General features: G+C 40.4%; 1 protein-coding gene across 2 annotated transcripts; it reads right to left on the bottom strand.

The window, feature by feature from the left end:
- Positions 1–15746: 15746 nt before the first annotated feature.
- On the bottom strand, positions 15747–25054 carry BTBD3 (BTB domain containing 3). Of its 2 annotated transcripts, XM_021700683.1 has the most exons (4): positions 24358–25054; positions 23765–23855; positions 23068–23186; positions 15747–19784 (listed from the first exon to the last, which is right to left on the bottom strand). In XM_021700683.1, the coding sequence occupies exons 1-4, from the start codon at positions 24681–24683 to the stop codon at positions 18752–18754; spliced, it is 1569 nt and encodes a 522-aa protein (XP_021556358.1). In that variant the 5' UTR covers positions 24684–25054; the 3' UTR covers positions 15747–18751. The 2 variants fall into 2 exon arrangements, with proteins under 2 accessions (XP_021556358.1, XP_021556359.1); XM_021700684.1 differs by lacking the exons at positions 23068–23186; positions 23765–23855.
- Positions 25055–72089: the final 47035 nt, after the last annotated feature.

The raw sequence follows: 72089 nt of genomic DNA on the forward strand, positions 1-72089 counted from the left end.
TTGCAAAAGAACCATCAAATATAAAATCAGTAATGGCAGTTAGACTTCAAAGAGCAAAGAGCTACTACTAAGGGAAAGGGAGCAGTGTTTCCTTTCAATCAGGTAAAGATAATCATGGGTTTCTGCTAACAAACATCCCATGCCCTGCATTTTCTTTCTTTTTTTAAAGATTTTATTTATTTATTTGAGAGAGCACGAGCAGGGGGCTATGGAGCAGAGGGAGAGGGAGAAGCAGGCTCTCGTTGAGCAGAGAGCCAGACGGGGAGCTCAATCCCAGGGTCCTGGGATCATGACCTGAGCGCTGAAGGCAGACACTTAACCCACTAAGCCATCCAGGTGCCCCCCATGCTCTGCCTTTTTTTTTATTATTATTTGTTTGAGAGAGAGAAAGAGAGAGCACAAGAGGGGGTGGGGGAAGGGAGAGGGAGAAGCAGACTCCCCGCCGAGCAGGGAGCCCAACTTGGGGCTCGATCCCAGGACCCTGGGGTCATGACCAGAGCTGGAGGCAGACACTTAACCGACTGAGCCACCCAGGCGTCCCTCTATTTTTTTTTTTTTTTTAATCTCCCTTCTGCTTTTGTAAGAAAAAGAGCCAAGGAATGTATGTGCCAGGCGAAGTGATCTACAGTTCTTAAAAACTCCAATTTTAACGACACTTAAAAAATAGTATTTATAAGCAGTCAGGTTTTTTTTTTTTTTTGCGAGAGAGAGAATGAGAGAGAGCACGAGAGGGAGGAGGGTCAGAGGGAGAAGCAGACTCCCTGCTGAGCAGGGAGCCCGATGTGGGACTCGATCCTGGGACTCCAGGATTATGACCTGAGCCGAAGGCAGTCGCTTAACCAACTGAGCCACCCAGGCGCCCAGCAGTCAGGTTTTTTATTACTAGATAGCATATCAAAGCTTAGTGGAGGCCTCTGGCAACCCATGAAAAAAGGTAACTCCAAGAGATTTTGGTGTGAAAACTGGCTGGATACACTGGGGAGGCTTTAACACTGAAAATTTTGTGCACATTTAAGAAACCATTCGTTAAAACTTAAGGAAAATTGGGTTAGATTAAAGAGCTGTGGAAAACAGGGACATGTGAATAAGGGGGTTGTCATCTTGAAAGTATTCCTATAACTTGACATATTTAAAGCAACCTTAGTGGATTGTTGTGGTACATTAACTGTATTAATAGCCCCAGTTAATCACAACTGCCTCATCCATGCCCTTGAGTATCAGCCTCCCAGGTGACTCTGTGCTTAGACATGTGATTCTCTTTGGCCAACAGGACAGTAGCAAATTTGACTCAAGTCCAGGCTTGAAAAATGCTTGTGTGTTTTCTCTTTCTCTCTTGGATTCCTGTCACCCTCCTGTTTACAAGCCCAGGCCAGCCTGCTGCAGCCATGTGAAGTTGGCTGAGTCAATGCAGTCTAGAGGGGTTTGAACGCATGAGAATACTATATCCATAGAAACTATGAGAAGACACATTCTTAAAATCTTTAAGGGATCTGTTGTCTGACTTCATTTCTGGTGCCAAATCTGTATTAGCTATCTCTTGGGGCATAAAAAATTACCCTAAAATGTAAAGGCTTAAGGAATAATAAGCATTTATTATCCTGTGCAGTTTTTGTGGGTCAGAAATCTCAGTGCAGCTTAACAGGGTAGCTCTGGTTTGGGGTCTCTAAATTGGTTGAAGTCAAGATGTGGACTGAGGCTGCAGTCAGCTAAAAGCTTGATTGAGGCTGGAGGATCTGTTTCCAAGATGGCACACTCACAAGGCTATTGTCAAGACACGTCAATTCCACACCACTTGGAACTCTCCACAGGATGGCTTGAGTGTCCCTACCGCATGACCGCTGGCTGCGCATAGTGTGAATGATCCAAAAAAGTATCCCAGAAGCTATGATGTATTTTATGACCCAGCAGCTAAGATCACACACCATTATTTGTATGACAGTCTATTGGTTTCACAGGGCAGCCTAGTCAATGTGTGCAGAACCCCATAGGTGTGTGAATACCAGGACATGGGGATCAATCCAATCCATCAATCCATCTTGGAGGCTGACTGCCACAAATAATTTTGCAGATTTAGATCTACAAGTTAGTGCTCAGAGAACTGTATATTTTTTTCCAGATCCTTCTCTTATTAACTGAATTTCCTCTTGCCCCCCAGCTTGCCGTTCCCAGGGAATGCTACTTCAATTATTTCTCCTAACGTACATAGTTTCATTGACTTCCACAGCCAAATGGCAGGATCTCAGCCCACCCCCTTCCTTGTATCTCTCTAGCAGTCACCAGAGTTGGCAGAGGCTGGTTTTATTTGTCTTATGTTTAACTCATTGTAACATCCACTTCCATTACCTATAATTTTGCCTCTCCTACTTCGCTAGTCCACAAAGCTATTTCTGCAGGAACCTCTCCTGGGCACTTTTCTCTCTCATACTACTGCTGTTGCTGTCACCGCATCTGAAACTCTTCCGCCAGATGCCCTGGTGTTGAAGAGCCTTCCAGAGGGTCATATTCGCAGAGGCACCAGGCACTCCATGAACCTGGGTGTTCACCTCTCCGGCTGATTGGAAGTAACTCTCCTTCTGTTCACACGTGTGCACGCATGCATGTGTGAGTCTGTGCTTGCGTGTGGAAGATGTTCAGTCCCTCAGTGAAATGTATTTTCCCATTTTAGGCTACATCTCCCTCCCTACCATGGTGTAGAGGAGTCCTCACCAGTTGGAGCTTTCCTACTAACCTAACACTTCTGGTCTCCTGTCCCAGCCCATTCCCATTACTGAGAATGAACAGCAACCTTCCTTACTTACGGTGATTTTGTTTTCCCTCTTGACCCCAATGCCACTTCCTGCAATCTGACTTCAAGTGGTCCATCCTTCAGGCCTATCAAATGTATATCTCTATATGTTTGAAACTTGATTGTGGTTCATAAACTCTTATTCTCTTTCTAGTGCAAGCAGATCTATCTATTTGATAGATAGATCTTGATACTGAAAGTTTTTGTTGGAATATTTTATAAAATTGTTTAAAGCAACTGAGTTTTGGGGTGATTTTTTTACATAGCAATAACTAAACTGACACACAGATCTCCTAAGAGAGAATTTATATTCTGATGTCTTATTTTATTGTCCTTCTTAGGGCTGGATTATTTCATGTATATGGGACTTTTAGTTTACAGGCTTATTTCAAATGGGAGATCCTCCCTCAATACACACCTCTATCCTTTTGTGTGTATCTCTCACTGTCTAATACTGTTACAGTTGCCTCCATCTGGACCTCCACTCCCACGGGTCAGAACTAGATTGCAGATGGTGGTGAAGAGCCAGTGGTAGCTTGGCTCAGCTCTTGATCTCAGGGATGTGTCTGTGTCATCCACTTCCCCATGCTTTACTTGTCGGGAGCTATAATCAGAGGCAGTAGTGGGGTGGTCTTTTTCCACCTCATTTTAGGACTTTGGAAGACCACGCCCAGCCTATACTTCAAGCAGGGGTCTCCTCAGAAGAAATATCTCATGGAGCACATGTGCCTTTCCAGGACCTCCTGCTTGCTTTGAGACCTGAAGACTACAAGCCTGGAGCTGCCATCCCATTCACTGTGTGTGTGTGCACGTGTGTGTGTGGATGAGCGTGTGTGTCATTCCATTTCCTTTTCCTGGACTTGTTTATTCTGTGTTTAATCCCAGTTTTGTTGTTTCCATTTTTCACTTGTAATATATAACGTCATTATTACCTGTTTAGAGAATTGGGTGGTGGGGATGAGGGGCGGTGGTTAGGAAGCCCTGAAGTCTTCACTCACTGCACCATCCTGGCCTGGAAATCCTGATTTATGTTTTTGAAAGATCCCCCCGGCCGCTGTTTGGAAAACAGACTAGAGTGGCTAGGTTTGGACGCTGGGAATGTGGTAGGAGGCTGTTTCCGGTGAGAGACAATGGTGATTAGGGCTAGCGTATAGGCAGTGGAGTTGAGGGGAAATAGATGAGAGATCTATTTTCAATGTCAAAGCAGCAGGATTTGCTAATGGATTAGAATTGGGAAATGATGGGAAAAGAATCCAGGATGACTGTATCTGAAGCATTTGGATTGGAGGTCGTGACTTTTACTAAGATTGGGAAGATGAATGAGTTGTTTTTGTTTGTTTGTTGTTGGGAGGCAGTGGTGGTAATCAAGACTTTCATTTTGGAAGTGGACATTTTTCAGACACCCACTTAGAAATCCAAGTGGAGTTGTGAGAAGGCAGCTGAACATACAAACCTGGAACTCAGGTCTGGGCTGGAGACATACATTTAGAAGTCACTGTACATCTTGACCCAAAGCTTAGTGGAGTGAACAATAACCACTTTATTCTGTTCACAGATATCGTGGATCAGTATTGGAAAATGCACAGTAAGGGCAGAACCTTCCTGTTCTCTAACGTCTGGGGCCTCAGTTGGGAGTGACGTAAATGGCTGAGACTGGAACAGCTGGGCCAGGAGGATTCACTTCCAAGTGCTTCCCACTCCCATCTCATGCCTGGGCTGAAGGACTGACTCAGTTGGGAATGTCAACCAGAATACCAACATGTGCCCTCTCCAGCATGGTGGTCTCAGGGTGTTTTTCCTTATGTGACCATGCAGAGCTCCAGAAGTGAGCATTTCCAGGGACCAAGGTCATGGCCTTTGATGACCTAGCCTTAGGAGTCACACAGCATCACTTTCACCAGGCTCTATGGACCACCCAAGTTCAAGAGAGTAGACTTTGACTCCACCTTGCATTAGCTGGAATACCAAGGAATTTAGGATCACGATTAAAACTGCCCTATTTTCCTTATGGAAGGAAGGGCTCTGTGACACAGATTTTTTGTCTTCTGTTTTATATACTACTGTATCACTAGTACCTAGAAATATGCATATTTCTTGGATGAATGAATGAGGGATATAAAGCCATGGAACCAATGAGATCACTCAGGAAGAAAGTATGAGAGGAAAGATTACTGAGCCCTGGGTTTAAGAGGAAAGAGTACCGAGCCAACATTTAGGGCCTGATGGAGGAGAAACAAAGTTCTTTCCCATGGATTTCATTAACCTTTGCAAATCAGGCAAGGGGACATGCTTATCTAGAACCAATGCCTCAATCTCTGCATCATGCAGTATCTGGGATCCTGGAATTCTCTGTCCTCATGGCAGACATACCACCAGTGTGTGTACCTGTAGGCCCCAAGGGTGGCCAAGGTGTAGCTCTTTGCTGTTGGACTGGGATGAACAAAGTTGAATGTATGGGCTGAGGAGACATTAAGTCAAGGAAAGGGTATGAACTATAGGTAGGGGCCCACAAGCTAGAGTCCTCTTAATCACCAACATTCCCCAGTACAGAACTCTGAGGAGCCAAGAGTTTGAAACCTGAATCTGGCCTTCCAGGTCTCTATGGAGTCATATTTGTCAAGATACAATGCTAGAGGAGCGCCTGGGTGGCTCAGTTGTTTAAATGTCTGACTCTTGATTTCAGCTCAGGTCACAATTTTAGGGTTCTGAGACTGACCCTATGTCAGGCTTCATGCTGGGCGTTGAGCCTACTTAAGATTCTCTCTTTCCTTCTCCCTCTGCCCCACCACCCCCACTCTCTCTCTCTTAAAAAAAAAAAAAAGAATGCTAGAACACATTTTATTTAGCATTTGTGAGCTTGATACATAACTTCTAAAATTTAGGCATATAATATATAGGTCACCATTTGTACCATTGCCCTGGGCCCTAAACTGTTAGGGTGAGGCATGGCTAAATGGAGGGTCTGAGGTGGAGGGCATGGTGGTGCTACTTCCAGAAGCTAGAATATCTCAGACTCAGCTCCAATCCACATAAACCCTTTTTGCACTTGCAATTAAAATTTGCTAAAATTAGATTATGTTGCCACCAGGGGAACTATAAGAATGCCCTAATTAAATCATGATCTAAACTTCCAAGTTCTCCCAGATATGATTAACAAAGATCAAAAATTTAGAATGCCTTTCCCATTTAATTAGGAATCTTATGAAGTAGGAGTCTTCATTTAAGCAACTAAGCATACCTGTCAATCCCTGCATTTAAGAAGACGTGTAATTTAAGCTCTAAAATTCAGACATCCAGCATGTGTGAAAACCTTAGTTTTCTATGTTCGTATGTTCTTAGTTTTCTATGTTCATACAAATCCAGAGGTGGGTCGATCACAGAGAACCCTTTGTCCACGTGTATGTCTAATACAAAGTTTACTTTCAAACATGCTTTCAGCTATAAGTTATTGGAATGGGCCCCACTAGTTTTGCACATGTAAAGATAGGGCGGAAATGGCCTCTGCCTAGGACCTGCCTGACATGTATGAGCTCATTTATCCAATTCCTACCACAATTAAAATAATTTTTTATTGTGGGAATTTTCAAACATACACAAACATAGATTGTACAATGAAAGCCATGTATTCCTCACCCAGCTCAATGATTATCAACATTCTCTTCAATTTTTTGTTTGGTGGTAATTCTACAAGAGCCTCAAATCGAATCCTTTTCTTGACTGAAGGCAATGGGTTTCCTCTTGGTTTGGACTTGCTTTTATTTTACTTCTTTATTTTTCTTTACTTATCTTACTACCTGAATGAGATTCATCCTTCTTTCTGTCATCCAGAACGATGGGATGCGCAGATAAATAAATGCATTCATCCCATTTAGGGGTTTTCACAGCATTCGTGTTTGGCCACTTTTCTCCCTTGATTATTGCGCAAATGTTTCCATTGTTAACCAGAAAGGAAAATGCTTCTGGGAAGAAATTGGAAAGATGACATCAATTTAACACTGCCTTTTGGGGTTAGCACAAAATGACAGGACAGCAGGAAGCAGTTAAAAAGCTTCCCCTGACAAGAGAAACTAAATGATTCTGAGAGCTGCTCCCAATCAGGCATGGTATTGACAAGAGACCCGCTCTGATAATGACCTATGAAAGACTGCATTCTGGACGCATGCAGTAATTTGTTTTTCTAACCAGGACGTCTTAGTGGGAGTTAGGGAAGACTGCACAGCCCTTGTGTAAATGGCAGTCACATGGCAAAGCCCGACAACTGGCACATTTTATTTAGGCTGTAGGAAGCCACTTGTCTTGTCCGTGCGTCGGGGGTCAGGTGTCTGGTGACGTTCACTTCTTTGTTCCCACCCATCATCATTACTGTGACAACATGGCGCCTCTGGGCTCTTCCACCTGCTTTGTCCCTACTTATTCTCCCACCTCTTGTGAAGTGGTCTTTTAGCTGTGAAAGGTGAACACAGTTCTGGAAGAGAAAAGCTCCCCTACCTTTTAACATCTTCACCAATGAATGTGGGGATGGTGGGCAGGAAATGGGATGGATTGTTCATGTTCAAAAGCTATAGCTAGAATCCAGTGAGCAGCAGAGGAATGAGGCCATTGAGGCAAGAAGAGTAGAAAAGGAAGGAGGAATGCATGCAAGCCAAGAGAACCTCTGCCTCCCCACATGGGGCAGACTTCACCCAACCTGTGGGGTGGGCATAGCAGAGCAGTAAGGAAATTTCAATGCAATCCTCTGGACTCCAGATACGTCTGAAGCTGCCGTGAGCCAAACTTGGTTCTTCCTGGTGAAGGAAAAAGCTTGTACATCTTTGCAGCTGTAGCATGGCCCAAGGGTAGTACTTGATGGAGAGGAGTTAGGGATGGCCTGGTTTCTGGCCTTACTCCACAACTCTGAATGGCTGGTGGGTCTGGCCTGCACTCTAGGCTCTATTTGGAGGCCTAGAAGCTGAAAAGCCCCTAAGAAAGTCATTCATGGGTCTCCCACAGAAAGCTTGGCAAACCTACAAAGGCTCCTTACAGAGTGTGGGTAGCAGACCAGGGAGGTCTAACAGAGCCATGTCCTCTTCCCCTGGCCACCTGTCACTACTGGACATCACTCACTCACTCCACCCAAAGGACTCCTTTCCTACTTCATCCAAAGACTTTGCATCTCAGAGGAAATGGGGAGGTACCAGGCTCCTTTCTCTTACCCTCACCCCCTACTCCAGCCCCTGCACTATCCTGTTTCTAGTCACATCCATGCTCATTTCTGAAGCTTTCTTGGAGGTCAAGGTGACTTAATATACAGAGGATTTGTTGTTATCAATCCAATAGCTGTTTACCTGAAAAGGTAGGTAGGTATTTCTTTGCAGTTACAGGGAAGAGCTTAGCTCATTTCCCACTTGTCTTCTGAACTCTGAATAAATGAAACATTAAAGAACTGCAATAATACCCACCACGAACATCCACAAAACACCCCCAAACAGAGTGTTCTTGCACATCAATTCAGTCTGAACACTGGAATCTTACTAGAAATGGATGTCATTCACTCTGCTGGATTGTACTCTCTTGGGAGGTACATTCCTCCTGAATGTAGTCGAGGAGGGAGGAAAGGGGGTTGAGAAGTTTTAACATGAAGAGGTTTGTCCCAAGGGTGGTCAAATTCAGCCACAGTTCTGTGACTGGGGTGGATGACAGAGTTAATCTCTGGGAAGCCACCATGTGACGTGACTCCCATTCATACTGAATGTTACCTCTAGCCCAAATTATGCCTACAGTCATGGAATTTTTATTAGGGGTAACAACACCCTTTATGGGTGAATATGAAAATATTTAAAGTCTATCACAATTGTTCTATTTCAGCAATTCTTTATTTAAGGTAAGTAAATGTTGGAAGCCTAAACAAATGGAATTTGTTTGGAATTCTGATAAACCTATTTGGCAAGTAAATCTGAAATTTGGGGAAGGAGTGGGCAGATTTAGCAAATCTTTCAGCAATCAAGATTCTGACTGGTTACTAGTAACCAAGTACGCTGCCTCAGTATGGAAGGATCTGGGACACTCCAGTAGTTAAAACTTTTTGTACTGTGGAACAGAAACAGAGACAAAGTGTCCAAGGCTTTCCTCCAGGAGCACTAGTGAGGGAGGCGTTCTTCAGAGAAGAAAGGAACAGAAGCAGGATCAGGGCATTGGTCATATTCCAAGGCCAGTAGCAACAAACAGCTGACTTATAAATGTGCATGTGAGGTGACAAAGCATTGCTGGAAAAGTCATATAAGCAACCTGTTCCATTGATGAGGTCTTGGTAATACGGTCACAATGTACACAGCAGATTAAGCAAGCCCTTGGCAAACAGACCTTAGAGGAGTATAAGTGATATGCCCAAACTTCTGGCTGGTGGACTCGCCCTAAACTGTCCTACCTGCTGAACTTCCCCAGATCAAACACTGTGGGTAGGTCCCAGGTCAGGAATTCCCAAAGTAATGAGAAATGGGAGAGAGGCTCCAGGTAGAAAAGCTGTGTGAGACTTCTTGCTTACCTGGGACCTCATCCTTTCTCCCTGTTCCAGCCAACCTTCTTTCTCCAGTCCCTCCTGGCCCCAAGGGATGGCTGAGCTGTTCTATCAACCTACAACTTCCTCTTTCCTTCCTGACCCTCTGAGGGCCGACAGTCTCTCCCCATCTTCCTGTACTTGGAAGAAGCCCATGGACCAGGTAAAATTTCCTAGGAGTGTTGCTGTTAATGATAATGAAGAAACACACAAGGGAAATGCTCCTTCCTATCCACCTCCACCATCTTTTCTTGCTTTACGAGGGGCCTGGTTTTCTGAGTTAAGTTGTACAGCAATGCTAATGGGGAAGTGTATGAGAATGGAAGTGATTTAAGTGACAGTATCACATCTAACGAGGTGTCTACTACTCCAAGTGAAGGCTCCAGTTTGAGGAGCTAAAGCTAGGGGGTGAGATGTGATCTGATGAGAAGATATAGTTGTGCCTGGGGGACTGGGACCAAGAAGCAACTCGTTAGCAGAACCAACCAACTACGTAGTGAGGACATTTGCCAAATGGATATTTGGGAAGTTTATGTGTGAGTAAGAGGAAGATTCTTCCTCCTCTCCCCTATAAAACCTTCATGTTAACTAATGCTTTTGGGGCTTGTAGATTCTCTGTGGGCAACTTCGAGTGGCATTGACTCTGGGGTCCAGGTTAGAAAGGAGCACGGGGTCTATACTTAGGCACCTTCAACACTGATGGCATAAATGGCCCAATACGATATTTTTCTTTTTATCCACAGCCCTTCCTACATGACTTTGTAGTTCTTCTCAGTAAAGAGGTAGAATCTAATTCACCATCCCTTGCTTCTGGGTGGCCTTGGGACTGCTTCTGGCCAACAGAATGCAGGAGTGATGGTGCCCAAGTTCTGAACCCAAGCCTCAAGAGGCCAGGCATGGTTCTTCCCCTTGTGGGTGATTTTCCTGTGCCCTGGCCACTGCCACAAAACCATGCCCAGACTAGCTTGCTGGAGGATGAGAGACCATCAGAGCCGAGTTGCCACAGTCAGAAGCCAACACCCACACGTGAGTGAGCCCAATCAAGTATGTAGAACTGCCAAGACAACCCACAGCTGTTCTTAGGCACCACAGCATAAATGTATTGCTGTGCGCTCCTGAGTTTTTGTGTTTGTTAGGCATTACCTGAGCAATGGGAAGCTACCACAAATGTTAAGAAGAAAAGAACGGAGAGTGGGGGGGCAATCGGAGAGGCTGGGCAGGGGGCTCTGTCAGGACCAGTGGCCAGGAGTATCTGCCTGGGAGAGGAGACCCTGCAGGTTGAATGCATAGGCCAGCACATGTCTGAAGGAAGTGGAATGGTTACCGAGATGGGGCTCAGAACCGGGGTCCCAAACATGGGCAGGCACCAAGACCAGTTAATAATGGTGATCAGAACTTCGGCAGGTGACATGGTCGACTAGATTAGAGCTGGGACCAGGGCACCACTGAACAAACTGGATCTCTGGGCTTTTGAGGTTCAGATGGAGGACTGGGGGGTACAGGAAGACTGGCCAGAGCAAGAATAACAAGCAGAGGTCAGGGTCAGGAAGTTAAAGTCAGAAGCTAGGTCTTCTGATTCCCTTGGCTTATTTCATCCACTAATGCTGACTGTGGTTTTGCTTGGGGCCAGTTCCAAGCTCCATGGGTTCAGGGCATAAGCACAAGACTGATTTCTGAGAGTGTATGTCGCCAGGATCGCCGGCAAGGAGCAAGGTGCTAAAGCTAGATGTCCATGCGGATGGGAGGAAAGGCTCTAGGAGGCTTGTCTATACCAGGGGTTCCCAACCTTTCATGTGCATCAGGATCCCTACACACCTGCCCTGGCCCCAGAATGAGAAGCTCTGGGGAGTGAGGCTCCTAAAGGCTTATTGTGCAAAACAGAGAATCCAGCCCTGAACAAGGGACTGGAAATTAGCTGACGTCAGGGCCCTTGTCACATAAAGCCATAGCACTGGCTCAGGAGGTGAGTCTGCAGATGGGGGAACGTTCGCGGGGAAGGCAGTAGAAGGGAGACCAAGAGTCCGCAAGAGCAGGCAAACTCAGAGTTGCCAGTACTTGGGGCACACCTTTGTTTACTTGAATAGACAGCCATTCAATTGCCCCCTGTGATGTTCACATCACTCAAAATAAAGGTCAAACCTGCTTTCAACATACAACAAATGATTTCAATACTAAAACGGATTTTAATCCCCAAATATCTGGAGAAGGGGTGATATCCAAAATTGTCTAAGATTGTAAGCCAAGAATAAAGAGCTTATTTTTGATTCTAACAGAACCTGTACAGGATGTTTTTTTTCTTCCTGCAAATAGACTCCTCTTGGAAAATGTCTTCAAAGGGTCTCTCATACACTTGTTATGTACTCATAGTCAGCTTTTACAGAGTAGTTTTCTGAAGAATCCTATCTAAGGTGCTAGAATCCACCCACATCATTTATCTCTCGTTAACATGACCAAATTGAAATACTTATAAGAAATTTGGTTAAACTAGGAGAGAATTCCTCAACAGTACAGAACAATACAACTCTCTGTAAGCTCTATATACTCCTTAGCTATTGACCCGAGACTTAAAAGAACAGCAACAAAATGATGCTTTTGGCTTTTGAATTGTCTGCACTGACAACTTGTTAAGTGTGTGTAAACTCTAAGTAAACTGGTTCTCATAAGGGCATATATGAGGAAGATGCATACGTTTAATTTGTGGCCTTTCAGATTTTGTTTTACTTAACACTTATATGGCACTTCCTGTTTGCCAGGTACTGTTGTAAGTGCTTTCGAAATTTTAATTTCTCTCATCATCGTAATAACCCTCTGAGGAAGGCCCTATTATTATGGCCATCTTTCTTGAGCAAACTGAGGTTCAGAGAGGTTAAGTGACTTGCCTGGAGTCACGTGCAGCCAGAGCCCTGTAGCCTAGCTCTGGAGTGTTATTAACCAGTACACTATGTTGACTGTTTTTCCCTTCTTCCTAAAAGAATCTTAGAATCAAGGGTGGGTATCTATAGACCAATTCTCTACAGAGGATGGTAGAGCAAAACAAAGCAAACTTTTCTCCTTTAGGATAAATATAAGGCAAGGCATTCCATCTTCACCAAGCCCTCTTTTAACTGGATGCTACAACCACTGCACGCTGGGGATCACCCTTCCATGTTTCTAGAATCTTCCTCATTCTCTCCATTCCCTGGCGCCCTTCGGTCTTCATTTGCATTACTCCCAGCCCAGCCCTAAGTACTTCTGTCTTTGGTCTGACCCAGTTTATTATTCCCAAAGTTCAGAAAGATGTTTCTAAAACGCAAAGCTGTTTTCTGGTCTATCTCTAATGTCTTCAATGCCACTGTTTCATTCTGTGATAAAAGCCAGGTAATTTAGCCTAGCAGATGATGTGCTTCGTGTTCAGGTCCAGTTCGCTAGCTGGCTCCACACCTGGCACACAGTAGGTGGCCTCGTTCCCCCACATGTCCCTTTGCTTAAGCCACGCTGAGCTGTTGCCTTTCTGCTCTGTTTCTCTTCTAGAATTCCCTTAACTCTTCCCTGCCCCCTCCAACTGGCATCACCAGCCTTCACTAGATAATTCTAATGCATCCTTCAAAACCCAACTCAAGCATTATCTCTTCTCCCACTGATCTGGATGCCCTTTGCAGTGCTCCAGGAGGAGCCAAGGTATTTCTCTCCTACCCTGTAGGGGTCCCTCAAAATGTGAACGACAGACGGCGGCAGCAGCATATGGAAGCTTGCTGATGTGGTGTCTCAGGCCTCAACTTAGACCTACCCAATCAGAATTTCTGGGGATAGAACCTGGCAATTCATGATTCTTCTGCATGCTGAGGGCGAAGCAGCCCTGCCCTGGACCTTTTGAGAGCATATACCACATCTTATTGGGTCTCTGACTCCCCAGGATCTCTCTTACTGACTGGGATAAAGCAAAGGATCAATAAATGGTCAATGGGTGAACGAACATTGGGTTAATCCTTTGATTCATTAAACCTTATGTCTTTTACCTAGGAAACATGGAGTATTCCATCAATGCCTCCAAGTATTCTTAGAATTGGAATTTGTCTTTAATTTTGAATTGGCTAGGGTGTTTTGGCACTATTCTTAGGGGCACTGAAATAATTTAAAGTTTAGGGCTGATCAAGAAAAGCACAAAAATGCACAGAGTTATCTCTCAAAAGTACGTTTTTATGTATTCTACCGTACAGCAGAAGGTGGTACCCTCTGCTTCAAGCTCTGAAAGATTATTTGCAGCTTTCCTTAAATTGTCCTCTTTCTTTTGACTATTTTTTGAATATAGTTTAGGAAGGAAAATGCAAATTGTACAGCCACAGTAAAGACTGCTCCATATCAAAATATCTCAGATTCTCTGGTTTCTCACAACAGTGTTTATGCTATCTGCTGCTTGGAAAGCTTTCTTGCAGCACTTTACCCTAAAATTAAGAAAGCTACTAGTAGGACTTGTTTTTCAACTTTTTTCAGGTATAATTTCACTCCTCTCAAACAAACTGATAAAGACATAGTTGTTAAATATAAACTGCTCACCAACGTTGTAAACAACAACAACAAATAAAGTGCCTGAATTTTGAAATAATTTTCGGTACTGTTGTTCCACAAAGGGAAAAAGGACACCATTCTTGAGGTCTGACACAAAGCCCCTCCTGCCTTCGTAGCAGTTAGACTGGTTACTACCAAAACCAGCTTAAAGAGAAATCAGCTGGGGCAAACTAACACCAAAGTGTTGATAGTTGAATAGATCACTTGAATCACGTCCGGTACACAGAATTAAAGTACACGTTAGACAAAGTAAAGAGCAGGTGTTTTGGTTAACTATCTTGAGGTTAAGGACTTTGTAGATGGCAGAGTATAAAATTGCATCTGCTAGTAAAACTGCTGTCTGATGGACATCAATATCAACGGGCAAATAGAAAACAAGGGTCATAAGGATAGTCAGGGTTGGCATTGATGGGAATTACACCTCCCCTGCCACACTCCCTCTAAAAAGGCTTAAAAGAGGCAGCAGAGAGGGGAAGTGAGAAACGCATCCAAAGGTTCTTCAGCAACTGATATATGCTGCTAGTGGCTTACGCTGCTTGGTGTGGGACCGGGTCAACCACGTCTTCAACTCCGCCTCACCAATACTTCCATCTCATCCACAGGGCAGTATCTTGATTGAGGTCTTTTCACCAGTGCTTAGGGTGGTTATATTATGATATAACTGAGGGAATTCTATTTTTGAAAAGTTTCCCCAGTTTTTTGTTTTGCTAGATGATATATTTTAAAAAGTGGAGGATAATATGAAGTGTTGAGCAAAGGGAGTAGTTGGTCAATAAATGTAAATGGCTCAGAAAAAGATGTTGAAATGTACTAATTTGAAATCGAAAGTGTAGTTAACTTCCATCGAAACATCTCAAAGGCACCCAGAGTCCTACTCTAATGAACACTTAGGGTAACCACAGGTTTTCAGGGCCACTTGCTTGTTTCGGCCTCTACGTTTCATACGATTTAGTTCGTCAAGAGTACTTTCCTCCTTTCTATTTTTTCCCAAGTTTAAGTTCATGGCTTTTGTAGGCAAGCCATCGAGTCCACAGGGAGAAGAGATAATTTCCGTGACATGTTGATCCTGGGTGCCAAAAGAGGAGGATCATTTCCAATTGTTTTGGGATATTGAAAACAACCATATGTGGATTAAGTTTAAATAGCAACTGAGAAAACAGCTGACTTTCCTGAATTAAAGACCTTTGCAATTTAGGTTGTATCTGTAATTAAGCTGATTAGAATGAATATTTCCAGTTTCTTTATTCTCTGGAATAATTCCAAAATTCCTCTGAGCAGGTATGCTACAGAGGCTGAGCAGATGAAGTGATTAAACAAATATATGCCCGGGTATATATAATTATGTATGAATGTGTGTGCGTGTGTGTATATGTATTACTTGATACGGGCAAATATAATGGAAAACTAGCTGAGCACATAAAAATTATATTCAAAATTATCCTATGACATTTATTTTTTTCATTCAGAGACTTAAGCTATTATAACAAAGCAGGAACAAGCAGCACTGGTTACATCTAAAGCTAGATGTGATTCAGTATCCATCCACACCCCCTTAGTACAGCCAGATCCACAGATATGTGAGCGACTATAGCATCAGAATGCCAGCAAAGCATGAGTTCCATATAGGGAATATAAATGCACCCATTCACTCCCTTTCATTAACTTCACAGTCAGGCTTCGAACAATGCGATTGATTAACATATTCATTGTTCTCGATGCTTTTGCCTCAAATTTTTACATCTTTAGGGATCAAAGATATCTGAATACTTAAGCAAACAAATGCTCCTGCAAAACCATCTCTGTAAAATTCAGGGGCACCAAAAGTGCCAGAATGGATTTTTTATTGTTTCAAGGGACCTACAAAAATGCTAAGGAAAACAAATCTAGGAACCAATTTTACTTTTATTTGCATTTAACATGATTATACACATTCATGTGTCTAACAAGATCTGCACTGTTACATTAAAAATACAGTACAATAACATTCAACATGAGGTACTTCATATTTATATATTTTTCCTTCATAAATAATGCTGTAAGCTACTAAATTCAAGCACTCTGATGCACAAGTGCTAGTGTCTTGAATTAGCTGAGCTTATTTAAACACCTTAAAAAACAAAAAGACAGTTCAGTGCAATAATTATGTAGAAATTAGACCATTTACTTAAATACTATATTAAGATATGCTTAAAGAATGTTACATTAGAACCACTAGCCTAGTTCCCCTTTATCCCCAGTATGAACAACGACAAAGACTGCCAGATATATTGGGAAAAGCATCTACAGAGTATTCTGTTTAATAAAGTTGTGTTTATACACTAGAGTTGCCTGCCTTGTCAGAACAATGGTTTCTAGTTTTAAAAGCTACAAAATTCGAGATTACCAAAGAAAATAAAGCAAGCACGTTAGCTTTCATTCCATGTTGTTGAAAATGCAAAAGGGAGAATAGGATTTAAAATACAAAATTTCTTATTCTAAATACAATTTTCAAATTTAACCCACGGCTCTCGACACCAGCCAATCGGGTGGTGGACGTGTCTTCCTTTTTTAGCTAACGGTGATTAGCATAAAACCAAGCTCTCATACCCCCAGTGTACAGGATCTCCCTCTGCTTTCCCCCAGCAGTTCCCTACCCACGTGGAGGGCATCTTGCTAACAGGAGCACTGACAGTGAGCGTTACTGAATGAACAATCTTCACTCTAAGGTTATCACACCCACCTCAACAATCTGAGATGATGACATTAGTGCTAAATCAAGTTTCTTCTCCTCTGGCTTAAAACTGAGTGCCTTCAAATCAGGTATACAGCCTACCAATTTGTATGGTAGCTATGAGTTACTGAAATGTTTCATCATAATTTAAAAGCAAAATCCTTTATAGAAGTATTTTTTAAATTGAAAACATACCTTTATTTCATAGATAACTTTGCCAAAACTACTGTCATCTTCCTAATAAGAAATAATTGTTAGATAATTTTGGAAAGTTGTCCTGGGAGTACTCATCTATAATCACCAGTAACAGCTTTTGATTATCTATGCTAACAGACATAGGTAATGGCAAACATGATTAAAACATTTCCCATAATCCAGTGTTCTCCTCCACCAGGGAAGCTGGCCAAAAGCAACAAGCCCACATCTACGGGGGGAAAAGGTAGCCCAGAAGCACAGTGAATAAGATAAGGTAGTCACTTCCTGGGGCCTTGCTGGGGCCAGCAGGAGGACCATTTCTGTCCCACCTCTTACTGGCCAGGCAGGGAGGAGACAATTCCTGAGTCGGCAAACACACTTGCATGCACATGGACGTGCACGGACGCCCACATCGCGCACACACCCGCCCACCCCAGGACTAACCCCTGGCTCCAAACAAGCCAGCTTGGGACTCGCAGAGCAGGAGAAGGAGGCGGCCAGGGACCACACTCTGGGTGGTGGGGGAAGCCATCTCAGGATCACGCTGAGCAGAAAAGCTGCCCAGAAACACATGGATACTTCAACTGGAAGTGAACACATTGGACACTACCAGGGTCACAGGCACAAAACCATCACAAGCCATCACTGAAGGAGAATTTTGGGATGAGCTTTTCCCTCCTTTGTTTACATTAACCATGTACAAATAAGAGGGCTGGATGTGATGCTGATGCAGTGAATATTAGGTACAATCAAGTGTATCGCTCCAGACCTTTTTTTTTTTTTTAAAACCCTGCAGGCATTTATTGGCACTTTAAGGATGGCCAAAGGCCAAATTCTAGCAGTCTAGGAACAGGACATAATTATAATTAACGAAAAAGATAGTATGTGGTCAAAGTAGATCAGGTAAAGTGTATTTTGGATTAAAAAAAAGAAAAATCTTCATTGATAAAAGTATCTCATTACGTTAACATGTAGTGCTACAAAACTGTTACTCCATATATCTGAAGAACTGTTTGGTCCTCTTTTCATGGGAAAAAGGGAGTAAGAATTCTATACAGTATAACTTACAAACACAAGCAAACAGTGGGGATCAGAAGCAAGTGGGGAGAAGACTGGCTTTTTCAAATGGTATATTCTATTATGCCATGAAATAAACTATTTGTAGAATGGGACTTTTTAAGGTCTCCTTTATAAGCTGTTTTAGTTTAAATTAATAGGCCTGCGATTTTTCCCTATTGACAATAAAAATGTGTAATTTAGTTAGTTCTAAAAGAAGCATCTGTACTGCAATAGTTTGTCTTCTAAACTAAAAGAATAAAAACCTGCTTGTAGTACGTCATGGCCTAAGCAAACATCCCATTTCCTGTTTTCCTATTTTACATGGATACTTTGCAGTGTTTAACATTTAACAATCTTATGAATTTAGGATTTAAGAAAAAATAATGCCCAGAGTAAAATATTTAAAATGAAATAGGAGCTAAACATAACTACTGCCTACTTTCTAAATTATTACTTATGAAGCAAAACTTCTTTCAAAATTGTACACTGAGGTTTACCTGTAATTTGGGGTGGGGTTCTCTTTAAATATAACTCTTATCATTATTATTTCAGAGTATTTATTTCTATTTGTCAAAATAAAGCCCTAAAGGAAATTCAGGGTGATCCTGAAAATTTTAAGAGGGACACAACTGGGAGGTCAGTGGGGCAGCTGGAAAAGAGCACAAATTCTCCCCAGGTGTATAGACGCAACTCTAAAAACCACAAAGCCTTAATAAGAACTTGGCTCTTTTAAGCATATAGTTAAAAGCTGAATGCTGCATTTTTGCCTGTACATAATTAAAAGGTTGAAAGAAATCAGAAACTGCCTACAGCTTCATTCATTACGAATTACCTGCGCTGATCACGTATCTGCAGATGAGCTAAGCATCAAGCGAGTGGGAACCACATGTGCACCTCAGAGCTCACACCGCTTCGGGAGGGGTTTTCAAGCATAGAATATGAGTTCCGGGATCTGCCCACCCTGCACCCCAGTGCCATTGGTGCTGTCTGAGGAGCACTGGAACTGGACAGTCACCTTGCCACACTGAACTTCCGTCATGCCTTCCTGTCCGAAGTAGCTGAGTTCATTGCCATCCAGTACCACGCTGGCTGTGTAGAAGGTGTCTGGCTCAATCTGCACTGGGTACTCAAACCACACGGGGAAGGTATTGCTGGAGCCATCTGAGAAGTACTTGCTCAAGTTCTGCCCTAGAACAACGCCCTGCCGCTTGAGTTCGATCTTGGCGCTGTACTCTGCAGAGCCACAGCTGGAGCCGTACAGCCCAAAGCCAGCGATGAACACTCTCTTATCAACCGCAAACTGGATGCTGTCACAGCGGCCCCGGTAGCGCCACTGGTTGCTCCGGTAGGCACACGACTGGAAGCGGTGACAGCGCTGGGGGACGAGGCCCTTGCGGGCTTTACTCACAAACTGCAACTCGGGTTTCTTGGCTGCAGTGTACCAGAGGAAAATGTCATTGGTCTCATTGAGAGTTAAAACTCCAGACTGGGCAGCACCGTTTGCAAAATCATCCAGGGCCATCGTGGGGATGCGGATCAGGTAAAGTGCCTTTCCGAGGACCTTGCGTTTATTTTCAATGCTCAAAGCTAGATCCTGCCGCTGGCATTCCACTTCGGCCCAGTTGAGAGCTGCCTCAAAAACCACAATTTCTTTGGCATTCAGAGTTTCCCTGCGGAGGATACTTTCTAGAGTCTGGAAGTCGATATCGCAGAATCCCTCAGACTTGAGAGCTAACTCAGCCTGGGCATCGATCACCTCCCAGCAACGCTGGGTCAGGTCCGGCTCCTCAAACAGGCAGCTCTGGGAGAGAAGCACACAGGCATTCTTGGCGCTCAGGCTGGTCTCCAGGAAATTAACGCAGGCGCGGGCGAGGTGAGGGACGATGTACTTTTTGGCAGCATAAAGAGTGGCCAACACTGTGTCAGCAGCCAAGTCAATTTCATCACAATAGATATATCTGAAAGACAGCACACAGCATATAAATGGAATTTTCACAAAACGAGCGTGTCCAGCAAGAAAAGATGCAACTACTTTCAAGTTAGTTCCAAGAAAATCATCTTATGTGACAGTTATTACAAAAATGATTAGGGAGTAAAGAAACATCTGAAATATGTTCATAAATTATTAATATTTCAACTCAGCAGTAAGTCTGTATAATTAAAGATATTAACTTTGTGTTACCATTCTAGCCTCTATTTTATAACCTGCATTCAATGTCTTCTCAAAAAAACATAAGATACTAGAACTGTTTGAAAAAAAAAACTGTATATCAGAGTTAGTATTAACAAAAAAAAAAAGGGAAACATTAATGTTAAATACACCATATTATATTTAATCAAATAATCATCTCTGGAGTGCCTGTGTGGCTCAGTCGGTTAAGCATCTGCCTTTGGCTCAGGTCATGATCCAGGGGTTCTGGGATCGAAGTCCAGAGAGGCCCGTGTCCTGTCGGGCTCCCTGCTCTGTGGGGATCCTGTCCCTTTCCACACCCCTTGTGTGCTCTCTCTCTCTCTCTCATTCAAATAAATAAATGAATTCTTTAAAAAAAGGAATAATCTTATGTTTCAGAAGTGCTCTCTCTCTCTCTATATATATATAGTTTTATTTTAAAATTTTCTGTACATTCAGATAGAAACAAATGCCTTTAATACTATGTTGGCAATGATTACACCTTAATTCTTTTAACTAAGTATGACTTGAATTTTCCCTAAACACAAAATAAAACCTGAGATTAAGAAAGATATTTTTCAAGTAGTTCTAAGTTCAGTAGATTATAATCTATGGATTTCAAAATTATCTTCCAGTTGCCTTTACATAGAATCCAACACAGGCTTTGTATCTGGCTTTTTTTTCTTTTTAAACTCTAAATTCGTTCTTCTCTCCTCCCCACATTTCTTCTACCTTCAGAATTAAAGAATGTATTATTTCTGGATGTATTTAATTAAAAGACAAAAGCAAGAAAGCCCAAATATGCACCATTTTTATGATTCTATAAAGTATCCCTATGTCAGGAGATAAAACACTTCTTGGTGATTTGGGGGGATGGGGCAGTCTCCCAATATGGTATGTAAAAACAAAAATCATCTGCTTCTTTTAGATTGCCATGGATGAGTACAAGAGTCCGTGAGAACTACATATGGGTGAAAAGTACATTCTGATAACACTTAATTTTTAATTTTTTCCAGTTAAAGCTAAGGTGTTTAGCTACTTGTTGTGAAGTTTTCCTTTAGTTACTATATTTTAACTCAGTGAAACACATATAAGAAAAGATCAGTAATGGCTTCTGCAAAGAAAGTAAAAAACCCCACAGTGATGATAAGAAAAATGTCTACAATCACAAATGAACCTCCATTTTTACTCCCAGGAAGCTCAAGCTCTTTCTCTTCTGATAGGCTAAGCCATATACCACTGGCCAAGACGGACTCACATAATCCCAGCAGCTCGGTGATGCTCTGACCTGAGAACCAGGACGATGGCGAAGAATCTGGAACAAGGTCAGCACTTTGTGGCTCTTACCCTGGAACTGTCAAGTGAGCAGTCTTCCCTTTTTCTTGATGGTTCCCTTTCTAGGAATACTGGCTACTCAGCCATACAACGAAGTTGTCTGGAAAAACTGGCCTCCACTATCTGTGGTGACAGTGCAGTCCTGATCAACTATGGCCCAACAGCAAACGGCACCTTACTACATTTCTGATTCTTACCACTTTTGGTGGACTGCATGTATAATTTTAAAAAGCTGTATTGAGATATATTCTAGGTAATACATTTGTAAGAAAAGATGCAAATGGAATGACTTGGGTGAAATGTAATTCTGTAATTCTTACTCGTGTTCCCTAATTATGTCTCTCTCTGGCTGAAACAACACAACACTATGCTGGACTGCAGTGCAGTCAAAATGCTGAACCAGTGTTAGCGTTCTCCTCTGCGAGAGACAATGTCAAACATACAAAGCTCACTTGACTGGAAAACAAAACAAAACAAAAACCTTCCCAGGTAAAACTGGTTTCTGTACATGTATCTCTAAAAGATTAGAAAGGTCACTAAGTGTTGGTTGTTTCAAAGTGGTGAATTAGTTTACCTTTTGGTACTTCACATGCTCACTTATCTTTAATTTCCCTATTTCCCACTGTGAAAGTTTCAGTCAGATGCAATTAGATTTCAAAACTACAACATAAATAAAGAATACTTTTAAGTTCTACAATTAACTGCAGTACTTATTTTTCAGTAGGAGCAGTCAATAAATATCTCGTAACCTTTTAACCATTTGTGGGATTATTGTCCAACTTGTTGACACACAGTAATTTTTTTAACAAACATTATTTATTCTAGGGAACCAAAATCCCTACAGCAGTAGATAACCTTGGACACTGGATATACTTGGTGTGCTAGAAGAAGGATTGAACAAAAATCATAAAACATTATTTGAAATAATCACTGCATGTTAATCACAGGGTAGACTATGACACTGTCCGGCAGCAGTGCACATCAGAGAAGCGGATTCTATTCAGCTGGTCAACACGTACTGGATTCTGAAAAAGACCTATGAGACAGAAAACTATTTTTTAAGTAAGTATATGTCTTACAGCTTTACGTTTTTATACTACCAATTAAAGTTTTCCTATAAAAATACATATAAAACTATAGAAAACTATTCATCTTTCTCAAAAATGTCTCCTCTACTATCAAATGCAAATGCTTCTTTATCTTTGAGAAATGGTATCTGATTTTATGTAAGAGTATGCACATGTACATATGGGCAAAGATCAGATTATTTTAACACAGCAAGTTTTATATTTGCTGACAGGAAACAGTAACTCCTAGAAAACTGAGAAATCTCTTAACTAGTGGTACTTAAACGAGGTATATTATTTCTGGAATTGTGAAACAAAAATATAATTTATGTCTTTAGAGACTCCTTCATACACAATGCTGTCAGAACATGCGCTATTAAATAATCCTGCACAAGAAAGTTGTTTTTCTCTGATTATGAGTCGTTAAAAATCAAATCACTATCCATGCCACTTGCTCCCAAATCCCATGCCAAGGTGTATTATAAATGCCTGCCCCATTCCACATGCTTTCCCCCGAAAGATGCAGAGTAGTTTTCTCCAAAAACCATTTACAAGGTAAGCAGCACCCTCTTTCTTCATCGGTCTCCCTTTCTTATACTTAACTGAGAAACCAGGAGACTACAAACACAGCATAAACAAACTCTTTCTAAACAAACGAACGATGCTTACTTCAGCATAGCGAGAAAAGCAGCAGGTTCGACATCTGGTATACGGATTTCATCTTTGTCCTCAGCAAGTTCTCCGTAAAACATTGCATGGAACACAGAGCTCCCAACAGCTAAAACATACTGTGGAGAAAGGGAAATCTTATTTCATGCACTAAACTGAAAGCATTTTCAGTAAATCAGTCCAGAAAAACAACTCTAAGCAATCAGGGTTTAGTGGACATGGAGCACCTACACCTGCGCTTTCTTCAAAGTCAAGGGACAGTGTTTATCTTGCGGTGAAAGCAGAAGATAGATGTCCGCGCAAGCCAGTCTTTATGCTGCTAACTACCTCAAGGCTTTAAGAGATTAATGTCTAAGTTCTCTCATTACAAAATAAATAAATAAAATAAAAGCTTATCTAACCAATTTCTAGGGGAAGGGTAAACATGACTTTCCTAACCTGTCGCAACAACTTCCCATGACTGGAGAGTTAGGAGGGCATGTTTTTGTGTGGGATGTAAAGCAGGATAGAAAGAAACAAAGGAAAAAAAAATAAGCGTGGCCAAGACTCTTTGGAGAGGCTGTGCCTTCTCTGTGATGGGTGAAATGCGCACTGCCTGCCATCGGCAAGCTGCCCACCCCAACCAACTTTCAGGCTTATGGAGAGGGTCCCTCTTTGTAAATCTCAGCACTAAACCGGTAATGCAGCTGTTGCTTACTTTGTGTCCTGGCAACCGCTGAGTCCCACCTGGTGGCCCAACCACAAAATGTACATCTGCCATCAAATCATTATTGAACATCACTGCATTTCTATAAACAGAGGCAATTCATTAATGCACAGCAGCCAGCAGTTTTAATACCCCCTCCCCAACATACAAAACCCACAAAAGATTCACAAGCTAAGCAACAGTTTAGTAACTTCAGGGTAAAACTACAAATCAAGATTCCAACTAAACAACTGTTTGTGATCATTGCAAACACATGGGAAGTAACTAAGTCAAAAAAACCAACCAAAAATTATCCAAACTTTTCACTAGATTAAGGACAAATGGAAGGTTTCTATCTCCAAACCTTCCATGGTCAGTAGACACAAGCCTGTCACTTAAATGTCACAGCTTGCAAAAACATTTTTATCTAAGAGGAAAACAGCTGTACTATTTTGGAAAAGATACAAGGCAGTTTTCCATTACCGATAAAGCTTCTGGGAAAAGAGGAAACACAGACTTATGTTAAAATACATTATAGGTTGTGCAAAAGCAGAAACTTCAACACAGGAAAACTTTTAAAGTAAATATGCTGGCCGGGCACTTACCTTTCTCGAATGGTGGGGTAGAGACCCTGCCAGTTTGGGGCCGGAATAAGGTTGTTGTTACTGAGATTCTGCTGGTGGTACTGCTGGACAGTGGTGCTGCTGGAGTTGGCTGGTTTTTTACGCGGGAATATATCAGCAGCCATCTTCTTCTTCTTCTTAGTCTTCAAGGTGATTATTTCATAACAAACTGGGGGCAACTTGCTGCCGCCGCTGCTGCTGCTGGTATTCGTCTTCTTCGAGCTTTTCTTGGACCTATTCTTTACTGTCTCTGGAAGCATCAAGAAGAAGGTGAGACATTTCATGTTCTTTTCCTTGTCATCTACCATGAGTACAGTATGTCTCTCTTTATAGCTAGATAGCCCAAATTGGTGCAAACATCAAGGAAAAGAGGCTGGCACGAGCCAAGATGTTAACATAAACCAACAAGCTGCTATTTTGCTTCTTTTCTCAGCCGGACAAGGTGACCTTTTCACTATGTTGAATAGAAACTGGCTTTAAGTTTTATCCAGTACTGGGTCTGCTAAATACATCTCCATCATGATTCCTATTTCCCTTATTTGCTCATAAAAATAACCCAGTTTCCTAGATCACCTGAAAATGCTATACTGAGCGAAGATGACAGGCAGCGAGCTGTAGCACTTGTTTTCAGAATTAGGTTAGCAAGATGTGCTGGAGCCGTGCGAGTCTGTTCAGCCGGCTGAAGTTGTGTGGTGAATGGATGGGAGGAGAGTAGGTATTACAGCCCTGCAGATGGAGTCAGACAGCCAGTGCTCGGAGCCAATAGCTGAAGTCACCAATCATGATTGGACCAAGCAAAACAGTGACACCTATTGTAACATGCAGAGCTCTGATATTAAAGGAACAGCAGTGGCATTCTGTTGTCTCCTGTATTACTGCATATTAAAATAAGATAAACAACCTATGAAATAGATCTGCAAACAGGAAAGGAACAGTTTGTGCTCACAAATTTCTCTTCAGTAGATGCACATTTTTATTTCCCCAGTTAAACAAGCAGGATCAATTAACAAAGGGTAGGGACTGGTATCTACTCTGTATTTCTAGTAAAATCTTTATCCCGGCAGCATTTAGTTTCAAATACTTCAAACAAAATCCTCCTTTCTTCCCGCTAGAAGGGATTATTAATAGCAAAACCATACTAAACAAAACACTTATTACAGCTTAATGGAAAGGAATGCTGTTTTTCTTTTTCCAGTCTCTTTGAATGCACGTTATAGTCTAGTGCAAAAGAAGAGAGATGAGGTCATGTGTTCATTTTACCTTTCATTTTCTAGTTCCTATGATGATCTTTGACAGGAGTCCCAGATCAGAAAATACTTTGTCAGACTAAGATTATACCAGTAGGTTTAGCTGCACTGAAGCAAATTTTAGATATAAAAAGTAAGATTCAAATTAGACAAATCTGTATTTAAAAGTTATAATTTACTAAAAATATGTCAGATGGGCCCTGCTCAGGATCTCAAAATCCAGCCTAAATGTTATGGCTACATTTAACTTGTCATAATTTTAAAGAATATAATCCACAACTTCTAACACAAAACCAGTAATAAGGCTATTCAAAATGATAAATGTTCTGATGCTGCTTAGTTAAAATGCAAACAGGTTCTCTCTGCTTTGAATCAGAAGACTATCCACTACTATGTATGTGGTTTTCATGGATGTGAATCTCCCAACAATTTCTAGCTTTGTTGAGCAAGAAAAAACAAAACACCTGCTACAGGCTCCACACATGCTTATTTATTTCTAAAGAGGGACTAATGAGGAGATTTAATCTTACCCCTATCTGTCTATCTGGATTCCTCTCATTGGTTCCAAGTGCAGCAGCCATTTGCTCCCCCCCCGTCCCCCAGACCTAACGCAGCCTTCATGGCCACAGCCTGCTTGTGGCACAGCATTCATCTGAACAATGAGCGCCCGACAGAGCGAGGACTCAACAAATGCACTATGCTAGTTATTGTAACTAATAATCTGCTGAGGAGAACACACTGAAATCAAACTTTGAATCCCTGGGACCCTAAATCATGAAACAGCCAAGGAATATCCTCTTTATTGTCATCATCATTACTCTTAAAACTGCAAAGCCAGTACAAGACAGGCTATATATATAGAAGGGAACCAAAGGTCTTTACCACAAGGCTATTCATCCCCGTTTTAGATGGACCCTGAAGTGCTGCTTATTGGTTACAATTATTGTGTGTTCCCAATCACAGGGCTACCACACACACACACACACACACACACACACACACCCCTTTCAAATCACACGTTAGAGAGAGAGAGAGAGAGAGATCTAGAATAGTTTTTAAGAGTATGTGGTGAAAAGTATGAAGGAGGAACACGTGTGCTACTGAACTTCCTGACACCAACCTCCTAGGAAAACCCCCATGACAGGGAGGTCCTTCTGACCAGGACTAGTCCCATACATTTCAGGTCAGACAGCGATCAATTACACTGGAAAGGGAAATGACTGCTTTGAGACAGACATACTAATAATTGTCAACTGGACAGACAAAATACTAAAAGCACAAAAAGTAGATAGAAGAACTTAGAAGGCTTTGTGGCTTTTACTCATTTCACATGCAGTTCAACACCTTTTACCAAGAAAGCCTCGAACAAACACTATTCCTATACCACTAAAATAACAAGTGCATGCAACAGCTTAAGAAAGAAAATTATATAATGTTTTAGAACATGTTCTTTCTGAAATTAAAGGTTTTAGGTATTAGGAAAATTAAGTTCTGTGGAAAAGCTTGAATATACTAGTTACACGAAGCACTGCTTATTCTGAATCCCCTAGAACGCTGCTGCAAAGAGGGGCACTGTCATTCGGGAAATGTGGGGACTGAGGAATATGGCTGTTTTAAAGATATGTTCTAAAATACAAAAAGTAATCCAATTAAAAAAATTTAAATGACATTTGAATTTTAATTTTTGTAGCCAATTTGAAAAGCATGAAAATGTTAATAAAACTAAGACATGGAAAACTTCCCAGCTTCGTTTTCCTACCATGGTTTAAAAAACAGGTAACATAAAGCCCCTGTGACTGAGAGTGTGGCCCATGGCCCGGCAGCAGCAGCGGCGGCACCGCCTGGGAGCCTGCTAGAAAAGTCCAGAAACTCACCCAGAGTCTGGATCAGAAGTGCGCATCTTAACAAGACCCTCTAGGCAATCTGTATCACATTCAAGTTTGAGAAAGCCTCATGTAAGATTAAAATAAAGAAGGTTACCCGGTCTCCCAGTTATCCAGTATCAACATCTGGAGCCACGTTTTGCATTCAGTTATCGAGTGAAGAAATAATTCAAAATGATTAATTTGGTTTCGTCATAAAACTTAACCTTGATGTCTTACTCTGAAATTCTGATTAGGCCCTAAATGTCAAAATTCTAGGATTCAGGTGTGTGGACAGCCAACCAAGAGGCCTCAAAATATTTTTTGAAAAAGCAGCTCAAGCTCAGATTTTTTTTAAGATTTTTTTATTTATTCATTCGAGACACAGAGATACAGAGAGAGAGAGAGAATATGAGCAGGGGGAGAAGCAGAGGGAAAGGGAGAAGCAGGCTTCCCCCAGAGCAGGGAGCCCGACGCAGGGCTCGATCCCAGGACCCTGGGATCATGACCTGAGCAGAAGGCAGACACTTAACCATCTGAGTCACCCAGGCACCCCAAGCTCAGATTACTTCATAGGAAAACAATAGAGATCATTTTAGTGGGAAAAATAAAGGATTAAAGAATGCCAAGTGTGAAACAGATGAACCACTTAATATTTTGAAATAATCTACTTCACAATTCTATTTCAAAAAATTAGTATTGTGGCACAGCAAAACTAGCAATCAAGTAATGTGGTTCAGTCCTGGCTCAGCCACAAAAAATTGATTGTGTGTGTGTGTTGAAGGGGAGGGGAGTCTGACAAATCATTTAGCCTTTAAGGGCATCAAGTTCCTCAGCTACAATATGAAGAGCTTCTCTAGAATAGATGAGTGTTTCGCAGTCTTTACCTTCAATCCTCAGTAAGAAATGCATTTTATATTCAGACTCAGTACTAGCACGCACGCACACACACACCCACAAATAGAAAGACGGTTCACAAAACAAAAACACTTAGCATGTAATGATAGTACAGATATTTTCTATCTTATTTTTCTCTTTTCTTTCTAATGTTGGTCTTGATTAATTCCGCTGATTTCATAAGCACAGTTTAAGTAATACTGGTCTAGATGATTTCTAATAGCTTTCACGGTTTAACGTTCCAGGGTAGTCTTCTATCAAGAACTTGGACTAAGGGCAAGAAGGCAATGGCTGCATCAACAAATGGCTTACACAACCGGGAGTGTGCATTTATTTTCCTGGGAAGAGGAGCCACAGTTATCATCTGTCTTTCAGGGTAATCCATGACCCAGAGCACAATAAATATTATGAGAATTTAAGATTGATTTGAATATACAAAATATTTCTATCACTTTTCCCCTCTGCTTTCATATCTATAGTCTATTTCATTCCCCCCCTGAAATTAAACATAAAGAGTTGAAACACCATCTATTGAATCTGCAACCCCAAAACATTCCCCACTAGGCTGAAGGGTGGATAAATAAAGGATACCAGCCCAAAATGTATTTTCACATTTCCCTCTAAAACTTTTCAACTGGCACTGTATCATTTGTTCTTACACCTCCTGAACTTTAAAGCTGTTAAGAGACATGTTAATCTGCCCTAATAAAGTAAATCGGTCAAGAAGCCCATTAATCTTTTATGAAAGCACATATGTATCCCTCACTTTTTGAAAGTTCATGTTATGCACTTTGCTTTTATGAAAGACCTACATTAATACTGTTTTCACCAGCTAAAGGAAATCCAAAGAATTTTTGCTTTTTTGCTTTTTTCAAAAGAAAAGCAAAAACAGCATTCAGCCTGTTTTGCAGTGAGTAGTTAGAGGCCGCACACATCCCGAGAAAAGTGGCGCCACCGAGCTCCTTCCCCAGGAACTACACTCAGCATCAGGCTGCCATAGCTTTGCCACAGCATCTATGCTTTATCTTGATTTATTTTGTGCATCCATTAGCAAGATGTGTCCTAAAATATCAGAAAAGCCAAAAAGAGGTTATTTTTTGGGTCTGGGAACACTCAAAACTTTTTCCGAATAAAGTAATGGTAATTGCTTCTTTATGCCATTTTGGCTTACAAAAGATTTCACAGGTACACTATACTTTTGGATAGTAGGGGAAACCTGTACTTAAAATTCAACATGCTGATCTTGCAGCGTGTTAGGTGATTGGCATACAATAGTGAGCAAGATTAGGAACCAACCTTAACAGGTTAGCTAGTCACAGTGGGTTTCAGATGATTTTTACAATTGTCAGAAATTTCAACCATCTTTCTCTCTTTTCATTCAATTTCCAATAATAACAAGATTATCAGAATTTAAGCTCACTTCAATCATCTTCTTCACCACTGGAAGGTCTGCCAGGCATCCCTCTTTATTTAGCAGAATCCTGTACATTCAGGGTGGGGACCTGAATGAGGTTTGGAACTGAAAGGGACTCTAGGAATTATTTAATACAACTCTGTCCACAGATAAGGTGACTAGGTGTCCAGAAGGGCTTTGTGAATGGTTAAGCAGTGGGGCAGTGTCTGGACTAGAATGCAGATTTCCAGACTGGTTGCCTAATTTTGACTGTTCCACTCATTCTAATTTCCATCCACAGTTAATTACCCCACATTTTTACACAATGCTTTATCTTCATACTTCTGATCTACTTTAAAAGAAAAAAAATATATGCAAAACTTACAGATATGAAAACCATGAACATATATGCTCCTCACCCTGCAGGAAGAACTCTAGGACACTTTCTGGAGAGACACGGAGAGGAACTGTAACAGGAAGGAACATAGATGACTAGCAGCCATGAGGAAGCTGCTCTAAAACAGAAGAGGCTTGCCAGGTAAAATGAAAGTTGGAAAAACCAGGCACTCATGATTTATACCAACAAATCCTATGTCAACAACTAACAATGCTGGCAAGTCTTGTTTAACTTGCTCTAATTCTGAACTTCTTGTCTGGACTTGTATATATGGTTTACCACAAGATACCTAAACAGTTGCAGAGCGAGGTTAACTGAGGTTTAAACAAGGTAGGGTAGACTGTGGAAATGAGTATCACTTCCAAAAATTACTGACAGACCATCACAGAGGAGAGCATTTTAATTTAACCTGATAAGTCACGATGGAATAGTGTTTTGTTTTTGCTTACTTTTCAGTACTGAACAAAAGTTACGCTTGTGATTTAGGAGGTAAAAAAGATAAGCAACAAAATGTTGGCAGTCCTTAAGATAGCAAGAGCTGCTGGAAAACAGGCTATATGCTTTCTAAATTTAGAAATAAACATTGGAGTCAAGCATTGACAGCACGGTATAGTGAAAAAAAGCAAGAGCCCAAAAAAGTGACCTTCAGGTTATTTAATATCCATGAGCCTTGTTTTTTTCATCTGCCAAATGGGATAATTATACCCATTCAACCCTCTCAGGTTCACTGTGAAGGCAAGATTACATGTTTGTGAAAGCATTTTGATAAAAGTTGAAAACACTTTGCAAAGATAAGCTTTCACTATTAGTAACAATTGTACCCAAAGCAGGAAACATTTGTGATGTAATCTTCCAAAACAACAAAAACCCAAAGATTAATCTGGCACTCCCTGCCTTTATAATCTTCCAGGCTTCACAACTACTGACATTTCACCCCATCTGCAGGCTTGCTCTGGCCTCACTCACAGGCCAAGAAGGGCCTAGGTTGCTGAGGATCTTGCTGGTATTTTGCAGGTGAGGCTCAGTCATTAAGATGTGTGTTATACACTGTGATCAGGTCCCCACCTGATGTGCAAATCTGCACCTGAAACCCCTACTCTAGGATGGCTGTCCACTTGACTTCGAACCTGTGAGAGCACCTCCCTGCAGATGCTCTGCTGTACCCACTTTCGGAGAGCCCAAAGCTGCAAGCCGTCCATCTGTGGAGCACGTAGTAATGCCTAGACTAGCAACTCAAATTGGCTTCTCTCAACAATGACCTAGTTTTAACTGTGGCACCAAGGGTGATAACTAAGACAAGTATTTGGGCCTGGCATACCTAACTGCTGGCTGGAAGGCTGAGGCTCATGGACAGTTTCACTAAGTCATTTCCTTTTCATCACACAGAGCTCCCGTTAACCTTAAATTGTACTTTAAAATGGGAAAATATGCCTAAAGGTAGAATGTGACTATTCCTTGAAGGCAGAAGCAAGGAGTCTTTTAAAAATTCTGTATGGTATTTAACATGATATTTGATGCTTATAAGCTGTGTCGGAGGCACTTGTTTGGGATACTGAACACCTCATCTAAATCCCAAGTCATTCTCTATCATATGTTAAATGAGGTGATCTTGAGAAGGAACAGTATATAAAATTTACCATGAGATACTCTAAAGATAGCTATTTAAAGGACTACTACGAATTCTTTTGTAAAGTTTAAGATACTTTGGTAAACAAGGTAATCAATTGCTAATTTTTGTATAGGTTAGATGATCTCCCTAGTAAATTTCCTCTTGTGTAAAAGTGTTGATTATTTAATCTCTTATTTTTTTCCAATTCTATAGTTTTCTAGGATTAAGAAATCTGTATGTTTGGCAGGAATACTGACGTATTTAATATGGTTTTCTTTATATTTTAATATTAGGATTATAACCAATACCTAACAAAAACTATGTACATACATATGTGCCATATTTTATTTATTACTAACCTCTCTCCCATTTTAACATCTCTGAAATTAGGTTTATCTTATAATTGATGGCATCTCATGAGTACAAGTACTAGGACTTTTTCTTCCCTTTCTTCTTGGTACATAAAATAATAGCATATCTTACAACTGATGGCACCTTACAGTCAGTGAAATAAGGTAAAAAATATATAATTCAACAGAAAAGTCTCTCTTCTTTAGGTTAATTATTCCCCTAACCAGGCAAGATGGCAGCTCAGAATTCTGGCTCAACTACATCAGAATAACTGAGTTTAATAGTCATTTGATAAAGTATATAATCACAATTCTCAATTGAGACTGCTACTACGACAACCGATGATATGGTAGAAAGTCTAGATGGAAATTCCAAAATGAGAATCTCCATTGGTAAGTGTCCAGCATTAATACAATGCATTTCTTTTCTTTTTTTTTTTTTTTTTTAAAAGATTTTATTTATTTATTTGAGTGAGAGAGAATGAGAGACAGAGAGCATGAGAGGGAGGAGGGTCAGAGGGAGAAACAGACTCCCTGCCGAGCAGGGAGCCCGATGTGGGACTCGATCCCGGGACTCCAGGATCATGACCTGAGCCGAAGGCAGTCGCTTAACCAACTGAGCCACCCAGGCGCCCTTCTTTTTTTTTTTTAATACAATGCATTTCTAACATTTTCTCATGATGCACAACTAACAAGCCTATTAATTCTCTGGGTAATATTTTATACTGATATTTTATCAGTCAATCAAAGATTAACTAATAACAACACTATATACAGATTAAACCTGGAGCTAAAGGACTCCTTAGAAATTATTTTCAAACAAATAGAATCTATATTAAAATGTTAGTTTAAGAGGTAGATATATTATTACCATAATACAATGATCCCATTTATATGTATGACTTTCACCTAGGTACTTAAAAACAATTTATCCAAAGAAAAGTAAAGTCAGGCTTCAGAAAGTCTCTTCTGAGCAGGCCAGAAGGCAGACTGTACTGATCCAACAGGGGACATTAATCCTACTGGAAATGCCAGAACGGAATTAACTTTGCTGTTGCCTTCTCCAGGTTGGTTGTTGGCTTCAGCTGACAGAAGAAAACTGTGTGGTAGTCAAAGAAAAGCATTTTTTTACAGATTTTTTTTTTTACTTTAGCAGGTGCTATTTTTTCCCGATACTTCAGGAATAACCAAAAACATTTCCACAATCAGATCATTAAGAAAAAACCCAAAGCTCTTCTTCATTAAGGGTTAATTAAACTTAACTAAAGAATTCCTTGCTCTATTGGGAAAGTCATCCTTTTCCAATAAGCACATGGAATGGGACAATGCTCAAACCACCAGATACTGTGTATCAATACTGGTAATTAGCGACATAAATGTCACAGACCAATTTTCCCAACATCCACAACTCTTAGTTAAAAAAGCTCTACAAGATTAAAAAAATAATAAGATAACCAAATACAAGTCGTCTAAATATGTGTTGTGCCTTCGTCACTATAGAGTGCTTAGAAATGAATATTGCTTTCCTATCAATGCACCAACTACCCCCTGAAACACTTGAAGTAATGATATGCATTATCTTAGATTTAAAATTTTTATCACTGTAAAGTGAACAGGATAGGTTTGGTAAAGGCAAGGCTGGGGAAGGTGGGAGGGGCTTTTATTTATTTTAACAAAATCACATAGAAAAAAAACCAGTTACCAATTGTACGATTTGGTCATCACAATAAACACATCCACAAGGGCTCAAATAATGAAATGCCTTCTTTCACTTTTACAATGTATGTGACTAGAATAAAATAGTTATATTAAGCAAACAGTACAAGATCTAAAAATAAGAAATCTGCTCCACTGAGAGAAATTGTGTTATGGGAAAATACAAATTCATGTGAAATTATACAAGGCATCTGCACACCCAATTTCTAACCTATCTTTTCTGGAGTAGAGACCACCAAATGAAAATGAAAAAGGCACATGTATTTCTAAACTAAGTCACAAAATGTTTCCTAACAAAAAATGCAAGTAGAATCAGAAGCCTGTGTGACAGAGGATTATTACAGAAACCAACTTCTGGCAAAAACTCAAAGTAAAATCTTGTTCTAAATCCAAATTTAAAAAATTAGGTTTTATGCTACTTTTAATTAACTTTAAAGTATACAATTCCCCATGACTGTTGTGAAGGACACAATATAAAGGCACACTGTCTTATGAAGGTTGGCAAAACCTTAACTATATCAACACCAAGTAACATTCAAAGACGGCTTCCATTTGCTGCAGAAAATAATTATTTAGCACTGATGAAGTACTCCCTTGTTGTTTCCATCCCTCATGCTGTTGTCATCGGAATAAAAGTTGAGAAGGTTCTGTTACTTAGTTTCACTTCATGTGCCAGAACTAAGAAAATAAGGTATTTCAAACAAAAATTCAATTCTAATATATATTCAGCAAGCATTTCTTTTTTTAATTAAGAGCTACTATATAAGTAGGTCAGTACTCGAACTGCCCAGAGGTATAGAATAAAATAATTTAATTGCTCATAAAATAATGCTCAAATGAGTCTCACTTATAAAGTCAAAAGTATTCATAAGAAAGTTTTTAAATTCGGGTTTCCCTACTCTGCATCACAAAACAACATGCAGACAGTATTTACATGTGTATCTTAACTGTAAAGAGCAGATTAAAGATTAATGAACATTCAAATCCAAATATATCCTCAACGTGTGGCAATTCAACTGTTACTTTTTTTTTTTTTAAATTACAGAACACCATTTCACCACAGTTCAGAGCTACATGGACCCATACAAGGTCTATGGTAATGATGATGACGAACCAGACAAAGGAAAAGCAGACAGTCTCTGAAGATGGTGATCAAAATTTACAGGAGTTAGATCTCTGCATAAGCATTTTACTAGACAGCTATAGGGATGCCATGATCCACTAAGAGTTCAGTAAAGGAGACTTGATGTCAGTATTTAAGGTAACACTCTCTCATAAAATTTAAAATAAAGCACCGATAAGGAAACAAAAAGGAATATTTATTAGGTGGTGTGTGGCCAAGTTTTAACCAACTACTCTGTGCTGCTCTTCCTAATGAGGTACCATGTGAAACAAGGATGGGTCAGTCTCTCCTGCTCCACCAGTATGTCAGGACTGCAAACCAAGGGTCTATCCAGGGAGAAATGAAGAAATTCTGTCTCACCTTTCTCAGAGAGAGGAGTCACATGGTTTGCAATGCATTTTGAATTGCCATGACCTGGCTGTGACCTCTCTATCTTGTCCTCTTCATGTGCTCACCTAGCAAACAAGACTATTCCCATAGTGCAAATGAGCCTGTTGCCTCTTGCCATCCTCACTGCTCTTTATTCCCTACAAATCTACCTACCAGAAGCCTATCCATCCTTCATAATGCAGACCAAAGACACCTCAACAAGGAAGATTTCCTGTGCTTAGGGACTCTCCATGCAGCAACTTCTCACATTTCCTCCTGCCTTACGTGGTCTGATGAGACTGAGTTCTCTGAGGGCTGCATCTTCACATCTCCCAGTAAGAGCTAACAGCACCACACCCACACCTGGCTTTCAATCCTTGTGTAACAGGAAGGATCGAGTCCAACACGTCCAAGTCCATCTAGAACCCTAGAATGCATTTATGGAGTGCAACTGTTCCTGGGTTTAAAATGGTCTGAAACTGAGGTCTATGATGTTTCTAGCTGCCTGAGCTGCAGGTTTATGTGAGGTACAGTGGTAAAGAACCTACACATCTATTAAATGTGTCCCGAGGCTCTCCTGAACATGTCTAAGCACAAATGTGGTTTTGTAATATTGCATTCATCTTGCAGCTAGGCCAACTGACAATGCTAAAGCTCCACTTAAAACAAGTCCCCACATGTGTTTAAAGCAAGGCTTTGCTTCACCAGAAGTCTAAAACTTACTATAGTACAGACATTCACATATTCAAAGTGTGGCTTAACCACAAGCAAGACCCAGTTACTAGGACAAAGCTGCCTTTATCAACTAGTCTCAATTCATGGTCTGGCATATTTATTATAGCACCAGCAGAGAATTTTAGTGATTTAATGAACTGGAAAGGATAATAAATTCTCAGCAATTCACATGAAAGTAAGAAAGCAGTCATATGAATAATCTAAAAAAATAGATAATTAAAGAGACTTTTGCTTTGAAATGCGTTTTGTCTGTACTTAACACTGAAAGGATAAATTTCCACTACATTACACACACCCAATCTTCAAACAAAGTAATAAAACAGGCTTGTGTGTACAGGGCACAGTATATGAACAGTCTGGAAACTCACGCCTACATGGCAAACAAACCACAGTGCCAGGGATGGGCAATGTCACTACAGAGCATGAGCACAAGTGGAAAAGTGCACTTTTTACATGTGTCCATTTCCATGTCATCCTTTATTAAGAACCAAAAAAGTGTTTGATTTTTTCCCAAAAATAAAGAATTCTCAACTTCTGTCTATATATTCTCTTACAACATTGGAGTAAGAATAAATGGAGATGGTAATATCAATAGTGCAACAGCTGAATATCTTCTCCATGGCTTGCAAAGTCTCTTGCATGTAAATAAAGGAAACTTTTACCACCAGCAATGATTTTAAAAATTATTAGTAGGGTTGATAATGTTAACAAACTTATAAAGCAATGGTTTGAATTGTGTGCTGGCAAAAAAAATAATAACTTGGATTTCCAAATAAAATGGCTATAAAAATGTATTTTTTTGGAAGGTGGGATAAGGCAAATATATTGTTTTGTGTCTGTTGTTGAAAGTATGCATGACTTTAAGGTATGAAGCATTTTAAGCAGTTTTGAAATGCACCAGTTAAAAAGTAACTGAAGTAGGTAGAAGTGACTGCAGCCTTCAAAAACCTCCTAGTAACATCTGGTAGTGGTGATGCATAACCCAAGCCCTCATGAGAGGAGCCATCTCCTCAAACAGAAAAGGGAGGGTTCGCTCCAGAAGCTCCAAAAGAACTGGTCCATAGCCTGGCTCTGTGACTCTTTTCACGATTGATGCTGCTGGTTCCCAAGCCACCTGAAGTGAAGATCACTCCAGTGGATCCTCAACAGCCGAAGGGAACACGCACTGAAGGACCAGTCAAATCGCCTTTCTTTCCCCATTCCTCCCCGCCCACACCTGGGGAATGGGAGGATTTAGGAACAGTGGTAAAAGAGCTTCCATTAATGCAGATTAGCTACTGTGCCTTCCTTTGCCATAATCAATGTACTGTTTCTTGGGGGAATCTCTGGGAGATGCAGCAGTAAAAACTGTTGATTTCATTAAACCCTGACCCTTGACCACATATCTTTTTAATATTCTGTGATGAAATGGGAAGTACCCCTAAAGAATTTCTAGTGAAACAGAGACAGAATGGTTGCCTTGAGAAAATAATACTCATGCAATTGTGTTAGAGCTGAACGAGCCACTTTTTTCATGGAATACCACTGTACTTGACAAAATTTGCCAAATATGCTTTATAACACTTAAATAGCTGACATATCTACTCCAAATGAATGAAGTGAGTGTCACTTCAAACAAAACAAAAAACAAAAGTATTACCAATGATAAAATTCAAACGTTCAAGCAAAAATTAAAATTTCAGAAATCTTGATTATACCACCATGAGTTTGAGTTTAATAGCTCCCAACACTTTACTTAAAGACTGTTTCTGATGAGATTGGTGATGATATTAAATGAATGTAATTTTAAAATACTGTATAATGAAACATAACATTTGAAAGATTTGCTAACTAATGTTTTCTAATAACTCACTTAACTAATGTTTTCTAATAACAATGCAATTACATTACAAAATCACGCACAGGGGAAAAAACAGTCCCTTTGAAGTACAAGACAGACCAATGGAGTTCAGTGTAACAGGAGTACAACAAGTTCACTGATGGTTTTAGATTTCACATGGCAATTAACCTTTAAAAAAACTACCATTCAAATTTTGACAAATTATCAAAGAATATTCACAATAATCTGAAAAGGCTATTAACATCTCCTTCCTTTCCCAGCTACCTATCTGGGAGAAGAGATTTTTGTCATATGATTCGACCCAAAACATACATACATACATATATTCATTCATTTATTTATTTTTTAAAGATTTATTTGTCAGAGAGAGAGAGCGTACAAGCCAGGGTAAAAACAGGCTCCCCGCTGAGCAAAGAGCCCAATGTGGGACTCGATCCCAGGACCCTGGGATCATGACCTGAGCTGAAGGCAGATGCTTAACCGACTGAGACACCCAGGCACCCCACATTTATTTATTTTTAAACACATAAGTAAATACATAAAATTTTTCTTTGCTTTCATTTCTACTCCAATAAATAACAAGAGATAAAACCCCTATATACAAAATTTCTCTGGGTTTCTCTAAATAAGAGTATAAGAATCCTGAGACCAAAAAGTATGAGAACCACTGGCACCCGCCTAGCATCATAAGGAGTTCGAATTTTATTGTAACATGATTGGTGGTCAGCCCTTAGAGGTTTTTAACAAAGGTTCTTTTAACATAGCAGCCTTTTGGTTTTATTCTTCTAGAAAACAATAATTCTCAGAGCATAATTCTCAACTACTCATTCCAAAAAAATTTTTTTTGCACATTAGGTAGATAGAATAGAGAACACAAGAGAAACAAAGCAATATCTGCCACAAAAATTAACAGCAAAAAACTAATATTCTATTTGTTCTATGACCCTGTTTGGCATCCTATTAGTTTTGCCCCAACCTCACAAAATTCACAGAGCATGAGGTAAAGATTTATCAATCGATACCTTCCTGGAAGACTTTAAATAAGAGAAAAATTTAAATAGATTTTGAGTAGACAACTGTCCTTAGAAGCTTCACATAAATTTTAGCAGTAAGAAAGATGCAGATGTGTCTCCCTGATAATCTTTCTCCTATACCACATTTCCTTAGGAGAATTAGAAGTAGCAGCCTCTGCTGTCCCCCGCAAGGTAAGCATGGCTGCCAACGTGAAGAGAATTTCTCTGTTCACGTTCTCCCTTCATTTAAAGACAGACACATTTGGTTAAAACCTGCCTCTCTCACACTAATTTAATACCCATGTATTATGTATATATAGTACGGTATTTGGTTTTATAGAATACCAAAATCTTTGTAACACATTAAGTAGTAGGAAATAGTTTGTTGGAAATAAAGTTCAGGTTAGGAGTTTGCTGAAGTCCAAAGGAAATACTCATCTACCAGCAGTAATTTTTCATTTAAAAATAGCCTTTACTGGGGCACCTGGCTGGCTCAGTTGGTGGAGCATGCAACTCCTGATGTCAGGGTTGTGAGTTTGAGCCCTTACGTTGGGTGTGGAGATTACTTAAAAATAAAATCTTAAAAAAAAAAAAAAAAAGCCTTTTACTAAAGACCTGGTGTTCAAACACTTTCTTAGCTTCACTCATAAAAGGATTTTAGGGGTCGTGTATGTTGGTAGGACTGTAATCCTCATAACTACTTTATACCCAATAATTATATATTACAGAAAGACAGTAAAATCAAAATACAGGTTGTCCCAAACCTGCGCATCTGATTTTCCTATAACTCAAGCCAGACACCATTATATACTGACATCCCCAACCAACACCCACTTCGTAGAGTATATCACGGCCTCGCGATGATTTTGAGTACTTGTCAGCAGCTGTATGCTAGCAAGAGTTCAGGATCAAATTTGGCAATATTAAGGAGACTTTCACAACACTGACAGAGAAAGTAGATAATAAAGTAACCCAGAATTTCAGGTAAGCATGGGCTAACCCTGGAGGTCCCACAGAAATACTGTTGAGTAGTATTAAATTAACTAGAAAATCCACTAATTCACAAAAGAAAATTCTACAACATTTACTGAAAGGTGGGCTGAAACCATCTCGCGGAGGGGTGGGAGTCTGCTGAGAGAATGACCAGCAGGGACCAGAAGTGACTGCACCGCACACTTACCTACACTGACCGCCCACTCTCCAACAAACTTCTGCCAGCTTCTAGCACTTACTTATCGTATCTCCAAAGGCCCCAGGAAAGGGAGAGACAAGAAACCATGGGAAGGGAGGGGGCGCTCTGGGATGCACCCTTGCCAGAATGGGTGTCCGACACGGGGTGAGCGGGGACGGGGCCTGAGGGACGGGCTACGCAAGAGAAAGCAACAGCTAGCAACAGCTGTTTGGAGCCTTAACTTACATCTTGAGCAGGAAATGCTTCTGGGTAGCTTCCCACCATTTTTAATGGCGACAATGATATTACCTTGGGAAGAGAAGCCTGCTCTAACACTAATTAAAAATTTTGCCATTTTCTCAACTTCCTAGGAATGTAGATCATTCTCCAATAAGCCCCCCAGTAACACATCTAAATGTAGTCTGACTACTACACTTGACTTTTTACTACATTTCTCATGAACAGAGATATGAAAATAGGTGGGACCTTGGTAATCCCTTGTCTGTCCAGAGACCTAAAGTATAATAATGCCTGAAGGCCAAAATTAGTGCCTCACTATAGTGTAGGTATGTTTGCTGGTGCTGGGTAGGCAAGATCACCACTTCCAAAAACACTGGATGAATATAAAATGAGGTGGCAATAAAAAAAAAATCTTTACAAAGAAAAATACTACATATGTCCCTAAACCAAGTGTAGAACTATAGAAACAAGGTGTATTTTCCAACTGGGCTATCAATTAATAAATAGCCTAAACTAAGGGTTATTTTGTGATTTAGCAGCAGAAAGACAGGTCAGTGCTTTCCATTCAGACTTGGCCAATTAGACTGTGTGGGGTTCAAAATAAAATAAATTATAACAGTGGTATTTGCAAAAGAATGAATCTTCGCAATAACAAAACCCAGATATAATGCTAACCTGAGTTTCAAAGGCAAAGCAAATTTATCAGGCAGGTGCATTCAGAACAGTGGTGCTTCAGAAATTCTCCTTCTGATGTGTACGGTTATCACATCTAAAATATTTACACCCTCTAACTGTATATGGGGATCACTCTTGCTCATATACTACTACAGAAAAATTCAGGAGGTAAAAAATAAGGAACTAGACATGCTTACAGGAAAGGAAAGTAGAAACTGAAGAAAAATTTCACAGATTCTGTGTTTAGGTAACAGCTATTGGGTTTATGCATTGCTAAAATTACATACATTTTGGTTTATTGTTTATTCTTCTGTTGCTTGTATGATCTCTAACAAATCATCCTTTTCTTGCACAAGGCATCACTTATTTGCACAGCAACTACAACAGGACAAACCATACAAATAGCTCTTACTCTACCAAAAGAGAAGGGAAGGGAATCTGATGTTTTTGAGATACTCTGGATTTGAAGGACACAAGAGGAGACTCTAGAAACACTATAAGCAAAACTCTAAAATGACTGCTGTAATGATTGCTGTAGGAATGACTGCAGCAGACTGCAGTCTGGGAAGCTGAAGTAAAGGACTGAGATGCTTGGATTTTGTGGATTTTGTACCATGTTCAATTATGTGCTTCTCTCTGTGGCTCTGAGTGGTTTCTAAATCACTATATAAAAGAACTTATTTCAACCTCAGAGGAAAAAAGTTTAAAGGGGACATAAGAGATGGAGAGATATCCTTAACAGCAAGAAAGCACAAAAGGAGAAAACAAATGGTTACATTCCACTTTAAGGGAGTGGTTAAAAAACAAATATAGTAACAGTGTATCACTGATATTTACCAGGGAGCTCAGACATGTATTTTTAAAAGTTCCCAAAGTAAGGCCACTGTCCCCCCTTGGTTAAAAGCTGAAATCCAGAGAGCAGGTTCTAGAACATAATTCACATCATTCAAATGTGAATCAAGGCAGTTGGCTAGGCTTTTCTTTTTCTTTTTTTCTTTTTTTTTTTTAGGCTTTTCTGACAGTTAAGCAACTTGTCCCTACACAACAGCACAATTCAGCACTTTACAGTCTCTGACTTAATCCTCATAACCAGTCTATGTATTATTATATCCACTGTAAATCGTACATGTTCTGGAACTTCTCCCTTGATGGTGGGATATTAAATCATTAATGTTGGACCCACTGATGCCAAGGTCTATGCTACTTTGTAAGAAATTCATTGAAAAAGAACAACAACAAAAAAAACAGAAGGCGGACTGCATTCATTCATTAAAAAAATATTTACTGAACACCTTCTAAGTGCCAGACACATGGGACACATTAATGAACAGGCATAAAATATCTGCCCACACAGAACTTACAGCCTAGCAGGAGACAATTCACCATCAATCAATTAACCAATCAGTCAGGTAGTACTTTAGAAGGTAATAGATGCTACAGAAAAAGAAAATGCAGAGCTCTGCAAGAGGGATACAGAGTTTAACCTGCAGTTACAAATAGAGCAGACCTCCCTGACAAGGTAGGTATTTTAGTGAAGTCTGGAAGGAGGTGAGGAAACTGGCCATGAATACACCTAGGGAGAAAATATTACAGGCAGAGGGAAAACCCAACACAAAGACCTGAAAGTGGGAATGTGCCTAATGTATTTCTGGATCAACAAGGAGATAAAGATGATTGGAATGGAGGGCAGGAGAGGGAGAGAAGTGGGGAAAGGGCAGTTAGTGTAGGCAGATTTGTATTGGGCTTTGTGAATCACCATGAGGAATCGGACTTTTCTTCTAAGTAAGATGGAAAGCCATGGGACAGTTTTAATGTAACCTGACTTCTGTTTTAAAAAGATCACTCCGGTTGTTATGCTGATAACATATTAAAAGGAAGCCAAGGAAGGAGAAAGGAGGGGCCACTGTAATAATCTAGTCAAGAGGTGCTGGAAACTTGGACAAAGGTGTGAGGAGTAGACAGAGGTGGGGAAAGGGGCTGAGCTCCTGGATTTATGTGGATAACAGGATTCTGGGATACATTTGGAAGGTACAGGAGCAGGATTTGCTGATAGCCTTGATGTGTAGAGAAGAGAGTAAGGATGATTCCAAAGGTTTAGCTTGAAAAACCTGAGAAATGGACCTACCACCCACCAAAATGTGCAGGCTACAGGGAGAGCAAGTTTGTAGAGAAAAATAAAAAATTCGGTTTTAATCCTGTTAAAATTGAGGTATCTTTTACATATTCAAGTTCAGAAGTCAAAAAAGTAGTTGACATGTGCTTCAGAAGTTTCAGAGCACCACCCCAGCTGGAAATCTACATTTGGGAGTCTTATGCAGCTACATGGTATTTTATTAAAATTTTATAACTGTTTGTGACAAGAGTCCTACAGGAACTGAGCCCTGAAGCATTCCAAATTAATAGGCTGGTGAGAAAAAAACCAGTGCAAATTTTAAAAAAATGACTGAAAAAGTAAAACCAGTGGTCTAGTAGCATAGGAGGAAAAGCAGCAGCATGTGGTGTCCTAGAAATCAAGTGACATATGTCAAAAAAGGGAATGACCAATTATATCAATGCTGCCAATAGGTAAAGATGAGAAATGACTTGGATTTAGCACTTGGAATATCTTCTTTAGAAAAAGTCCTAGTGACTGTAGCCCACCTCACCCCAGAACACAATTATGGATCGAATTGGAGGTTATCATTAATTTGCATATGAACTGAATGTTTTTCTAAAGAATTATCCAAAAGGAAGGATTTACTCCAATTTAATAGCTGGGATCAAATCAGTTGATCTGTTAAGAAATACCGTTAAGAAAGTGATAAACTATAAATGCTAACAGTAATTTGTTAATATTCAATTCCTATCCCTTAACAAAACAAAACCACCTCTAGGTAAATTGGAAATAAAATATAGATTTTGTCCTAATGAGGAATTATGACAAACCAAAAGCCAATATCGCACTGTTTTTCCTAGTAAAATAAAGAACACAAGTTTGCACATTACCACCATTTACTATATGATAATGTTCCAGAGTCATTTTATAATGTTCTAGAATGTTAACATTAGTGCAGCATGCCATAAAACCAAAATAAAAGGTGTAATTATTAGAAAGAGGTAGAAATAAGTGTCATTATCCGGCAACTGATTATATAACTAGGAAACCCAAGAGAATAAAATGCTCTTAGAGTAAAAGCCAGCTATAAAATAAATATACAAAAATCAAGGACTGTCTTATACTAGCAGTAGCCAATTTGAAGAACCCATCACAAGAGCAACAAAAACATGAAGAAGAAAAGAAAGAAGAAGGAAGAAGAAGAAGGAAGAAGAAAGAAGAAGGAAGAAGGAAGAAGAAGAAGGAAGAAGAAGAAGAAGAAGAAGAAGAAGAAGAACTACTCTAACAAGATATATTAGGATGTAAATGAAACAAAACCTCTTCTAGGAGAGCAAAAGTTCTGGATAACCTTTCATGTTCCTTAAGACAGACAGTGACTACATGTAGATGACAGTCTTTGCCAAAGAACAAGAATGCACATAACTAGTGCAAAACTGCAACAAAATCAGGAAAGGGGAAAGCAGATAGACAAGTAGCAACTTAGTCCACCTAGAAGAGTGAAATGCTACACCTTGAGTGAGGAAGATTGAGTGAGGAAGATTGAGAAATACTCCAGTTTACTCACAAACTGGATAAAGGATGGCAGGCTAAAATAAGGTAAGTAAAGGCTGTTTACGAAGCCCTACGTCCCAGGATGCCCTTCCAACTTGCTGCAAAGGTCTGGCCTACAGCCCCAAAGCTCAGCAAGACTGGAGACTGATTCATAAGAGAGTAGATAAAACAGTTAAGTCTCTGGGCTGTGAGAGCACAGGAACCTTCCCCAAAGTGACTCTGTATTATACAAAGAGGATGCCGAGACTCCTGCCAGATGCCTCTGTGAACACTGGCAGCTAGATCTTTTCCACAGCTCAGGATGCTTGAAGACCACACTCTCTGACCAGCCCAAGAGGACAGACTCTACAAAAGGCCCTAGTGAACAACTCAGAAGAAACTGTAAACAGCCAAAAGGCTGCCACTGGGGAGGGGAAACTCAGGGGAATGGGAGTGGTAGGGGAAAGAGGGGCAAGGGACCATTTATTTTACAATAAACCTTTTAGTCCTTTTCGACGTAAACTATGTGCATGTATTAAAGATAGTAAGATAATCTTTACCTGAAAGGACAGATGAATGTAATTCTGATTTTCTAAGGAATATCATGACTTGCTCTACCAGGTATTTCTACATATCCTAAATCTACAATTTAAAACACTTGGCATTAAGTTTAGAGATCAACACACAGATGAGTAAGACCTAAAACAGAAGCAAACCCACAGCTAGTCAAGATCTTAACATGTAATAAAGGAAGACCACAACCAATGAGGAAAGGATGGACTATTTAACAAATGGTATTGGTAGAACTGACTAGCTGGTGAGGAGATGGTATAAGACAATTCATATCCATAAATTAATACAGAATTTAATGTAAAAATCTAATATATTTCCAAAACTTGTTACATTTACCTCTACACTTTTCAAACAAATGTTTATAAGGAAAAATCATAAAGGACAAGATAGAGCTTGACTGCATAAAACTATTTTGCTCTTTGGAAAACACCGTAAGTTAAAAGACAAATAATGAGCTGTGGGGGGAAAAAATCACTGCAAATATGATAAAGGCATAATACTCTTTATATGAAAGAGGTATTTAAAATCATTTTTTAAAAATCATCAATTAAGAGAAAAGGGGGCAAAGTACCTGAACAAACACCTTTCATAAGGTAAAACAAGAAGCAAATCACTAATTTCACTAGTTACCAAAGAATATAACTTTTAACAAGATTACATTTTTATAGAAAATTAGGAAAGATTAAACACGAATGCTGACAGAGTGGGGAAACCATTAGGTGCATAAGGGAATCAATGTGTCTTGGCATATGCAGTTTGGCAATGGGCCTCAAGAGTCATAAAGAGTTCACCTCTGCCCCAGGGATTCTGCTATAAATCTAGCCCAAGCAAGTCTAAGATACCAAGACTTTTAGGCATAGGTATTTATCCCAGCTCTGCCTGTGAGTCTGCTCTTACTTTGTGAGCCTACTACCTCCTTTGCCAGATTCTGTTGAAGGCCTTCATCTATTTGGTTCATTCCATCTCTCCAAAACTCTATGTTGCAGGCACCCTTATTACTCTGATTCCACGGATAAAGAAATGCAATCAAAGAATTGGGTAATTAATAAAGGCCACTTAGATCTGAAGTGGCCAAGGTAGGATTTGCAACCAGCATTTAATACTAATTTTTCAACCACTAAAAAATGGAAATATGTCAGACAACAGAAAACTACTTAAATAAACTTTGACATACCCATCATTAAAAATCTTACGTTCGAAGATTTGAAGGCATGGAAAATGTGTACGGTAAATTAGGTAAAAGGGCAGTATATGAAACTGCAGATGAAATTAAAATTGCCAATTTTAAAATATTCAGACAAAATAACAAGGGACAAGTGGAAGCATACCATCTCATGAACAGTTGTTTATTTATTTATTTATTTATTTTAAAGATTTTATTTATTTGACAGAGAGAGACACAGCAAGAGAGGGAACACAAGCAGGGAGAGTGGGAGAGGGAGAAGCAGGCTTCCCGCCAAGCAGGGAGACCTATGCGGGGCTCGATCCCAGGACCCTGGGACCATGACCCGAGCCGAAGGCAGACGCCTAACCATCTGAGCCACCTAGGCGCCCCCAGTTGTTTATTTCTGATGATGTGACTGTGATTTTAATTTTAATTTTGGGGGGGGGTAATTCCCTAAATGTCCACAACAGGGACAATTTTTTATTTTAAAATGTTTAGAAGCCATAGAAACAACAGATCCGCTCAAATGTAGGGGCTTTGAAGACCTCTATTTTGAAACGTGATGAGAAAGGGAAAGATTAGGTGAGAGGTTACTGTATCAGCGGCAGAGCATTACTGTTGAACTACAAGGTACGTGAAATGAAAGGGATTTCCATCATTATTTTCTCAGAGTAAAATGGGAAAAAAATCATCCTTTCAGAATTTGCTTGATAGTCCAGTTAATGGATATTTAATTAGCACATAAGACAGGAGATAGTTGCAAGAGAAAACCGCTTCAACTCCCAATGCATGCTCAGAATCACTGGCCTACTAAAAACATTTTGGAATTGATGAATTCAATCTGATTTACATAGTAATGTTTGAAAGGTTTCAAAGAGCAAAAAGCCTAAGACATGTAAATGACGTATTTCTCTACTACTTTGTTCAGTTTGCAAGGCAAACTGGAATTAGATGGCTATAGAATACCTGTTTTGAGCATAACAGAGTGAAAATTTTCAAAAATTATCTTTGAATGTGTGTATGTTGGGGAAGGGAAGGAGTGGGCGAATCTGTAGACAAACTATGTCTTTCCTTTGTTAAAGTATAATACTACAAGTGGTTTGACTTTTTGTAAAGAATCAAGGTTAAGCACTTTCTAGGAACAAAAGTTAAAGGCTGATAATGATTTTTTCTTTTGGGGGGGGGGCACAAATTACCAGAAGATTTTTGCATGGTTGTAGGATTATATTTCACTTTTAAAATTTCTGAAATATAAGAGGTATTAGGACCTTGGAGAAATGATATATACAATTCTTAGACTTCTGTGTCCCCAAAGGAAAACTACTTAAAAAAACATCGTTTCCACCACATTTTGGAACTTTATTAAACAAGTTCTCAGTGCAAAGACTGGGAAGAATGAATATTTCTCATAGCTGCGAGCAGTAGCACCCCATACAACATTAATAATTATGTAATTACTTCGAAAACCTGGAACTGTATGAGCTCACCCTTACCTGAGCTGAGGCCAAGAACTGAAAAGGGTGATTCAAATTATTCGGAAAAGGAAGAGTCCTATTCTGAAACCCAAAGGTAGGAGGACCCGCCCACTTCCCCTGGAGGACTCGTTGCTATAGGAACCCGCAGTAACCCTTCAGAGCCAGCACAGTCTGGGGGAGGGAGATTCTCCCAGTGGTTGGGGGATGGTTAAAAGAAGGGAAGGCGGAGAGGGTAAAGAAAGGGGGGGTTGAGAGGTTAAAAGACAATGAAACTCCTTGGCTGTGGCAGGCGTCAGAGAAGGAGGGCTGAGTAACCCCAAAGGAAACTCAGAACATCAGTGAAAACAATGACCTGGACGCTAGAGTCACATTATAGTTAGGTTGAAGTTTGAACCATTAGACACTTCCCTCCCGGGTGGCAAACAAACTACCCTTTGTCAGTTCCTGTCTATGGAAAATGAAGCTAGACTTTTATCCCAATTACAAACTGAATGTTATTTCGTAAAATTGAAATCTTGACTTTCTTTTATTAAATCAGCGGTTCCCAAACTTTGCTGCAAACTGGAAACGCCTAGGGATCTTTAAAATATACATCGTTTTAATTGGTCTGGGGTGCTGTTTAAGCTTAGAGTTTTAAAACTCTCCAGTGGTTCTCTTCTGCGGCCAATTTTGGGTACTACTGTAGTCCGTGATTTGGCGAAGTGGTAAAGTGTTTAAAAAAGAAAAAGAAAAGAAGGCACAATTATCTCCCTTTGTCTTTTTAAGGCTAGTAATAGAATTAGCTGGCTTTCTCCAAGCACACACAGGACAATAGGTTTCTTGACAAATAGGAATCCCCAGCATGCTGTAACAGTACTTTCTTTGAGATAAAAAGACTAGGCAGTATAACCTTTTTCTTCTCAAGATAGCAAACGTCCTTCCTACCCAAACACCAAACTTATACACCTATTTTAAGAGCGAATGCGCCACGAATGCCTCTCAGAACTTAGAAGGACGAGCTCCAAGACCAGAGGGAAATAGAACCCCGGTAGACCCACCATCATTCGACGGGGTTGTGAAGCGACCAGGACTGGGAAAGGCCGGGGTGTAGGTTCCTGGAGCCCCCAATACGGGCGCCGTGGGCAGCGCCTCAATAAAGTTACTCAGTGAAGTTTGCTCCCGTTTCCAACCATGCGCCTCCTTGGCCCAGGGGCGCGGCCCCCGCCACCTGCTCGGCGCCAACGCTCCCCGGCCGCGCCCCCTCCCTGGACCTCCGCCACCTCCTCTAGTCGCGCACTCTGCGGGCAGCCGTGTGGCCGGCTAGACCCCGTGTGGGCTCGCTTCGCCCCTCCCCGGCACCCCTTAGCTGCAGCTGGCCCTGCCCCTCGGGCCACGGCGCCAGGACCCCCGCGCGCTGGCCCGGCACCGTCCCGCCTGGAACCCCTCGGGAAGCCCGCCGGTGCAGCCAGGCGTCTCTCCAGCCAAGGCGGGGGATCCGGGCGCCCCCGCATCCCCCGGCCGGGGCGCCTGCCGGCGGCCCCCTCCCCGCCCAGCAGCGCTCGGCACTTTCGGCCCGGGGTCGGGAGCGCGCCCCTGGCCGGGCGGTCCGGTGCTGCGCACGCGCGGAGGCGCCCGCCAGCTCGCCCACGGCGCCCTCACTCACCGTCCGCGCTCTTCGTCACCTCCGGCGTAGCCGCCGCCTGCGTTGCTCGCCGCTGGACGCCCCGGCCCGGTGCCCACTCTTCAGGGCCCGGCCCGGGCACTCGGGGATCCGGCGCCCGGCGGGCTTGGCGGGCACCCGCACGCAGGGCACGCTCCGCGGGACAGGGCGCGCGCTCCCGGGCTCCGGGAGGGGGCGGGACCAAGCAGGCCGCGCGCCCGGAGGCAGCCTTGGATAAGGGGCATGCGCACTGCTTGTCCCTTCCTAGGGTCCGGTTGCGGAGAGGGCGGTGACCTTGGACCAGTGAGTGAATGGGAGCAAAGTGGAAGAGGGCTAGGATTCCTCCTCCCTGAGAGGCAAGTTCACCCTTGTCCCACAAACTGCAGTTTTTTTTCTCTGGTTCCTTCAACTAATGTGTTCAACATTTATTGAGCACCTACTTTGGCAGAGCTTTTGTTCAGGATACAGGGAGTTCTCCAATAATGGGAACCATTGGCTTGAGATTCGTTTTCCTGCACTGATTGCGTCCTTCTCTTTGAACAGATAAGGGGAGTGCACTACACTCTTAAGCGGTTTGGGGAAGGAGAGTTGCTGCTGGATTAGGGTGATGCGGGAAACTTCTTTGAGAAGCCTGGAAGAATAAGAACTGGCGTCAGAAGTTCACCTGGAGAGAAAGGTGAACACAAAGGAATAAGTTGCCAAAAAAAAAAAAAAAGTACACACACACACACACACACACACACGAACCCTACTGGGGCAAGTTTAACCTGAGCGTATTGTTCATAGTGAAGGACGAAAACGGTGGCTGAAAGGGTAGTTGAAGCTCATCTGGAAATTATTTTTAATACTTAACCTCAAAATTTTACCTTTTTTCAGTGGGTAATTGAAAAATATTAAAGATGGGAGGAGATGGGAGGTAAGGTCTGATTAAATGCAGAATTTAGGAATATAAAGACTAGAGACATACGATGTATATATCCTGGTTAGAAGTGGTAGGGTCCTAAATTCCAGTGTTGGTACCAGGAATCGAAAGCATGGAATAGTTTTCAAAGATTGTGAAGGACAGGAGAATTCCTTAGCTTTTGTCACTGCCTTTTGGGGTGTACAGAGTTTTTTATAATGACAGATACCAACTTCATTAGATTAGATCATCATCTTTGGGAAGTATTTATTAGTGGATAAATTAGACCTCTAAAATAGAGACACTAAATGTTTCATCTAACTAGAATCGGACCCTGGTAGAAGTCATTTCTACTCAATTGAAAAACTTAAATTTGAGAGACTGTGTGTGTGTGTGTGTGTATAGACACATGGGCTTTGGGAAACAAAAAAACCCTTTTATAAAGCCCAAGTGTTCCATCACAAACTGTCCAATGTTGCACAAATGACTAATATCTCTGAGTCTTACTGTGCTCATCTGTAAAATGGAATCATGATGGTTAATTTTAATGTGTCAATTTGGCTATGCCATAGCACTAAGATATTTCATCAGACATATCCTAGATATTTCCATGAAGGTATTTTCTCAAGGTAAGATTAACTTATAAATCAGTGGACTTTGATTGAAGCAGATTGCCCTCCATAATGTGGGTAGGCCTCATACAATCAGTTGAAGGCCCTAATAGAAAAATACTGACATCCCCTGAGTAAGAAGGAATTCTGCCAGCAGACTGCAATTCTTCCTTTGGGTCTCCAGTGAGCCGGCCTACTCTCCAGATTTTGGACTTGCCAGCGTCCACAATAATGTGAGTCAGTTCCTTAAAATAAGTCTCTCACTTTCTCTCTCTTTTGATAGGTAGGTAGGTAGATAGACAGACATTGGTTCTGTTTTTCTGGAGGACCCTGATTAATATACCTTGCAAGGTTATGAAAATTACATAAGTTAATTACCATCTGAATCTGAAAAACGGAGATTCTAATCTTTAACTTGTGAGGTTATGAAAAATTAAGTGAAAGTAGGTAAACAGGCAGCATGTATTAGGGTCTGAATGAGTGGCAACTACTATTACTTGTGAATGAATAGCAGCGGCAAAAGCAAAAGAGGAGAAAAGGTGGATATTGGCACTGAAAAGTATTTTCTCAGTTCACTGGGTAATAATATTAAATTTAATAAACAAATTTAAGAGGTAACAGAAAATTCTGGTCTTCCTAACTCAGACATGCTAAAAGGTGATACATATGAACATTTTAATTATTTGCAAATAAATGCCAAATGAGCTATTGAGTAAAGATAGACTTTAGGGGGGCGCCTGGGTGGCTCAGTTGGTGAAGCGACTGCCTTTGGCTCAGGTCATGATCCTGGAGTCCCTGGATCCAGTCCCGCATCGCGCTCCCTGCTTGGCAGGGAGTCTGCTTCTCCCTCTGACCCTCCCCCCTCTCATGTGCTCTCTCTCATTCTCTCTCTCTCAAATAAATAAATAAAATCTTTAAAAAAAAAAAGATAGACTTTAGGTGTACTTTTACTTTATTTGAGAGAGGGAGAGCGCCTGCACATCTGCATGCACATGCGCACACACATGTGCAAGTAGGGAGGGGAGGGGAAGTGGAAAAGAGAAAATCTTAAGCAGGCTCCATGCCCAGCTCAGAGCCCAACCCAGGCTCAATCTCGGGACCCTGAGATAATGACCTGAGCCGAAATCAAGAGTCAGATGCTTCACTGACTGAGCCACCCAGGTACCCCTTAGCTGTACTTGTAAAACACCAAACATGCAAAGCAGAGATATGAATTCACATCTGAACATCTTATTCCAATTTAAGAATCAGTTCAATTCTCTCTACTTGCTACTTGGAAGGAGAAACTTAAGAAGAGGTTACTTTTGAAATAATTCCCAGCCTCAGAGTAGGTACGTGATACAGAATTCAGTGTGTTTATTGAATTCCTTCTGGGGCAGGCCCATAGCTATAGGGAGCATGCAAAAATGGATAAAATATTCCATTAAATCTACAAACATTGCCACTTACTATGTACTAGGCAATATCCCTACCCTCAGGGAATTTATCAAAGAGCCTAGAAAAAAAATGAATAATCATACCTATAATTTAAGGTAGGGTGTGGCAAGTTCCTTTGGAGGGATGTGAATGATTGGGCCAATTACATTTTGTTCAGGAACTTGATGCTGGGGGCTCACTCTCCTAAACCTGTCTGCATTGTGGCCCCCAGCTTTGCACAGTTTGGTATGGTGTGAACCAAAGGGGTAGAGCAGCAAGCATCTTTTAAAACTGTTTTGAGCAAAGTTGATAAATATTAAATAAAATAACATTCCATTGACTCATTTCTGAGCTTATAGGATGAAGTCAGAGATGGCAGGGTAGGAGAGACATTTACTATGCATTCAGATGTAAAAGCTCCTGGTTTCTCTTTATTGTCATGGCTGCTGTTTTGTGTAAAGGAGAATGTAACTTTAGAGTTAGGAAAAAAAAAAAAAAAACGAGATAAATTTTCCCTGACCTAATGGAGATTTATGAGGAAAATACATAAAAACTAAAATGAAAATAACAAAAGGTGGGGGTTTGCGTTTATAAAAAGACAAGGAATGATTGAGTTGGAAACCATTACACAGGTGGACAAAGATGACCATTATGTTTGTCCTGTAACCAGTGCTGTCATAATGTGACCTCCTTTTTCCTTTTGGCTGAGAACAAAATATTCCACCATAGATGACAGTGAACCAACTCCAGGATTTACGGAAGCAAGTGATTTGGGGAAAATACCTAGCATTTTAGTAACCGTTAAATACTCAGGATATTTTATTTTGAGAATTTGTGAATATATTCATTTCAGAAGCTCTGCCATGGTGAATGGGAAATAAAGTAATCTGGGATTAAAGAAAACCCTATACTAGAAAAGGAAGAGTTTTAATAAAAATCAAAAGGAATGGCCTCCAGCCATGGATGTTAATTATCATCTGATGAATAATAATGATGATAATAGGAGATGTGAAATAAGTTAAAATACATCCTGGGCCAGATTTTTTTTTAAATTACAAACCCTGGAATGTTGCCTTGAAAATTTAACCAGTGTGCTAGCATTAAATGGTTTAAAATTAGACTTAAAACACAATTAGCTCTACACTATTCATATGTAGCACTCTCCATGATTTTTTTTAGTAATGCTATTCAAATGAATTCAGTTTGCTCAGTTATCAAAATAGAATGTTGATCACCCAGTAGAGAGAATGGCAATATAAATGTTTCTTCCTGTAAGTATATTTGATCTTGAAAAATCAAAATTTAATAACATGACACAATATTGGTTATTCTTTGCAGGCTTTACCTCCTTCTAATATTTTATTCCACTGACAAAATGTGATTGACACAACTTTCCAATTAGCTGACTTTTGCACATTTTAATTATACCTTTATTTTTGAATATTAAACTTTACATCAGGATGACATTTAAAATATTAAATTAAGTATAATCGTAAAAATTAAATGCATATAAATTGTTTTGTATAAGCAATGGTAAAAACAGTACAACAAATCCAGTATTGGGTTACAGAGGGTTTTTTCCTTTAAAAATGAACCTCCTACAGAGCATTATATCCAGTTTTGTAGAATGTAAACACATACATTAAGCAAGGTTTTGTAAAGTCATGTGAATATTAAAATAATTATTTCTATACCTTATTTTCTACTTTAGTGGGATAGCCTAGGTCTCAGTGGCACTGCTGTATATGTTCTCTGGATTTTTTACTTTGTGTTTATTTAGCAAATGTCCTAATAGAGCAGTCATCTCTGACAATGGGATCATAAAACCTTTCTATGATGCCTACATTTATTTGATATGTTTAACTCTTGTGTCCAATATCCTATTGCAAGTAGAAGAGCTAACCTACATTCATGACAAATATTTCCCATCTTGTTTTCTTTTCTGGCAATTATTGACCATCTGTACCTAATGTATTGGGTATAGCTAATATTTCTCAGTGGCAAAACACTCTAAGACTTAGTGGCTTTAAAACAACAAGCTTTGTTTCTTCCATCAAGTCTATGGGTCTGCTATGCTGTTCTATGTCTGGGCCAGGCTTGGCTTATCTTGTCCGAGCTCTCTCAAGCATCCACATTTAGCTGATGGGGTGCCTGAAGGCTGGTTGGTCTAGGATGGTCTCAACTAGAACAACTCAGCTCTGCTTTGTGTGGTCCCTTATCTTAGCTAGCAGGCTAGTGCAGGTTTGTTCTCAGAGCAGCCGTGGCCCTGCAGAGATGGTGTAAAAATACACGAACAGATTTTCAAGCCCCTGATTGTATCAAGTTGACACTGTTTTACTGGCCAGAGCAAGCCACATGGGCAAGCCCAGAGTCCGGGCAGGAGGGCACTCCCAAAGGTGTGGTACAGACATTCGGGCATTCAATCTGCCATGTTTAGTGTTTTATTTGATTAGTCCTATCATGTTCTATTCTGTTCATTTCCAGTTGTTCTTACTCTGCAATGATTTTTTAATTTATCTTAGCTGCAGGGTTGAATATTTCTACCTGTTGTAAATGAAATCTTTCTCTAAGTTTTATTAGTATCTGTCTTTTCGAACTTCTTTGTGGTTTAGTCATTTTTACACTTTTTTTTTTTTTAATTTCTTTATTTGACAGAGAGATAGCACAAGTAGGCAGAGCGGCAGGCAGAGGGAAAGGGAGAAGTAGGCTCTCTGCTGAGCAGGGAGCCCGATGCGGGGCTCGATTCCAGGACCCTGGGATCATGACCTGAGCCGAAGGCAGTCGCTTAACTGACTGAGCCACCCAGGTGCCCCTCATTTTTATACTTTCAAAGCCTCTTTTTAAATTTGATTGTATGGATAAATGAAAATAAATATGATTTTTGATCAGCTAAATAGTAAACAGATACAATGTGTTTAAAAGACTTTATATATTATCTTGAGTTCAAAAAAGGTATTAAATGCTATATATTTTGTCAAAATTCTAAACCAGATTTTGGGAAGATTAAATAAGTAAATAAATGTTCATATGCATATAATATTGATAAATACTTCCTGCTTGTCCAATGTCTACTTAACATTTGTAGTTCACACGTGCATTTTTCACTGCATTTCTTTACAATGGATGGCTCAATTTATCATGTAAAACCATTCCCCAGTTCATCATATAAAGCCATTTCTGGTTGAATTTTGAGGAAAATATGCTGAAGGGCTATATATGGAGAGATTCATAAACCCAGACATTAAATAAAAGCCATCATATTTCATTAGTTGGGTATATGACTAAGCTATGTTTTAAGAACTAGAACAAGTACATTTCCATCTCTGGGGTTACTTATTTGGTGGAGATTCAAAGTCCTATGGAAACCTTTTTTCTTTTTCCCTGTAAACAGGCATTATAAATTGTTTGTTACTAGATTATAACCTTATAAGAGTAAATTACAGTTCACAGAGCTTTGAATTACTACGCAACATTTTGTGCCTACATGAGTAAATGACATAAAATAGACTAAGAAAACACCCCATACTTATGTTATGCTGTTCGCCCTTTTAAAAACGGTTATTACTGTGTAACTCCTCATAAAGCTGGAGAACATATTCTTTCTGATAAAGTAACTTGGACCAGGGGAAGCCCTATAGATTCTAATTCTCCCAAGGTTAGCTTTGTCGATTTGGAATATTCTGGAACCTAATATGACACCAGACCCCCCCCCCCCCGCCCGCTCTGATTTTCCTTAGAACCAGACCTCCAAACAGGATTCAAGTGCAAGTAGTTTATTTGGAGGTGATCCAAGGAAACACTGGTGGTGAAGTGGGAAAGTAAAACAATAAAGGGGAAGCAGCCAAGTTACAGGCTGGAGTTCAATCATGCAAGGAAAACTCTGGGAGCCAGCACAGAGCACACGCCTCAGGGATATTCCAGTCAAGGGCCCAGGGAGCTGGAATCATTATCCACTAACTACCATTCATCAAGGGACAAGAGAGATGGAATCATTACCCACCCATCTAGTCTATCAGAGATGAAGAGCTGCTCCAAGGGAAACTATTCCCTGCACTTTGATTTAGCCCTTGCTCATAAACTGAAGGTGTTTCTGTGGCCAGAAAAAAAGTCAAAATCAATTGCTGGCCATTGTAAGCCAGGCATCTTGCACCAGTAGGTGTAAGGAAATAAGAGCAGTGTAGCACCAGTATGCAGCAGGTACAGAGGGACACAAAGTGGCATCATTGCAGTCCCTTCCCAGGCTGACCTGAATATTATCTTCATTTCCTTTAATGCCTCTTTTCCCATGTTTTCTATTTTCTTGTCCTCTCTGATGCTCTCAGAATTCAATACTCTCAATAAAGGTATGCTCTAAAGATACACATACTAGGGGAGCCTGGGTGGCTCAGTTGGTTGAGCATCTGACTCTTGGTTTCGGCTCAGGTCATGATCTCAAGGTCATGAGCCACCTGGCTCTGCACTCAGCAGGGAGTCTGCTGGAGAATCTCTCCCTCTTCCTCTTAAGTAAATAAATAAATCTTAAAAAAAAAAAAAATCTACATACCAGACAGTAACCCACTATGCCCACAGGACAATTTGGGCTTGCCAAACCACCAGGCTACTTACACACCCTGGTGCAGGCCACTTTACATCGGATTGTTTCTAGAAAATTTGGAAGAACTTGTACAAAGATGTAGGCATCTTGGAGAAGACCTAAAAACTAAAGTGTTAGCAGATATCCATCAGAAGCACATTGGAGGAAAATTTACCCCCCCCCCTTCCCTCCTTGGAGATATTTGGCAGTGGCTGGAGACATTTTTGTTTGTCACCAATGTGGGGGAGGGAGGGAACTGTTGGCATCAAGTGGTTAGAGGTCAGGGATGCTGCTGAACATCTTACAACATACAGAACAATACCCTTCCACCCCACAAAGAATTAGCCATCCTAAAAATTCAGCTGTGACCCTGTTCAGACACTCTGATCTAGAGAAACATCAGTGGGGGTAAGAAAGAAGCTATAGATCATGCCTTCCAATTGCCTCTTCTAATCTTTACTCCCAAGTTTTACTCTGACAAAGTTTCCAGTGATTTCTAAAGGTGTTGCTAAGCATGTTGGGAGGCACAGAAAGGAAGCTCATTTTGTTTTGTGAAACTTATACTAAATTGAATAAGGGAGTAGCAATCTGACCTTTTAAAATGTTTCCAGATGCTGAGTGCAGGATTGAAATGCTAAATCCAGAGAACCAACTATTACTGATTAGTAGTGCTATGGCAAAAAGGGCAGTTTTCTTTTGACAAACCAAGTCATGAAGGACGGAAAGATACTGACACTCAGTGATTAATTTCTGGAAATGTGGTTGAATGAATCAAATTATGTATCATTTGATGTCATTAAATTTGAGTTCCTGAATTATATGTGGACCTTTCCCTTTTCAAACATTCTCAAGTGTGTGAAATTGAATGTGCCATTTACAAGCTATCATGTAATTTTCTGTTTTCTGAAACAAAAGCAACAATCTGGGTACATTAAAGACCATTATATAATTGACAAACCTGCTTTTTAAAACTTGATCCAAAACACTTAAAATTACTATCATTTGTCAAAGGGAGTTATTCTTTAACAGTGTAAAATCATTTAAAAATTAGAATTAAAACCCCCTTTTGCTTTGTTCCGACAAGAATATCTTCCATGTGTACACATTTTCACAGTTTACAAAGTTTCTTTTCATGTCTGCTAACTCACTTGATTTTCAAATCAACCTTCTGAACAGAACAGATACCATTTTCCCCATTTTTAAAATGAGGAAGCTAAAACTCAGAGATGGTAATTTACCGATTCAGCTATGGAGACAGAGTATCCACTATTTGTAAAAAAACAAAACAAAACAAAACAAAAAACAAAACCACTAAATTTTTATCACATCATATTACTTTGACTTGATGTTTAATATCAAGATTTAAAATTTTTTATCAAACTAATACATGTAAAAAAGCATACAAATCATTAGTATGAAACTCAGTGAATTTTCCCAACTTAAAAATATCCATGTAACCATCACTCAAACCCTCATCCCAAAAGCTTACTTCATACATCTTATGGACACTACTGCCTATTTCCCCCAGGATAACACTGTCTTTTGTTCTGATAGCATTCATTTATTTGTTTTGAACTTTATATAAACAGAATCATATGGTATGTATCTTTTGTGTCTCTTTTTGCTCAATATCAAGTTTTTGAGCTCCATCCAGATTATGAAGTATGGTTGTAGGTTGTTCATCCTCATCATTGTATCGTATCCTGTGTGTGAATATTTCAAAGTTTAATCATTCATATGATCATTGATGGTCATTTGGTCATTTCTGGTTTTTTCCTATTATAAGTAGTGGTGCTATGAATTTCTTATACATGTCTTTTGATGAACATAGGTACATGTTTCTGTTGAACTTACACCTACATATAGGATTGCTGGGTCAGAGGATTTGCATATACTCCGCTCTAGAACATACCACCCAACAGTGGTTGTACACATTTATACTCCCACCAGCATCATTTAAGAGTTCTTGTTATTTCTTAATCTTGCCAAAACATCACATTATCTGTCTTTTTCATGATAGTCATTCTTTTAGGTGCTGGTTCATATTATGGAGATACTAATAGTTGGAACTAAACCTCTTGGTATCATAGCCTGTAGGTTAAACACTGATTTTAACACTGAAATTTGCTTTGTTGTCCCTTGTCTCCAACTACATAAATGCGGGGCCTTAATACCCTCTTCAGAGCCATGTAATTATTTCCAATTGTCCATTTAGCTCAGAGGGTTCTTTCTTCTAGATTTTGTCTCTGACCATTCATTAGTGTTTGGTGCCCACGAGGTGTGTGGCAGGTGGTTTAATCAGTACCACGTCCTTTAAGTAAGTACTGTGTCTCTACCAAGAGGGATTTTGCCCAGTACTTCAGATGCTACCAAAATCCAGGGCAACTGAAGAGCATATGGTATGTTGCATTCTGTTTTCCCTACACGAGAGTCCTATTCTGTGTTCCACTATAAAAGTCTTTGTTACCTGGGCTTCAAAGCATTGTCTCTGCCTCTACTTATATCCCTTTGCCTTGATCCAACTGGCCAAATCCCATCCAAATCCCACATTCCTGCTCATGTCTCATGACCTTCCTCTCTCTCTGTCTGGGGTCATTATACTTGATTGCCAGAGAGAGCTTGGAAAAAACATCCCCCACTGACCTCTAGTGATCCCTTCCATCCCTCCCATTTCTGACCCAGAAACTTACATATACCATTTCTATCTAACATACCCCTGCCTCCCATGAGTGGGTGCCCTCACGTAACAGTTCACCAGTCACAACTGGTCTTCAAATCATAGTTTAGCTTAGCTTGAGATAATATGCTATAAAAATATTTTCTCTCAGGGCACCTGGGTGGCATGGTTGGTTAAGTGTCCTACTCTTGGTTTCAACTCAGGTCGTGATCTCACGGTTGTGAGATTGAACCCCGCATCGGGCTCCACATTCAGTGCAGAGTCTGCTTGAGATTCTCTCTCCCTCTCCCTCTGCCCCTCCCACTCGTGTTCTTTCTCCCTCTCTAAAATAAATAAATCTTATAAAAATATTTTTCTCATTAAAAAATAATTTTTTCTCCTAAGAAGGATACTTTGGAAGTCAGAAAATCATGAGCCATTCATGACATAAAGAAGTATCTCTAAATTCTCACCGATAAGTCACAGAATTACTCAGGGTGGATAACACCTAGGAAATGAAGAGAATTCTGGACTCTTTAAGTTGGATATGTTCAACCTTCAATACCTAGGCCCCTAATATCTTATAGGGTTGCCAATATCTGTAAAGAGTGACTACAATAATAATATTTTGTTTATTATCTAGTGCTAGTTTTTATTTTATTAACTGGGTGAATTATCACAATAATGCTTTATACAAAACCACTTCCAAATACAGTGGCTTAAAACAATAAGCTTATAGTTAGTTCATGAGTCTGAGGGTTGTAATTTGGTGTGGGCTGAGCTGGGCAGTTTAGCCTTGACTGGGTTCACTCATGTGCCTAAATTGTTAGCTGAATATGTAGCCATGTTTTAGATGACTGAAGTGACTGTTCTCTGCTTCAAGTGTTTTTCCTCCTTCCTCTGGGACCAACAGGCTAGCCTGGGCAGGCACTTTCCATGGAGCAGAGAGCAAGAGCAAGAAAGCCCAATTGTGCCTGGACTTTTCAAGCCCAAGTTATGCTTGCTGACATCCCATTGGCCAAAGCAAGTCACTTGGCTAGAGCCAGAGTCCCATGTGGAAGGTACTGCAAAGTTTGGTAGCTGAACACGTGGGTACAGGAAAGAGTGAGGAACTGAGCTGTGTTTGCAGTCTATCACACAAAGTATACTTAGACAAGTCACTTAATCTTTCCACACCTCAGTTCTCTTGTCAATTGGAGATGATCATAATCCAGAACCCAACCCTCCTCTCAAATATTTCTAATGATTTAAAATGTGATAGCTTGCAAACACCTGAGTGCTTCATAAACTATTCAGTGATGTATACGTGTGAGATGCCATAATTATTGCGTACATTATTCTCTTTATTGTATTTACATAGTGGCCCTAATAATTGGCATATGCTGGCCCTAAGCGGAATTCTGAAGTGGGTTAACTTGGCTTTCGGTGCCTCTGGCCTTGACAAATGAAGTGGCCTCATTTTTATTAAGTCTCCCAGGGGCTTCCATTACAATAGTCTACTCATTTTTAGGAAGCACCCAATGAATGGATAAATATATGAATGAACGAATGAAGTTTTTAAGGAAATGAGTAGTCAGCCTTGTCTGTTCTTCCATTCAGTCAAAATGAATTGAGTGCCTTCCCTGTGCACACCTCCCTTAACTTGTCAGTAACAAGTGCCAGGGATGCCAAGAATAGAGACAGCTGCCTCCTTTGGAGGAATTCACAGTCTAGGAGTGAGAAATACTTCCAAACAAGTTTTATTACAATGTGAGGAATACTCTATTGGAGGTATGTGTGGCGAAGTGAAGTCCTTTTAGAGAAGTGAGGGTAGGTTTCAGAGAAGGCTCTTTGGAGCTGAGAGGAATGAGTGGGAGTTACTCAGGCCCACAGGCAGAAGTACACATTCCAGGCCAAAGAAACAGCTTATGTAAAAAAAGGGTCTGAAGAGATAGCATGTTTGGACATTGTCCAGTAATACTGGAATTTATAAATCGGGTCATAGGTGGAATGGGAAATGAAGTTAGACAGGTAGGCAAGTGTTAGAGCATTCCTGAAGGGCCTTTTATATTATCCCAAGGATTATCATTTTGTAGGGAGGGGAGGGCACTGAAGAATTTAAAGGGGGGTAGTATGTTCAGAATTTTTTTTTTTTAAAGATTTTATTTATTTATTTGAGACAGAGAGAATGAGATACAGAGAGCATGAGAGGGAGGAGGGTCAGAGGGAGAAGCAGACTCCCCGCCGAGCAGGGAGCCCGATGCGGGACTCGATCCCGGGACTCCAGGATTATGACCTGAGCCGAAGGCAGTCGCTTAACCAACTGAGCCACCCAGGCGCCCCAGAATTTAATATTAGAAAGACCACAGTGGCAGGGAGGACTTTCGGGGTCCAAGTGAGAGATGACCATTTCCTGATCCTGGGCCATAGAGGGAAGGATAAAGAGAGAAGGATCGTTATGACAGAAGGTCACTAATGCTAATGGGATATTGTGATTGACTTGATGGATGAAAGGGATGTACCCACCCACAGTAGGAGCATGAAGAGTATTCAGTCAGGCTCTGTGTGAGTAAGTCAGTGGATTGACATTTACTGAGCACTAACTTTGGACAGATGAAGGAACTAGTCACTGTGGTACATCTATAAAGATGAGGAAGATACAGACTTCTGACAGTGAGCAAGTAGCTGTAGTAAGTCACAGAATTAAAAAAAAAAAAAAAAGCTTTTATCAAGGATCAGTCAATGTACTATGATACCCTCAAGATAGGGATGAATGACCCTGATTAGTTAGCTTTTCTTTTTTTTTTTTTTTTTTTTTTTTTTTTTTTTTAAAGATTTTATTTATTTATTTGAGAGAGAATGAGATAGAGAGCATGAGAGGGGGGCGGTCAGAGGGAGAAGCAGACTCCCCGCTGAGCAGGGAGCCCGACGTGGGACTCGATCCCGGGACTCCAGGATCATGACCCGAGCCGAAGGCAGTCGCTTAACCAACTGAGCCACCCAGGCGCCCCAGTTAGCTTTTCTTTTAAGGAGCTGGAAAGTATCATTCTAAGCTTGAATTGTTCATGTCTCTATTCTTTGCCATAATGGATTCTATTGCTTTAATGGAAAACCAGCTAAATGCCTTTCATTCTCTCTTTCTAATGTTTGAAAATGAATTAGACTCAAAAGTACAGTTCTTCTAGAATCTTGACAGAAGCAGCTGAGCCAGCATAGTGCCCATCTTTGCTAGGTGATGGTTGTTTTGAAGGAGATGTAAGTAAGTTTACTTACTTATCTAAAACATATATTTTGAGAATTTTATTGTTAGCCAAGTCAATTATGAAGCAAATCATTTATAGTTAGAGTAGAAGAATATAACCCTTCTCAGAGGACATTGAAATTTGCCCACAAAATATTGAGAGTGACTTCAGACAGATTATATATTTAGAGAAAAGTGGACTGGAATTAGTGGAGATGATAAATGAAAGGACTAGGTTTCTCAGCTACAAAGCAGATCACACCAGCACCGAGTCTGATAATTAGGACCGTGGAAAATTCAGTGGAAATCTCTGTAACCCCTAAATGGTGCATTAACTCACAGTGTTTCAGCATTAGGTTATCTATATGGCCAGGTAGTCCAAAAGAACTTAACAGAACAATATTAAAGAAAAAAATCATTCCCTGAAATAAAATGTCTGAAAAGAGTGATAAAATTATTTGCTGTCCCTTTCAAGTGTATAATGGATATGCTAATCAGAATCCATAATAAGTTTTCATTTCTTTCCTCTAGTAATATAAATTTATAAGGAAATTCAAGATTGATTTACTTTCTTGATCAAAAGGTAGGCAGGCAATATAAATGAATAAAGAAGGTGAGCTAGAGACTTATGAAATTTGCTCCTTTGTAAAGGAACCTGCTACTTTTCAGCCCTTTCTATAGTTGCTGTGGGGGAATGAGAGGTCTCATGTTATCAGGCCTTCTGAGGATTCAGAAAAAAATCAGAAATTTGAATACTTCCAGTATTAAAGTTTTGTCAATTTTTAAAAATTACTATGCTCATACTAAGCCTCATAGATAGCAAGGACATCATTTCACAACAGAATAAACTATGAACTTACTGCTTAACTTTGCAATTGTTATTATATTCAAGTTTATAATTTAATGTTTTGATACGGAAATAAGTTTGAGGGGCACCTGGCTGGCTCAGTTGGCAGAGCCTGTGACTCTTGATCTTGGGGTTGTTGGTTCAAGGCCCACATTGGGTGTGGAGATTACTTAAAAATAAAATCTTAAAAAAAAAAAAAGTTTGATTTCTTGCTTCATTTTAACTTTTGCTGATTTTTTCTCATGTCTGTTCACTCTCAGTGTTATGTTTACATTCCCGATACAAAACCCATCCTTTAACCAATATTTGTTAATCCCTGCTCTGTTTTCTGGGGGTTCCAATGTTAGAAGCATCTCTAGCATGCAAAGATGTCCATACAAAGACCACTATAAACATCTAAACACCTGTAGCCAAACACCAGTGAAAAGAGCAATAGACAGACTCTAAAACTTGTATTCTGTCTTGCAATCTGTTTTCTAGTCTTTGAAGACTGAGGTAACATTGATTGTTATGCAACAGTTAAAGTCTTTAAAGAACTATAAAAAAGCCTCTTTGAATATGGCTATCTTTAAATTATCTGACCTAAAAAGTTATTTAGCATGAATTAAGTATAAAAATTTATACTTCCTAATGTAAAATAGAAATTTGCCATGATCTCTTATTTTGCTCCAGTACAAATTTAATTTAGTTCAACAATTCAGTAAAAAAAAAAAAAAGCAAAAGAGTATTTTACTTACTGGATTAGCAGAGATTAGAAAGATTAAAAATACCCACTTGTGATGTGGAGTCTGAGTATGGGTTGTCTGTCACTCCAAGAGGAAGGATAAATTGGTGTAACTTTCAGAAACTCAGTTCAGTAATGTTACCAAATTAAAAAATACAAACACCACCCTTACTTTGATTTAGCAATTCTACTTTCAGAAAGCACATTGTAGACTCCTCATAATCCTAAAGCAAAAGCAACAATTTATATGTTTTGTAATAGGAGAATCATTGTATGAATGGTGAAACAGCCAGGCAGTGGAATATTTTGCATTCACTAAATGCGAAATGGTATATATTTCTATGTGTTGACATGGAAATAATATATGTGACGCAAAAAAGTAGGATTCCAAACATTTCTGTTATGGTACCATTTTTGTTACAGTATATGTACTGATATGAAACAGAGACAGAGAAGACAGAATGAATAAATGAGGGAGATACAGGCAGCCCTTGCCTTGCATGGTGGTGTGGAACTCTACAACCAACAGTGCAAGCTCTTACTATCAATGTGTCTACAAAAATGAAAATAGTAAAATTAATATGTAATACACTATTATAAAACATTAGTTGTATTGGATTTAAGCTGTTTTCTTTCTTTCATTTTTAAATTTTATTATGTTATGTTAGTCACCATACATCATTGGTTTTTGATGTTGTGATCCACGATCCATTGTTTTCGTATAATACCCAGTGTTCCATGCAGTACGTGCCCTCCTTAATACCCATCACCGAGCTAACCAATCCCCCCTCCCCCCTCCCCTCTAAAATGCTGTTTGTTTCTCAGAGTCCATAGTCTCTCATGGTTCATCTCTCCCTCCAATACCCCCTCCCCATTTTTCCCTTCCTTCTCCTAATGTCCTCCATGTTATTCCTTATGTTCCACAAATAAGTGAAACCATATGATAATTGACTTCCTCTGCTTGACTTATTTCACTTAGCATAATCTCCTCCAGTCCCATCCATGTTGATGTGAAAGTTGGGTATTCATCTTTTCTGATGGCTGAGTAATATTCCATTGTATATATGGACCACATCTTCCTTATCCATTCATCTGTTGAAGGGCATCTAGGCTCTTTCCACAGTTTGGCTATTGCGGACATTGCTGCTATGAACATTGGGGTGCATATGGCCCTTCTTTTCACTACATCTGTGTCTTTGGTGTAAATACCCAGTAGTGCAATTGCTGGGTCAGAGGGTAGCTCTATTTTTAAATTTTTGAGGCACCTCCACAGTGTTTTCCAAAGTGGCTGTACCAACTTGCATTCCCACCAACAGTGTAAGAGGGTTCCCCTTTCTCCACAACCTCTCCAACATTTGTTGTTTCTTTCCCTGTCCATTTTTGCCATTCTAACTGGTATAAGGTGGTATCTCAATGTGGTTTTGATTTGGATTTCCCTGATGGCTAATGATGAACATTTTTTCATGTGTCTGTTAGCCATTTGTATGTCTTCTTCAGAGAAGTGTCTTTTCATATCTTCTGCCCACTTTTTGACTTACATGTTTTTTGGGTGTTGAGTTTGAGAAGTTCTTTATAGATCTTGGATCCCAGCCCTTTATCTGTAGTGTCATTTGCAAATAGCTTCTCCTATTTTGTGGGTTGCGTTGCCTCTTTGTTTTGTTGACTGTTTCCTTTGCTGTGCAGAAGCTTTTTATCTTGATGAAGTTCCAAAAGTTCATTTTTGCTTTTGTTTCACTGGCTTTTGGAGATGTATCTTGAAAGAAGTTGCTGTGGGCAATGTCAAAGCAGTTACTGCCTATGTTCTCCTCTAGAATTTGGATGGATTCCTGTCTCACACTGAGGTCTTTCAACCACTTTGAGTTTATCTTTGTGAATGGTGTTAGAGAATGGTCGAGTTTCATTCTTCTGCATGTGGCTGTCCAATTTTCCCAGCAGCATTTATTGAAGAGACTGTCTTTTTTCCATTGCATGTTTTTTCCTGCTTTGTCAAAGATTATTTGACCATAGAGATGAGGGTCCATACCTGGGTTCTCTATTCTGTTCATTGGTCTATATGTCTGTTTTTGTGCCAATGCCATGCTGTCTTGGTGATCACAGCTTTGCAGTATAGCTTGACATCGGGCAACGTGATGCCCCCAGCTTTGTTTTTCTTTTTAAACATTTCCTTAACGATTCGGGGTCTTTTCTGATTCCATACAAATTTTAGGATTGTTTGTTCCAGCACTTTGAAAAATGTCATTGGAATTTTGATCGGGATGGCATTGAAGGTATAGATTGCTCTGGGTAGCATAGACATTTTAACAATGTTTATTCTTCCGATCCATGAGCATGGAATATTTTTCCTTCTTTTTGTGTCTTCTTCAATTTCTTTCATGAGTGTTCTGTAGTTCCTAGAGTATAGATCCTTTACCTCTTTCGTTAGGTTTATTCCGAGGTATCTTATGTTTTTTGGTGCTATTGTAAATGGAATCATTTCTCTAATTTCTCTTTCTACAGTTGCGTTGTTAGTGTATAAGAAAGCAACTGATTTCTGTGCACTGATTTTGTATCCTGCCACATTACTGAATTGCTGGATGAGTTCTAGTAATTTGGGGGTGGAGTCTTTTGGGTTTTCCACATAAAGTATCATGTCGTCTGCGAAAAGAGAGAGTTTGACTTCTTTGCCAATTTGAATACCTTTTATTTCTTTTTGTTGTCTGATTGCTGTTGCTAGGACTTCTAGTACTATGTTGAACAATAGTGGCGAGAGTGGGCATCCTTGACGTGTTCCTGATCTTAAGGGAAAGGCGCTCAGCTTTTCCCCATTGAGGATGATATTCACTGTGGGTTTTTCATAGATGGATTTTATGAACTTGAGGAATGTTCCCTCTATCCCTATACTCTGGAGAGTTTTAATCAGGAAAGGATGTTGTATTTTGTCAATTGCTTTTTCTGCATCAATTGAGAGGACCATATGGTTCTTCTCCCTCCTATTAATGTGTTCTATCACACTGATTGATTTGCGAATGTTGAACCACCCTGGCATCCCAGGGATAAATCCCACTTGGTCGTGGTGGATGATCCTTTTAATGTATTGTTGGATCCTATTAGCTAGGATTTTGTTGAGGATTTTGGAATCCATATTCATCAGGGATATTGGTCTGAAATTCTCCTTTTTGATGGGGTCTTTGCCTGGTTTGGGGATTAAGGTAATGCTGGCCTCATAGAATGAGTTTGGAAGTTTTCCTTCTGTTTCTATTTTTTGAAACAGCCTCAGTAGAATAGGTATTATTTCTTCTTAGAATGTTTGGTAGAATTCCCCAGGGAATCCATCAGGCCCTGGACTCTTGTTTTTTGGGAGGTTTTTGATCACTGCTTCAATCTCGTTACTGGTTATTGGCCTATTCAGGTTGTCAATTTCTTCCTGTTTCAGTCTTGGCAGCTTATAGGTTTCCAGGAAGGCCTCCATTTCATCCAGATTGCTCAGTGTATTGGCATATAGTTGTTGATAATAATTTCTAATAATTGTTTCTATTTCCTTGGTGTTAGTCGTGATCTCTCCCCTTTCATTCATAATTTTATTAATTTGGGTCCTTTTTCTTTTCTTTTGGATAAGTCTGGCCAGTGGTTTATCGATCTTATTAATTCTTTCAGAGAACCAGCTTCTAGTTTCGTTGATCTGATCTACTGTGTTTCTGGTTTCTAATTCATTGATTTCTGCTCTAATTTTAATTATTTCTCTTCTAGTGCATGGCTTAGGCGTCGTTTGTTGCTTTTTCTCTAGTTCTTTAAGGTGTAGAGTTAGTTGGTGAATTTGGGATTTTTCTATTTTTTTGAGTGAGTCTTGGATGGCTATGTGTTTTCCCCTTAGGACCACCTTTGCAGTATCCCATAGGTTTTGGACCGATGTGTTTTCATTTTCATTGATTTCCATGAATTGTTTAAGTTCTTTGATTTCCTGGTTGACCCAAACATTCTTGAGCAGAGTGGTCTTTAGCTTCCAAGTGTTTGAAGCTCTGCTGAATTTTTTCTTGTGATTGAGTTCCAGTTTTAGAGCATTGTGGTCTGAGAATATGCAGGGAATAATCTCAATCTTTTGGTATCAGTTGAGACCTGATTTGTGACCCAGTATATGGTCTATTCTGGAGAAAGTTCCATGTGCGCTCGAGAAGAATGAATATTCTGTTGTTTTAGGGTGGAATGTTCTGTAAATATCTATGAGGTCCATCTGGTCTAACGTATCATTCAAAGCTCTTGTTTCCTTGTTGATTTTCTGCTTAGATGATCTGTCCATTGCTGAGAGTGGAGTATTGAGGTCTCCTACAATTAATGTATTGTTATCGATATGACTCTTATTTTGGTTAACAGTTGGCTTATGTAGATGGCTGCTCCCATGTTGGGGGCGTAGATATTTATAATTGTTAGATCTTCTTGTTGGATAGACCCTTTAAGAATGATATAGTGTCCTTCTGTGTCTCTTATTACAGACTTTAGTTTAAAATCTAATTTGTCTAAGAATTGCTACCCCAGCTTTCTTTTGAGGTCCGCTGGCATGGAAGATGGATCTCCATCCCTTCACTTTCAGTCTGGATGTATCTTTAGGTGCAAAATGAGTCTGTTTAGACAGCATATGCATGGGTCCTGTCTTTTTATCCAGTCTGCAACCCTGTGCTGTTTTATGGGAGCATTTAGGCCATTCATGTTGAGAGTGATTATTGAAAGATATGAATTAATTGTCATCATGTTGCCTGTGAAGATGTTGTTTTTATAGATTGTCCCTGTAAATTTCTGTTGTATATCACGCTTGGGATCTTTCTCCTTTTATAGAACCCCCCCTTAGTATTTCTTGCAGGGCCGGCTTAGTGGTCACATATTCTTTCAGCTTCTGCCGGTCGTGGAAACTCTGCATCTCTCCATCCATTCTAAATGAAAGCCTTGCCGGATAAAGTATTCTTGGCTGCACGTTCTTCTCATTTAGTACCCTGAATATGTCTTGCCAGGCCTTTCTGGCTTGCCAGGTCTCTGTGGATAGGTCTGACGTTATTCTGATGTTCCTCCCTCTGTATGTAAGGAATCTCTTCCCCCTAACTGCCCTTAAGATGGCTTCCTTGGTTCTAAGATTTGCAAGTTTTACTATTACATGCCGGGGTGTTGGCCTGTTTTCCTTGATCGTGGGAGGGGTCCTCTCTGCCTCTAGGACTCAAATGTTTGTTTCATTCCCCAGATTAGGGAAGTTCTCAGCTATGATTTGCTCAAATACATCTTCTAGCCCTCTCTCTCTCTCCACTCCCTCCGGGATTCCAATTATTCTGACATTGGAACGCTTCATGGTGTCAATTATTTCTCTGATTCTATTTTCGTGGATTCTGAGTTGTTTTTCCCTGGCCTCCTCTTTTCCCTTTTGATCTATTATATTGTCTTCCAGGTCGCTTATTCTCTCTTCTGCCTCAGTTACCCTATCGCTTAGATTATCTAGATTGGATTGGATCTCATTGATAGCATTTTTAAGTTCTGCCAATTCACCTTTTATTTCTGCCCTTAGAGACTCTATGTTGCCATTAATTGATTTCTCCATTCTAGCCATTGTCTTCACAATTGCTAGCCTGAATTCCATTTCCAGCGTCTTGGTTATATCTGCATCCATTTGTAAATCTGCAGTATAAGTCATAATCTCTGAGTCTTTTCTATTTTGGGGGCTCCTCCTCCTAGTCATTCTGTTGAGGGGTGTTTGAGGGAATGTATAGAATCCAAATTATTGACCAGAACCCAAGCAAGATGCACCTGTTTTCTTGAGACCTTAGGGTTGCTGGCCTCTTGTTTTCCCAGCCTGTCTTCTGCGGGAGGGGCCTGCCGCGCTGTTACTCAGGCAACCCTGTTTGGGCTGAGTTGTCCTGCGCCCCTGCGGCGGGGGATGGGCTCAGCGGGAATCAGTTTTTGGGGCTTTTGTTCTCTGGCGGCTTTCCCTGGCGGCTTTCCGCATCTCTTCCGCAAGTCAGAGCAGAAGAGACTGTTTCCAACCCTCTGCCTCAGAGCAGAGACCGCGGTCTGTTCTTCAGTGAGCTCTCCAGGCCACACTGCCTCCGTTTCTGTCCGTGCTGCTATAAACTGCAGCGTCCTGGGTTGTGCACCCTTCCGGAGTGCTCCCAGTCCTGCCTCCAGGTCGGGGCACGTCTCTACCCTTTGTGCTTCTAAAACCGCCAGCCGCTCCCAGTTCGAGAGCGCACGACCCTGCCGCTCCAGGATTCTGCCCCGAAGGCTGCAGTTCGCAGGTGCAACCCCTCCGCTCCGGGTTTCCACCCCCAGGGGGCTGCCTTAGAGTGCTTTCCCCGCCGCTATCGGTCTGCGAGTCTGTGCCTGTCCGCAGCACGCGAGGCTGTCGCTCGCTCACGGGCGGTGTAGGATCCCCATGGCTAGGCACCCTCCCGCTGCTGTTTATCCTCCGATATCTGCCCACGTAATCACGGCTCCCCGCTTCGTACCTCAAAACCAACCGCCTAGGATATTCTGTTTGTAGAGATCCAGGTCTTCTTACATCTCAGGCTGGTTTCGTGGGTGCTCAGTGTGGTCTGGTGGATATCCAGCTCAATTCCAGGGACCAGTTGAAATAGGGTCCCCTACTCCTCCGCCATCTTCCCCCCTCCTGTTTTATTTCTTAATAAAAAATTATCAAGAGTAGTTTAAATAGGCCTTGACATCTTCTTGTCCTATAACTTACGGAGCCAACATCTGTATGCCTTGCTCAATTGTCATACTCCTCTTTTAAATTGTTAAAAAAGATTTTATTTCTTATTTATTGGAGAGAGAAAGCATGCACACGAATGGGTGGGGCAGGGGTAGAAGGAGAGTGGGAATCAGGCTTCCTGCTGAGCAGGGAACCTGATGTGGGGCTCAATCCCAGGACCTCGAGATCATGACCTGAGCTGAAGGCAGATGCTTAACCGACTGAGCCACCCAGGTGCCCCGTCATACTCTTTTTAAAGTTTGAGTCCTCTTCCAACACTTTCTCCTTTGCACTGTTAAGTCCTCAAATATCTTTGAGAGATTTTTTAATGGAAAGATTTTTGCCAACATCACTGCCCCTGGCACATCTTCATCCTTTTGTCACAACTACATTCCTTATTCATATCTGTAAGTTTGCCTTCACTAAGTTCCTCTCCACTAGTGACAGTGTCAATGTGCTGAATATCAGCGATTTCTTTTATAACTCCATTTTATATTGTTTGGATTTCACTTTTTTTTTTTTTTATTTGACAGAGACACAGCGAGAGAGGGAACACAAGCCTGGGCAGAGGGAGAGGGAGAAGCAGGCTTCCCGCCGAGCAGGGAGCCCGATGCAGGGCTCGATCCCAGGACCCTGGGATCGTGACCTGAGCCGAAGGCAGACACTTAACGACTGAGCCACCCAGGCGCCCATGGATTTCACTTTTAATGTTAACACTTTTTGGGATTTTTTTGGCTGAACTTTCATTTTGTTGTCCAATTTCCTCTTTTGATTGTTCATTTTTCTAAAATATCACATGGGTTTATTCCTAGAAAACAAAGAGGTAACACAGCTCCACGTTTTTGCTGTCTGTGTGTGAATAGAATAACCACGTGCAATGATCAATCACAGACAGACTTTGAAAGAAGTAATGCTACTGGTTACCAGTCATGATGTGTATCTGTTATTTGTG

This window comes from Neomonachus schauinslandi, chromosome 10 (assembly GCF_002201575.2).
Source record: "Neomonachus schauinslandi chromosome 10, ASM220157v2, whole genome shotgun sequence".
In the NCBI taxonomy this organism is placed as follows: domain Eukaryota; kingdom Metazoa; phylum Chordata; class Mammalia; order Carnivora; family Phocidae; genus Neomonachus; species Neomonachus schauinslandi.

Excerpts from the sequence above, each read along its gene's own strand:
- BTBD3 (XM_021700683.1), bottom strand. The coding sequence starts at position 24,683 with ATGGTAGATGACAAGGAAAAGAACATGAAATGTCTCACCTTCTTCTTG. Across the intron at positions 23,856-24,357 it reads TACCCCACCATTCGAGAAAG|AAATGCAGTGATGTTCAATA; the intron begins GTAAGTGCCCGG and ends CTCTGTTTATAG. Across the intron at positions 19,785-23,067 it reads GCTTTTCTCGCTATGCTGAA|ATATATCTATTGTGATGAAA; the intron begins GTAAGCATCGTT and ends GCTGTCTTTCAG.